General features: G+C 38.4%; 2 protein-coding genes and 1 non-coding gene across 3 annotated transcripts; all 3 read left to right on the top strand.

Moving 5' to 3' along the window:
- Positions 1 to 22,928: 22,928 nt before the first annotated feature.
- On the top strand, positions 22,929 to 26,764 carry LOC149662776 (uncharacterized). Its single transcript, XM_089842308.1, has 2 exons — positions 22,929 to 23,027; positions 23,072 to 26,764. Exons 1-2 carry the CDS (start codon positions 22,929 to 22,931, stop codon positions 26,762 to 26,764), a joined length of 3,792 nt encoding a protein of 1,263 aa, XP_089698434.1.
- Positions 26,765 to 34,723: 7,959 nt separating this feature from the next.
- LOC149662777 (uncharacterized) lies at positions 34,724 to 36,223 on the top strand. Its single transcript, XM_089842309.1, has one exon. The coding sequence runs from the start codon at positions 34,724 to 34,726 to the stop codon at positions 36,221 to 36,223; it is 1,500 nt and encodes a 499-aa protein (XP_089698435.1).
- Positions 36,224 to 49,036: 12,813 nt separating this feature from the next.
- TRNAS-UGA (transfer RNA serine (anticodon UGA)) lies at positions 49,037 to 49,121 on the top strand. The gene has a single exon. It is a non-coding gene; the product is annotated as a tRNA-Ser (tRNA).
- The last annotated feature ends 22,968 nt before the right edge of the window (positions 49,122 to 72,089 follow it).

The raw sequence follows: 72,089 nt of genomic DNA on the forward strand, positions 1-72,089 counted from the left end.
TTGGTAGGTGTGTAACCATTGATAGAGGGCTAATGATCTACATTAATGAATTTACCATAATCCCACGAGATCCACACAATTGGATTATAATTTGCGATTAATTAACGTTGTTATTCTAGGTTCTCATCTCATTGCCTCATATTTAACCCTACTAAAACTTGCGCTAAGTTTCATTCAAAATTCGACGTATATTAACTGTTGTTTAGCGTGTTCTTTAATACCCATTTTAAAAGAATATTATGAAGCAATTTAAGAATAAATAATTTTTTTATCAAAAATAAATAAGTAAATAAAAAAGGAAAAAAAGCACTTGTTTCTATCTTAAGAAAAGAAATCGAAAAAGAGAAAATTTGCATTGTATTGAATGTGTTCGCAATACAAAGACAATTTCCCAAAATTTCCACTCCTTGGGAAAAACCAAAGTTTCCATCCCTTCAATTTGAAAGCGCGCCAAATAAAATTGTCCAATAAAGAAAAAGTGGGCGTCAAAAAGTATCACGTGGCTCAAGAGGAAGTGACGTCCATTTGGATTGAGAGAAAATTTTCGAAGTATCCGAATGACGATAAGGAATGGGGTTAGAGAATACGGTTTGTTCGGTCCACTCCGAATGAGCCCGATCCGAATCATAAGGATTCGGAGTGATCCGAATGATTTTCGATTTTTAGAGAATAGCCTCCCTGGAACGTATTTCCGTCCTCGGATTCATCGACTCACCCTTCACCGCCAGCGCCATCACCTCCACCCGTGCCTTTGCCTCCTCCATTCATTTTGCGTCCCTGGCATGTATTTCAGGCCCAAAATCTCGAAACTTTAAATTGCAACGCTGCCGTGTAGGTGTTATTTTCTTAGCACTGAACCTTTTATAACTAACTTACCCTAAATATCCGACGTGTTTTGTTAGGATTAAAGCGGGATTTGAAATTATGATTAACCAGGAGAGGGTTTATTTTTTATTATTTACGTAGCCTCTTACCATTGAGCTGTAAAGGATTTCTGTAGGTTTTTCCCTTTTCTAATTTAATAATAATAAGGGAAAAAACATCTAACTAGTTTCTAATGGGGGGTGGTTTTTTAATATAATCCTGATTGTACTAATGCAGCTTCGCCAATACCGCGCATGGTGGCAGTTAAATATCATGCCGGACGACGAATGCGTCCGTGACGGTCGTCGCGACGAACATTTTTTCGAAAAACTGTTTTTGGCCCTAATCGCGGGTTTAAAAAGATATTTAAAAAAATCCATTTTTTTCTCTTTTTTTAAGAAAAAAAGAATTAAAAAAAAATTTTTATCTTAAAAAAAAACAAAACATTTTTTATCTTTAAAAAAAAACATTTTTATCTTTCAAAAAAACAAAGAATTATAAAAACCAAAGAATTTAAAACAAACAAAGAATTAAAAAAAATTGCTTTAGAATAAATAAATTTTGATTTTAAGAATATTTGATTTTATTTACACTTCCTTAACTAATTTTATTTGGTAGCCATACGGGACAGTTTGGAAACTATTAGACAAAAGTCTTACTTTATCCATTATAATTCTACAACTTTTATATTCTCCGCGCGATACAACAATATGATTAGGCATTCTTTTAATTCGTCTCGGGTCATAAATCTCCAAATCAGTTAATTTTTCTTCATCTTTTTCTTCAATTTCGTTATCCGTATTTAAGTCTAACAGAATTTTCAGATTTTTACTATTAGTTATTTGTTCCGTACTAATACCTAGCCAAAATTCTTTTACTTTGGTAATACCAGAAGTGGTATGAGGCTAGAAGTGAAGGGCTCTAGCATTGGTAATAGATCCTGGCACTAGTGAACAAATTTGAGGATTTTATGCCGCTTCCCACGCGCTAAAACTAGAGAGAGAAAAATTGGTCGAGTTCCAAAAACATTTCCTACCCCCTTCCCCTCAACCTAAAGCCGCAGAACACAACCCTCTCCTTGAATCTACTTCGGCCGTCTACCACCGCGAGCGTCTCACCTTTTGGAGGGAAAAATTCTGAAACCGCCACTAGAGGGCCAACCGTTAGTGTTTTATCAAGTCTTTTCACAAATGCCGAGTGAAGAATTTGGTTAGCTCAATACTTCTAGTATCATACCACTTCTGGTAATACTAAATGTTTTTTTTTCCATTTCGGGGTCATACATGACCAAACTATTGTTTTTACGACCTCCACTAAGCCATAATTTACAAAAAGCTTCTTTCCCATAACCTTCTAATTCGTTTTTAAGTTGTTCTAAGTAATCCATCCTTGTGGATGAGTTTTGATCAGTTGCTGTCTTGTGTATGCAAGTATATTGGTGTATACGGGATTTACGAGAGGTATTTCTGTGGGCGCTGCCATAACCTGTCGGCGGCCCTTAGGTAGTGGCTGACATTCCCTGTCGTCGAACGCGCTCCGTAGCCTTGAGAGACCAACTCTCCGAAAAGGGGGCGGTAACCTCGTAAGTCCCGTATAGAAGATTAGCATGTGGGGTGGGCGCCACTGGAGGTGAAATGTGCTGGCACGAGGCATGGGCTTTGATTGAAATATATTTGGCGAATCAACTTGGCGTTGATGAAAGGAATACTAAAGGATTTTATTTCCTAAAATTTATTAACAGTTATGCTATGAAAACTACAAATACATTTTTAAAATAAAGTTTCTGATTTTTATAATATTATTTAGAAATTTAACTAAAAGTTCGGAAAATATTTTTTAAATGAAGTTTCTGATTTTTATAATATTATTTAGGAATTTAACTAAAAGTTCGGAAAATATTTTTTAAATGAAGTTTCTGATTTTTATAATATTATTTAGGAATTTAACTAAAAGTTCGGAAAATATTAGTGGCTAACAACTTATTATATGGTTACCCTCTTAATTTTATTGCAGAAATTTAACAAACAATACTTCTAAAAAATTTAATGAAGATTTTTTTATTTCCTTTGTTTGCTAATAACCCTCGATTTAACCTTTAACATATAATTATTACTTTTAGAAAGATTTCTCCATTTACCGTTAAGCTACTGACTCGACCTTTCAAGTCCATATTCTTTGGGAATTTTACACCAGGAACAAGCACCATATTTTTCAACACCAATAAACAAAAGATCTTCCTCGTCCTCGGTCCAAGCTTTCCTGCATTGTTTAACCTTAAGACTTCCATTATTCTTTTGTAAATCTTTATTTAACTATTTTCTCGATGGCTTCAATATACCATCCTCGTTTGTACCTCGTTGGCCCTCTTTCGAAGCATCATCGCTGTCGCCATCAGTCGAGTCAAAGTCATTATGGAACAATTATTTTCGAGAATTGAGAGCCACATTTTCATCCTGGCATAAAGCAAATGTTTTTGTATATTTCGCAGTATCTTAATCATTCGCTGCTCCACGTTTATACGGAATTGGACTATGGGAGGTTACAACCGAATTTTAATCGATATTTTTGCAACAGGTTGTTTCGCGTTCACTTGATGTTTGACGATTATTAGCAATAGCGTATTGCGGGGCTTCATTATCCTCATCTTCGGAAACTTCACATTCTGAGAAGTTTGTCTCATCTATTATAGATGGACTAATGTTTATTTCTCTTTGTCTTGCCCTTTTGGATTTGTCATCGGAAAAATCATCAGCTGAATGGACAAGCACGACTTTAAATATGCATTTTATACTTATTTCAAAAGTGTAAAAACTTTGTTCCTAAGCCACACGGAACATACGTAAAAACTTATTGCACCATAACTTCATAAGATATGTTCCATAAAATAGTCACTGGTTACAAACTGGAGCTTGTCAAGAAGTGACGTAGGTCAGATTCTCGTAAAGCGATGCCTGGTGAGGCGCTGTTAAAGGCTTAGTAATGCAGACTAAATAGGAATATGGACTGACAAACCAAGTTTAGTCAATTTTCGCTCGCGAATTTGGCAATATAGCTATCTCAGAAGCCTTAATGTGACGTCAGCCATGCCATTTGCCCATAGAACCAACGCTGTACCAAACATGGCCGCCCACTGTCAAATCATAAGCCTGAGACGTTTCACCTAGGCACTGAGATAGCTCTATTTGCCGACCTTTGTATACTTATTGACATCCCTTCATGAATGAAAGGAACCAAAACTTTAATCTGTTTAATTAATGTCTAAAAATTCCTGTGTGTTGGTTTCTTTCCATGTAATTAATGGAACGGTCAATTGTTGGTCCAGGTTTAATATCCCACCACGCGAACTGCATTGTCAATTAGGCTGAATATTTTAGCAGACTATTTGCCGGGGACAAAATGTGGCACAACTAAAGATTTTGCTAGTCTCCCATTGCAGTGACAATAACCCATAATTGGAATTTACCAGGGTTCGAGTCAAAAAAAAACCCCAGCCAAAAAAATTGTCAGGATTGAAAAGTTTTCTTTTTCGACGCAATTTCTTTTTGACTCTTGGATTTGACTGTATCTCGGTTTCTATTGATAAAAATAAATGATTTGCATTTGATATATCGTGTTCGACTTAATTTTTTCTAAGTAATTCAATCTAAATAGAATGTAATCTAGAAGCCTTCCAAAACAGAAATAGCAAATTATAAACAACCGAGTGTTCAGTCCGAATTTTCCGAATTACAACATAAATCTATTTTAACCAATTTTAAGAAATTTTAATTTAACAATGGACACCTTTGTAAACAAGACTTGAACCTCTTAAAGGTTGCTCCAATAAAAGCATTTTATTATTATTAATGAGATGCTGGTTTTAATTTAGAGGCGGGGATTAACTCCGGACCTACGTTTGGACTGGAGATAAAGAGCTAGTAAACTAGATATCGCTTATTGTTTATGCTTTTTTCAACCGTAATTGGTGAAATCCACTTTAGTGAAATGTTATAAACAAAGACGGAAGGCAAGTTGTACAAAAAAAATACACAGTGACATGACGCATCCGAGAATCAATACGTAGAAAGTAGAACTTAAATCACGAAGCCCAATATAAAGCGCTGTACCAGTATCCAAATTTTCAAGGGTCATAGGCCAACTTAATATTTCAACCCATTTTTCAAGAAAAACCACATCCACGCAACTGAAGTTTTCTACAACTTGTAGGCCTCATTTTGAATTACATAAGCATTGATTAAACCGTTGCCTACGTTAATCAAGGCCTGTGCGCGGTGGCTTCGAAGGGGGGAGGGCGACTTTTAAGAAACGCGACTTCTTATTTTCTTTCCTAGTTTATCGCGAGATTTCATTGATAGCTGGACCGAGACGCGCGCGAATATGAATATTTAACATTCTAAGCGCGAGAAAATGAACATTTCAAATTCCAAGCGCGAGAAAATAAACATTTCAAATTCCAAGCGCGAGAAAATGAACATTTCAAATAATTTAGGTCCAGCTAATAGCGCCTCAAGTGAGAGTATTTGGCAACTTAAATTGCCAAAATAAAAATAAAAATCGGCGCCGCGCACAGGAATTGATTAACGTAGGCAACGAGTGAAGACACTGTAACGCTGAGTGACAACGTTAAAAAAATCTGACGTTTTACGTCCAGCTGCAAAGTAGTATTTTTTCGGTGAAGTGAAAACCATGCTTTAATATATTGGAACGGAGGGTTCGCAATCCTGGTTGATGCACTATGGGGAACGGAGGGTTCGAATCCTGGTCCCGGCACCATTTGCAACGGGAAAACGTTTTGTTCCGTTGACAAGGGCGTTCAGTCAATCCTTATAATGGAAGGAGGACCGTCGTCACAACGCTAAATGTTAAAATCATATTACCCAGGTTCTATCTTGGTTGTGCCGCTTGCGGAGTTCCGTGAATTGGAGACTAACTTTACCCTTAACTTAAATGAGGAGACATATTGATAATTCAAACACTCTTTGACTTTTATTTAACATAAACTTTGCAGTGGACTGATGATAAACCAGAGGTTTGAAATTTGACGCTTCCGTCCACTGTCGTTTGCAACGGTAGGCCTAAACCGTTGCAATATCTTACGCAGTTAGAGCTATCAGTCCTACTCAACGTTCAAGTGAAACGATTTTTATGGAGTAAGGCTTCGTTAGTTGGTAATGTAAAGTTTATGTGTCTTCATATGGGCACTTTAAATCTTTAAATTTTGAAAAGAAGCTAATAATTCCGTTGATTAAAGTTAAGATTGTAACCGTAAAGTTTGAATGTAGGAAGGGGGCCTAACTTCACGATTCACAAAGAAAGTAAACTAGGTTCCCGTTTAAAGGACTTATTGTCCATGACTAATTATAATTACCATATAGTCCATAGCGTAGGAAATTAAAGATGCTGCAATTTTGTGACAGAGAAAAATACTTGTACTTTATTTTAGAAAAACGCGTCTTAACACTTCTGTGACAGGAGAGCGAGTACAGACAAAACCGAGACTCTACTTTGTACATCAGTCAGCGCCTTTTTATGGCGTACATAAAAACATAATGCAGTGGCGCTCGAGGCGCCACTCAGGGCCGGATTAACAATTTTTCGGGCCCTAGGCAAGGCCTTAGCTCCGGGCCCTCCAACAGACCACAGTTTAAGAGAATCTCAGAGACATATTTTTTATATTTTTAATTGACTTAACACTTAACAGAATATTTAATTTCTTTTTTAACTCGATAGTTAAAATTCTTTCCAGCTAAAGAAATTTATTAATTATCTCTTCATAGTTTATGAAGTGGTTTTGTAAATATAGTCCTACTAGCTGTTACCCGCGGCGTCGCTCGCGTGTAATAAGAACTTCCATAAAAATGATATAAAGAATGGGTAGATTTTACTGATGACTGATATTTTTGTAGCACCCTAGGAGCGAGGGCACGCGGCGTTGCCCGTCAGCCCGTCGGGACATTTTTTATTCTTTTTCACGCGGACATTATTCTATAAAGAAGGGTTTTAAGTTTTTGGCCGCCATTTAAAAAGATGGCAACAAATCGAAACCGAATGACCATTCAACCCGCCTATAGGTTAAAGGAAATCAGTGTACTAAATATTTGCGAAATCGTTTGAAACGCGCGGACTCTGTTGCATAGAGAAGATTTTTTACATTTCTGGTCGCCATTTTTTAAGATGGCGTCGGATTGGAAAAATCTTTCTTAGTACGCGCCTACCACTTATGAGTAACGTTCCTGCAAATTTTCAGCCTTCTAGGGCAAGCGGTTTGGGCTGGGCGTTGATTATCAGTCAGTCAGTCTGTCAGTCAGTCAGTCAGTCAGTCAGGACTTTGATTTGTATAGATATAGATATCAAAGATAAAAACTTAATTTTTCCTGGGCTACTAATGTGATTCTTAAGTAGCTTCTCACTCTTTTTAAAGCTGAAAAGGATATTTCGCCACTTGCATTGCTAATAGGCAAACACAAGTAAATTCTCAAAATAATTTCCAAGTTTGGAAAAGTTGAAATGATACTATTGTTACGAATGAAGGAATGAAAGAATTCTGGGTTTTTGCTTGCTTCATTCTTCACGAGATGTTTAAATTTTAGCAGTTCGTTTTCTAGCTCTTCAAAATTTAAATCATTGCAATACATTTTGCCAATTCTTGTAAAGCTCCAGAGAAAGATTCATCGGGGGCATTAGTGTTTAAAATAGGTTTGAACTTTTCATCAGTGAACTTGTTAACTTCAGATCGTTTTTTAGTATTTGTCATGAGATTGTCACATAAGACGTAAAACACTTCTATTTTGTAAGCGACCAGTTGAGTCAAGCCGCGTTTACACGAGACATTTTGGAACCGTTTTCAACCGTTTTGGAAAGGCCTAACACTTTTTGAAAAATAATATTTGCATTTCCTCTTGAAAGATCTCTGGTTTTAACAGCGTAATATTATTTTTGTACATTCCAAACCGGTTTAAAACGGTTTCAAAGTGTTTCGTGTAAACGCGGCTTCAGTGTTAACATCGTTTTTAGCCACATCGTATGATGTACATCTACGATGAGGATAGTTTGACCTGCCCTGTTGGACTCCTACTAGTAATAGTACAAGTAGACGTGAAACAGTAGCGCCTTTGGCAGTATAAAATTTTTAGTTCGTCATTTAAGGGTAAATGGGACAGAATTTTGGTGAGGTGATATTTACGTTCGTGTATTTTAAGAGGATGGGGATTATAATAGTAACTTTAAGCATTGCATTTAATTGTACCAGGAAGGTTAAGCATTTGGAAATGTGTTTTACGATTGCTCGATATATTTAAAGCGAGATAGAGGATTATGGTGTTACCATAATTAAAACGGAAGGTTTAATATAATATAATCTTAAAGGCCTTTAAGATTCCTGTCACCCGTCGACAATAAGGGTTTCACCATTTCAATCCCGCTCCCTATTTCAAAATTCAAAGAAATCGAGGGAATTTTTAAAAAGCAAAACGAAGTATATTCCGACGTTATATTTAGAATGGTCTAAAGGAGATGTTTATTATTAGAAGTTGCATGTATTTCTCCACAAATCGAGAACAATTTTAAAAGAAAGTACTAGCTTGTGGCCCCGAATATTCCAATTATAATGTAAGTAAATTTATTGAAGTAAGGATTAAGGGTTATAATTTTTGTTAGGGCATCGAGCGGCTATTCACTCTCATTCTCTGTACTTCTTTTAATGAGCATTTACGGGTATTTCGTTTAACCACTGTTAAAGAATGCTCATCGTGTCATACTTTTATAATTATAACAGAACTATAAAATTGAAGTAATCATTTTAAAACAGTTAAGGTAGCGCATCGAGGGGCTATTCACTCATTTTTTTCTGTACGCCTGTCAAGTACAGTACGATGTGGCTACTATTACGAGCCCAGCCCTTGGGTCGCCTTGTTCTTTCTTGCACCTTCATCAAAGAACCGTTTTCGTATTTTTATCACTTTCTTCGTTACTTTTGTAAATTATCTTTTTTGTGAGCTGAGCCATTATTTAAAATGTTTAAAATTATCACAAACACCCTGAATAGAGCATATCAAGGAATCATACAATGCAACTCCAGTGTTTAATGACGGTCAGTAACAACACGAATTCAAAATGAAATTTCATCCTCCGAGGATAGCCACTTCTGAAGATACATTTCCATTGAATTTTTAAGTTTCTTTTCGTCTTTTTCTTTCTTCCTTTATAAATTGCCACTTATATGTTTATTAGTCGCCACAATGTTTTGGGCACTTAGAGAAGGTAGTGTTTTGGGTAACGGGTTTTTCAACATTAGGCTGCGGTTACAACTCACCTGGCTTTACTATGGTGTCAGTGACGTTATGTTTCGGCAGAGAGAGAGGGGGGAATATATATATATATTTTTTTGGGGTTTTTCATTTTATCAATTTTTTAAAACTGGCTGATTACGGGCCCCTCAGATATCCGGGCCCTAGGCAATTGCCTAACTTGCCTAGTGGTTAATCCGGCCCTGGCGCCACTTCGGGAAAAGTTTTTACTAAAAAATTAGAGAGAAAGAGAAACGTGACGCTTAAGGCGCAAATCTAGGAGAACGAAAACAATAGTAAACGATGTGTTTTATTCTAGGAGCGAAACGCGTGGCTTCGTCGTTACATCCCCCCCCCCAAAGAAAAAGTCGTCTGCTGTTCAGGGAGAGGCGGACTCGTGCGGCTCAGACGATCTTCTTTTGGCCGCAGTCGCGTCTTCCGTCTTTCCCCGATGGCGGCCGCGGTCGTTCTAGGCATCGCTCCGTTTGGGTTTCGGCTTGAAGCAATTGTTCTCGTGATGCCTACCAACTTGACAACGGTGGCACAAGGTGAATCTCTAATCTGGTATCATTTTCGCCGGGGCGGTCTTTGGCCTAACCGAGGCTGCCGCAGGGAGAGGCTTCAAAGAGTTATTAATTTGCGTCCCGAAAAGTTTCCCACGGTTCTCGCGAGATTGATTGACTCCAAAAGTTAAAATCATTAGAAGTCACATCTGTGATGGTATGCACGCGTAAATACTGTTCTACGTCTGAGCGAGATCGAAGAGTCTTATGCGGATAATTCGCTGGAGGGTGATAATTTATGTCCAGTTTAGGACCTCCAGGCTTTGGTTTCTTCCTCATGACTATCTCACGTTTCCATTCTTTACGAAAAGGATTGACAAATCGCATAGGATAATTTTTTGGAAAAGGCATATTATAATTCGAGAAAGGTTATTTTATTTCAGAGGTAGATAATTGTAAACAGTAATTTTTTGGAAAAGGCGTAACATTGTTACACCAATTCCAAAATATTACTAACTTAAGTCTAACCAAACGAAAAAAACCTAACCTGACCTAATACTATTTAGTTGAAATAATCAAATTTAACCTAACCAAATTATCCATATCTGACCTAGTTCTTTTTGAGTTCATATAACCCAGCTGGGCCAGCTTACACCGTAATAAACAACTATAGTTTTTCGCATATCTGTTTTTCCGCTCTTTAGAGAACTGCTGTAACGGTAATTGCTGTAATGCGTAAACTGCCATTTCGGGAAACGCTATTTAGAGAACTGTTGTTATGAAGACCGCTATTAGGAAATCCGCTCATAAGGGAACTGCTCATATGAAGGCTTCCCGAAAACGTAACCGCTTTGTTGCTAATGTTCCTTTAGAATTTGGGATACCCCACTGTCTTTCCGTCTGGGTACATGCTTGGTTAACATCTGAGAAATTACAAGTGGAATGGTTAACTGGAGTTAAAGCAGCTCTCCAAAGTGCGGGATTACACAAGAGATTTCCTGACGACGAGGTCATACTCCAAAAATTTTCATCTTACATGCTAAACGACGAAAACAACTGTAGTGAAAGGAAGGGAAATTGAAATTTTTTTAACACAAACCGGTAAATTTTTGGTTAAAACTAAGGTGGAAATCCAACGCTAAGCCCATGGCTTCTGTTGTGGTACCATTACAATACATAGAATGGTGGTGGCTAGTCCCCATGCCCCAGCACCCTATACTAACTAATACCCTTACCCTTGGCGAGGTTTTGATGAATTAAATGTGTCTTCACTTTTTTTAGAGTCCCGACGAAACCAGTTGCGGCACATGGCCAAGCTATTTAAATTCTTAGCAGATATAGAAGGAAAAGAAACGCTAACAATGGATCTTCTAAAGAATAAAGAAGGAGTCAGGGACTTTGTTTGCAAGCATAAAGAATGCAGGGTAAGGATTTCAATTGACTTTTTGACCATACTACTATTTACATATGCACACTTACTTATGTACTTCTTTTTACTTATACACACTTAATTATGTACCCTTATTTACTTATGCTTACTTACTTATGCATTCTCACTTACTTAACCACTCCTAATTATGTGTCTTACTTACTTATGTACTCTTTTTAACCTATACACAATTACCTATGAATTCCTTACCACACTTTGCCATAAGTGGTAAATGTTATGCTTTTAAAATAACATATTTTGTGACATAGATGACAGCTGAAGCGATTAAAAATATTTGGGATGCGTTGAGGAGGTTTCTCGTCTACGCGAAAACCGGGACCACACTTGAAACAGAAGGTAAGTTGTATTGTTAAATTTTAGAAAGTTTGTAATATACCAAAATTACAAATTGTATAAATTCTAAACTTAATTACCAGAACTCCATGAATTATACCAATAACATTTTTTTAAATTTTCATTGACAAAGAACTGTACCTTTATTTTTGCCACTTGCAAGATTGTGTTGCCTCATGGAAAAAAGGGAACAGCAGAGCTATAACCAACGAGCTAGCAGCAAAAAGGTTCCGCGATGTGGTTTTACATACACGCTGGACTTTTTTTGGATCCAAAGCTGCATGAACCCATTTTGAACTGTGTATTGCAACTACAAGAAAAATATGACAATGCTACTTTTGTGAAAATAACAAGGTAAATCCCATTATAAAAATATTTAGTCAAATTTTCTAAATTTTGATAATAAATTATTACTTGAATTTCAGATTCTTGGTAGCATATTGATCTCTGACCAATGGCCAAAGGGTCGGAATTCCCGAAAACGTAACAGTAGAAGAATATCAAAAGGGAAAATTTAATGAACAACGAACCCTGCCTGTTTACACGACATCAAGTTCGGAGCGTTTTGGGTTTTCACGGATGCGCACCTAGTATAAGGTTAAAGTTCCACCGGCACAGAGTGGTTCATGATGGCGGATCAACATAAACTCGAAGCTATTTTGCTTCTTTTCTTATGATTAAAGAGAAAAGAGCGAATAATAACGCTATTCGGAGAAAACATATGCTACGTATGATAAAACAATAAATAATTTATAAAGATTATATAGTTTTAAATTCAAATGTACATAACATTTATTTTTATTCATTCATTCTGTAAAGTAGGCATATTTTACAATTATATAAGTTTATGAAACCATAAACGAATTTTCAAATTTTAGTATGTATGAGCGTTAAAATATAGCTTCGGCGTAATCTTAATAGTTGTTCACAGACCTTGAGGGTAAATAAAATAACTTAGACAAAATGTTCTTTCTAAAATATTTAACGGAGTATATATTTTTGCCAGGATCCCGGGCACAAACGACAACAATCGAACTGGAGATGAATATTTCAGCCCAAAATAATAAATTTGGAGAAAGATAAATAGAGCTACATTTCTCGTGGTTTCCAAAACTATTAAAAAAGAACCTTGAAAAAATAGATGCTCCACATTGCCCGGGATGAGGAAAATTCTACATAGCCCCTTATATAGACGGGCAAAAATTTAAATATATTACTTCATGAAAAAGTCTTTATCAGCAAAAAACTCATCTTGTTCTTCGGAGAGTATTAGCATAACCATTTTCTAAGGCAATGTTTGCAAAATATCATTAAAATAGAGGTGAGTAACAGAATTGTTTCGTAATTATAACCTGGACCGGAAATACGTTTTTAATGTAGGTTAAACGCTAAAGTTCAAATTTAGAAATAAATAAGTTTAAAAAACACTTTATTAACAAGGTTATAATCACGAACAATAGAGAGGAATATGATTAAAATTACCGCTACATGATCTTCTCCTACAGAAACATCGGATGTTTTCTTTTCATCGCAATCATCCTTTAAAAAAGTTAACTTTAAACAAGCGTACTATGGTTACAACTAATATCATAAACAATTTCAATTTTACACATATAATGGCTAACAAAAAAATCGAAAATTTACTCTCCCTAACAACAAACAAGATTCCAAGACCATCCAAGAGATTGTTCTAGTTTCCTTACCATTTCACTTCCCTTTTTTTAGTTTTTCTGGTTCCTGTAATGTACTAAAACGATTGAAATTATCAAATTTCTGTATGAATAAAAGAGTAGCCTGATAAAAACTTGAATTTGTAATATTTGTATTATATATCCAGCTTCACTAGTTTTCAACTAAGGATTCGAAATAAACTATTAAAGTCTGTAATATTTTTAAAGCAATTTTATACGTTCTCATTCGAAATATAAAATACTTCTAACATTTTTTCATATTTCACGAAATATCGAGAGTTATGTGAAAGCCATCGCAGCCTTGTTGCTGTACGGCACTTGGGAATTTTTTCGGGTGTTTCGCTTAGAATTTTATCCCAAATTTGCGAACCGCCCAGTTTATGCTTAGAAACTTTTAAATATTTAAGACTTCTGACAATTGCGAGGTCATCCTCGATGGTGTAACGCTTGACCGAAACACCAGTGCTATGTATTTAATGTTAAAATTATAAATATAGGTTTTCCATTATAATTTAACACTTCCGTACCGATTTACAAGATTACGCAAACCACTTTTCTCCGAGATTTTTATCAAGAATGGGTTTAAACTAGTTTGTTTTTTGGGACATCTAAAGGCAGAGAAAAAGAAATGAGGAAAAATATTAAAATGGGATTGAACGTCTTGTTGCACCAAGGTTTCAGACAGAAATGGGGATTGAGCGATGAATTTCTCGGAGGGGCCGGAGGCGTTTCGCTACTGCCCACTCAACGCCGCCTATGCTAAGCCCGTGCGCCGCGCTCACACAGGAGTGGACTTTAGCTGTACAAGATTTTTTTCTAATAAAGTTCAAAGTTTATATAAAAATTACATAACTTATCATCAAATTCACACATGATACTTTTACCACCAAATTGGACAATTTTACTTTTTCGTGGGACCTATCCTAAAAACATTGCAGATTTTAAAGCCCTAGATGCAAATTTTGCTAATTTTACCATGACTTTTACAGCCCTTCTTTCAATTTTCCTGCTATTTTGTTCCTTGATAATCATGAGTTGATCTGTAAATCGAATATTACCTAATTCAAGATCTAACCACTTTCAATGTATTTCTAAAACATCGATAAATTGAAACAAATGTTAAAAACCAACAACCTATCTCACAACAATAAACGGCCAGAAATTAAGTGTTTTCAAAAATTCAATACGGAATTAACATCCATTGTTCGCCAGAAAGATTGCTAGTATTTTAAAAGGCGCACAAAATATAAAATATTGGCAGGTACATCTTGCTAAGCTTTGCGAAAAATGGGAGGGTTGTTAGATCAGACTTCAAGTGCACAAGTCTATGATATATAAGCACAGGTCTATGAGATCTGTTTTTTCTCAGGTCTTTGGGATCTGTTTGTGCACAGGTCTGTGGGATCTGTTTGTGCACAGGTCTGTGGGATCTCTTTGTGCACAGCTCTGTGGGATCTGTTTCTACACAGGTCTGTGGGATCTGTTTGTGCATAGGTCTGTGGGATCTGTTTCTGCACAGGTCTGTGGGATCTGTTTGTGCATAGGTCTGTGCGATCTGTTTGTGCACAGCTCTGTGGGATTTGTTTCTGCACAGGTCTGTGGGATCTGTTTGTGCAAAGGTATATGACATATGTTTGAGCAGTAGTCTATGACACCTCTTTGTGCTAAAGTCAATGGAGTCAGTTTGTGCATGGATTTAAGGATTCTTTTGTTGCTTAGGTCTACGGAATAGTTTTGTGGTTTAACTGTCGTTTCCACTGTGAAAACGGAGTGAAAGCTATTATAGTTTTAGTTGGGCTGCAGCGAAATGATATCCACGAAGTCCGTCCTGGAACAATATTACTGGCGCTAACTTCATAATGCCACTTTTCCATACAAAAACCTTTTACGTCACTGTGACGTCTCGAGCCCATCAACCAAACATCAAGAAAACAGTGATTTCATTGAGATTTTCCTTACTGAACGTACCCACAGATGCATATGACAAGGATACATTTCTCATAAGCGAGAATGGCCAACTTTGTTGTTTAAGAGACAGCCTGGCAGCCCAGTATTTGTTTGCTTCTTAGTCTACAAGTCAGGTTAGAAGTAAAGGTTTTCACCAGAAGTTAATACAGCCCTTTGAATTTAAATAATTAGAAATGAGAAATGTTATTAAATGAATGAATCTATACGGTTGCAGTTGTGTCGAAATGAGAGCAATTAAAAATGTGTCCTTGATATTTAGCTCTGATAATTTAAGAAACTTAATAAAAAATGGTGTTACGTATTTAACCAGAATTGATTTTAATTAATTTAACAATAAAGTGTTGTAAAATAAAAACCCTGAGAATGGGACCCACTTAACAACCAGAAGTACGACCCATGAGCATATTTTCGGATCTTGAAACTGAGCAGTTGAGAGTCAATCATCGAAAGAAAGTTCCGTGTGCAATATATCGAGTCCATCTGCGGCTTCGGTTTCTTCTGATGACTCAAAGGGTGCTCGACTTAATGCGTCTACGTGAACCATTTTTGTTCCAGGTCTATGTTCAATTTCCGGAGTAAAGTCTTGCATCTTTAGCCACCATCGGCCAATTCTAGGTACTAGGTTTTTCTTTGAAAGTGGGCTCCTCATGGAATTGCAATCGGTTACGATCTTGAATTTCTTGCCGATTAAGTAATTCCTGAATTTTTCTAGTGACCATATCACGGCCAAGGTTTCCAATTCGTAAGAGTTTTAACGTTTTTCGGTCTCAGTTGTTACTCTGCTGGCGTAGCAGATCGGATGGAATTGTTTATCACTCCCTTCTTGGAGAATAATACCGCCTAATCGTCTAGCGTCGGTATGCAGTTCAGTTGCGGCGTTAGGGTTGTATAACCCAAGAACGGGTCTCTGTGATAGTTTTCTGTTCAAGTCTTGGAACGCATTTTCTTCAGCTTCACCCCATTTCCAGGGTACGGATGCTCGAAACAGTGATGTTAGTGGCTTTGCTATGACAGCGAATGACTTGACGAACCTTCGAAAATAGCTTGCCTATCCAACAAATCTCACTTCATGCTGGTTGGTCGGTTTCGGAAACTGAGCTACAGAGTCTATTTTGCGAGAGCCAGGCCTCAAACCGTCTGTGGTAATTTCGTATCTGAGGTAGTCAATTTCTTTTCGCAGAAAGAAGCACTTCCTGAGGTTCAAAGTTAGTCCCGCCTTCCTCAAGACTTTCAGTATTTCGCGGAGGTGTTCCAACCCAGTTTCGATACTCGCTGAAGGTACCAGAATGTCATCCAGGTAAGCTAGCGCTATGGTATAACGAAGTGGACCGAGGACAGCATTGATCATTCGTTGGAAAACGGCTGGCCCATTCAGTAAACCGAAAGGCATACTCTTGAACTCATAATGTCCATCCGGCGTGACAAAAGCTGTCTTGGCTTGAGACTCAGGATCCATTGGGATTTGATAGTAGCCCGAAGCCATGTCGAGACTCGTGAAGAATTTACTTCCCTGCAAACGTTGATCATCAATTAACGGTAGAGGAAAGGCATCTCTCTTGGTGATTTTGTTTAGACCACGATAGTCTATACATATTCTTTCGTCACCAGTTTTTTTTTCTTTACTATAAGAATCTGACTGGCGTACGGCGATCTTGAATCGACAATGATACCAGCCTTCTTGAGGTCGTCGATTTTCACTACAACTTTGGTTCGTTCAGATTGGGATAGACGGTACTGAGCATTGTTTTGTTCCTTATTTAAATTCTTCCCACGAGAATTTTGTTAAAAAAAGGCAGGGCGTTACACGATTGGTCGGACGTCCTTATTTAAAATTATGCTTAAAATCTGAACCTAATTTTAATTTTAAAATCACTCGGGAGTATTTGCTGAATGATACACCAGGCAGACTGCCTTCGTTTTTTTATAATTAGTTGATAAACGATACTGATTTTTCCCTTCAATGGTACAATTCGCTGAATATGTATGATCGTTAAAAGAAACACCAGAGGTATAATGTAAACATTCTTGGTCTTGGTTTGAACTAATTTCCCCAGCAGATTCACTAGAACCAACTGTTACATTTGCCGCAACCTCAGGAATATTAATAAGGCGTTCTTGTATAGTAGATAGGCGTTCCGGAAAAGTGTAGTTTTCAATGAATATTGGGAACTTATCACTTTTTTGTTTCAGACCGTTTTTCTGAAAATGAAGCCCACACACTAACTGTCTTTTAGATGGCATCCATGTTATAGGATCTTTAATTCAAGTATTACCCCATAATGTACGTTGTGCTGTTGGTGATTTTGATATTTTATTGCCACAAATCGTATTCTTCTAACTCACTCATCTCTTATCAGTTTTTCCTTTGGGAAATTGTGAAAACTAACACCATTCGATGATAACGTATTACTTAATCTGTTGGGAATACAGCAGGTATTGCCTTTCGTCCAATTAGCGTTTTTAGGCATCGTCAAAGTAAAAAAACTTAAATCACTAAGGTAAAGGAAGACGAGTTGTCGCAACTAAAATATTTGCTAAGCCTAGGCAAAGTCTGTGTGTTAAGCGTGCAGACGACATAATTCTGAACTCATTGACCTCAAACGGTCACGACATCTATATGGTAAGGAAAGAAATATCCAAAGAATAAAAAGGCGACTATAGTAGAGGGTCCACGTGAGGTGACTGAAGAGTTTTTTATGGAAACAGCTACTAAAACTTTCTCGAACATGTTTAAATTAGTGACATCTGGCGGAGGATTGTCAACCGCCAAGTTGTTCAGAAAACATCTAATGGGAACTTTACCCTTTCCCAAATCCGTAGCGTATTAACGACATGTCTGCTTCTCTAGAGTCCCAATTATTCATTATCCAGCCAGCTCTTGAAATCAGATAGGCCTCGTTATCAAAAACAGCATTGTTTTCTGGTTTTTCTACAGCTATTTAATCAGTTTTTGTCAGTAATCTAAAACAGCAATCGCAGGGCGTGTCGTGAAACTCGTTGGTGTTTAGCATTGCCCGAGCGAATTGATTCGCGTAAAGACTCAAGATTTCACTTTCATCGAGACTCGACCGAAGAGCGTTAACGGTTCCTGTGGGAGCATTGTTTTGTTCCTTATTTAAATTCTTCCCACGAGAATTTTGTTAACAAAAAGGCAGGGCGTTACACGATCGGTCGGACGTCCTTATTTAAAATTGTTTTTAAAATCTGAACCTAATTTTAATTTTAAAATCACTCGGGAGAATTTGCTGAATGTTACACCATACAGGTTGGTCTTATAATTAGTAGAAAAATCACTTGATTTTCTACTCCACCCTCTCTATAAAGGTTAAGCATAATCCTTATACTGTAGTAAATGGTACAGCGTCTACACCGATTAACTTTCCTTATCCATTGCTTATTAAGGTGGGTTTCCAAACGCGCTTGAAAGGCGAAAAGATTGAGCTTAAAGGCTCGTTTACATGTGCGCGAGAAATGGAAAAAGTCGAAGCCTAAAGCTGAGAGATGAGGCGTATTGGGGTTTGCGTTCCCTAGGCGTACCGTTTACAAACAAGCGAGAACTTTTTAAGTCGCGCTTGTTGCTCATAGATGAAGCGGTTGTTCCGAATAAGCTCCGATCTGCCGTGGTAGATTTTTCAGCTCATGTTTGCTTGTCGCAAAGAGTCACGTGATTTAGACTTCTTTGTATTTACACCAGAATTCCGCAATTTTCACAGTATTCCTGTCATGAGCTATATACTGGTCTACTTCATGAATTTCAAACGTTTCTCGTTTCTTCGGAATCTCAGCGCTTATATTTGCAAAAACACACTTTTCAGAGGCTAGTTTCATGACTGTCCCTTGATGTTGTTGGTTTAATGCTTCGTTTTGTTTTTTCTGTGGAATGACTATATGTAATGTGTTTCTGAGCATTTCTATAGCATGGCGCTCTTTTCTTAAACTTAATTTTTCAGCAATTGCACCTAAAAATTTTAAAATTTGGTATTAGTTTAACTACTAGGTGCCAAATTCATGAAAATGCAAATTTTGTAACTCACGAATAAAAAAATTGCGTTTTCATGAATTTAACAATGCACAAGGATCAATTTACTAGTCAAAAAATCTTTTCTTTGTTTTACGATGTAATATTGCCGCAATAAGGTAATTGCCATGATCCATTATCGGTTTAACCCTTTTTAACATCTCTTGGGCGAAGCTAGCTTGAAGTTCTATTAGATATACAGGTGTGATTTCCTGAATTTTTAAAATTTTGTCAGTAATTACTGGGATTATATAACACGATGTTACGCCATCACTTTGTAAAATATCTGTCGTTAGTTATGCAGCCAAACCTCTCTCTTTAATGTTCTAAAGTTATAAAATTTGAAATACTGAGGCACGTACAAAATATATTAAAACAATATTAATATGATGTACCGATTTATATCGCTTGGTGGTGAGAGACTTGCATATCTTTTAGCATAAGCTTGCTGCGTTGCCACAAATACCTTTTTCCTACAGTAAAATTTTGTTTATATATTTTTTTTTTAATTGGCAAAATTTCTTTACATCTTGTAGTAGCTGAATCATGGCAAATAAAACAGAATTCATGCGAGTTTTCAAGGGGAGAATTAAGTCTCTTTTAATTTTTGCACGAATTTGATCTATCAGGGGAAATTTATCTCCTGCAAGTAATTTTTTAGAACTTTCTGCAGTAATATGTAGATCTTCTGAAAATAACTATGATTTTTGTTATATACTGAATTTGTAGTATTATCGTTCTTGATAGCATCGTTGATTGCCAGCTAAATTATATGAACCGTACACCCTAATTCTTCTCCCACTAATTCTGTAAGGTCTGGTTCAAAGACTAAAAATAATTAAATTAAATTTAGTTTAATTTAAAATGAACCATTTTCTCTCAAAAAAGTGTAACCTCTCTCAGGGTTACGAAAGTAATAGAACATAACATTCCCTAGTCTAACCGCACACTTCAAGAATAAATACCATCATCGTTTTTTTCATCCTTTTCCTCAATTAATGCATCTTCATCTTCATCTGAGTTTAGTTAATCACAGTCTATTCCAATATTTATCCAAGAATCGTAAATTGCGTTTTCACCTTGTTTAACAGCAAATGCTTCGGTGATATTGCTAGTTCCACCTAAGAAAAATATTATTATTTTAACTAAATGTGAAGCCACATAGTTTACTATGTATTTACCTGTATTGGTCTAATGGAAACATCTTGCAAAATCTTTTCCAGCTGCTTTTTAATGTTTTTACCTTTGTGTCTATCATTAAACGCCTTAAATCCAATAGTTCTTGCTTCAAGATTAAAATGGTCATCATCATAATGGGACCTAACTCCAATGACTCCTTCCCTATTTCGAGTAGACCACATGTCTAATGAAAGATGAATGCCACCATTCTTTGTTTTTGAAAGTTTTCCTTAAATTGGGAATTACGCGAGTTTCAAAACTTTTTGTTAAGTTTCGGGTTAAGGTTCTTCTTGATATAAAGTCTATTCCTGGTGCCATACTATTGATAAGAAGTCTAAAACCCATTTGCTTTGGTAAAGTTTAATGGTGGGCTATCTAAACACACCATGTCCAAAAGGCCTCGTAAAAAATTTTTTATACTATACTGTTTGACCCAAATTTTGCGACTTTTGTTGGAATAAGAAACCTTTCTGAGATTCATCTAAGGTGGATTTCCGTTTACAGATGTCAACTCATTTGGCAGTTGGATGTTGACTCTTAAATACAAAAAATCATTGATTTAGTTTTCTTCAAACTCTGCGATCTGTTCCCCACCCTAGTCATGGTCCTTACCGAAAAACGTATAATTAAAAGGTAAAAGAGGCAATGCTTCAAGTGAATCAAGATCGATTTTGAAACTTGAAAAGGTTTTTAAACTCTTCAAGGCGCCTTAGGGGATATATCTTGAAAGACAATACCTCTTACAAACTCAATTTCTTTCAATAAAAGTAACATATATTACTATAATTTATTTTGTTCCCTTGGCATTGGCTCATCCAAACAGAAATTGTGCAATATGCAGCAAGCATAAATTATGGTGCTGACCTTTCTAGGGTTATAGCACAGGGCGCCTCCTGACATGTCTAAGCATCGGAAACGCATCTTCAAAATGCCATTAACGCGTTCAATAACATTCCGACCCAAATGTTCATAACGATTAATTGACTAAGTTACTATAGCAACACTAGCTTTATGTCAGGTATCAACGTGACCAATAGTTTAAAATATTTTTGAAAATATCACAAGTGACAACTATCACTTAAACGGTTTATGTCAGTCGATAGGTATCACTTACGTAATTGGTCAGAAAATTGGCCTGAATGGTCTATTTATCAATTACCGAAATAATCAAAATGCTGTTACCTTACATATGACGTTGATTACAGCGTTGTTCATTTGGTGTTTCTGGGTGGAGTATGGGTGTCATCAAGAATGGCTGTAATGGGTAGCCACTATCGCCCAAAAGATACCCTTGTGGCACTTTTCCAGCCTAAAAACTCCAAAATATATCGCTGAAACGCCAAATGAATGAGTCATGCGTCCCACCAGCATGTTTTGCCACAACATCGGTTATGCTTGTTTCATTATCACAAATCTAATACAGAAAAAGGACTATCAGTTTGCACATTGTCATTCAAGGAGTACACCTTTTACCAATTGAACATTAAGGGAGTAATTTCCTTTCCTATCTATGTGGAACTGGTGCTTTGATTAGCACATGAGTGCAATCCATTGCACCCTAAACATCTGGGAAAGAGCACCGGGCTCTAAATGGTGCCTGTAAAAACCATAGGAGATACTTCATTTTAAATATTGCCTCTATGTTCAAGAAAAATGGAACTCTGAATTGAAGTTAACGTAAAATTGTTGGTTCCATAAAACTTTCTTGCAAACTTAACTTGGCATGATGAATGTAACGCCAAAACCCCATTTAAAATGCAGGAAAGTACGTAAGCAAATGTCACCAAAACAAAACCAAATCACATTTAGGAAAAACCATTTTGATTGCCTCTGGCCAATTCGCGGTTGTTGAATATGAATATTTATGTACTTTTCAAACATGTGTCTAATAAAGTAATCATATACCAGATATTCAGAGCTTTACGCTGCGGGAGAAGCTATGATCGAAGAATACTTTAAACGGCTATACTTCTGATTTTAATACAAAAGTAAAGCTGAAACCGCGCATGCCCGCCAAAATCGTGCTAACGCTTTGTTGAAAATTTGTCATTTGTATAAAAAATCAAAGCCAATGTTGTTAAAAAAGACGATAAACGAAAAAACCTATGGTTTAGGGGCGTATCTGTAGTTGTCAGTCTGAGATGTTTTTTGATCGAAATAGATAAGTTTTTTTACCTAATCTTCAAGAAAGTTATACCAAAGGTCAAGGGTAAACAGTTGAAATCGTAGCTTTGTAACAGAAAAATATTAGAATTCTCAAATTGTACGCGGACCCAAATGGTCGCAAGATTTTTAGCTCGCTACAAATTAGCAAACGTAAATTTAGATAGCTCCAAATGAGCACAATAGAAAGCTACAAATTAGCAAATGTAATTTAATTCTTTTAAACCAGATTAAAATTAAATCAGTATGCTCGATATTAATTTCCGTAGTCTTTATTTAATTCCGAACACGATCAGGGAATTTTTCAGTCGTTCCCAAAGCTAGCTCTCCCACTGTGCGCGACGGGCTTTTCGATAAAATGAATTAGTCGCCACATAATTTGGTGTGGTGAAACCCGGGATTAACTGTAAGTTGCCAACAAAATTGGTGCTCAAAGAACGGAGTTAAATTGAAGATTAGTGAAACTCGGGCGAAATGGCAGACTTGAACAAACTTAAGTCTATGAGAACTGTGATTAGAAAAAGCGTGACTACAATTACTTCAACTATCGAGAATTTAGTGAAGGACGCGAATGTTACGGTGATCTTAATTGAAGAACAATTATCTCTGCTAAGTAGAAAAGAACAAACTATAAGGATTATGACGCGCAGATCCTAGCTCTTTGGCCAGCTGTGGCGGATGATGCAGACCCGACGCTGATGAGAGAAATAACAACTATCATGGAATACGACGTCAAGATGGATCTCGCTAAAACCAGAGCTAACAAGAAATTAGAATCACTTACACCTCTAACAACTGGAACAAACGGAGCTTCGTCTTCAGTTACAGGATCCACGCAACCAAAGAAAGAAGAGTGCAGGCTACCAACTCTACAGATAAGAAAATTCAACGGAGAATTTGCAGAATGGCCAGGATTTTGGAGTCAATTTAAGTCGGCGGTTCAAGAAAAGGAAGGACTATCAAAGGTAGAAATGTTTTATTACTTAGATTCTTACTTGGAGGGAGACGCTAGAAGTACAATTGGAGGTTTAAGAGCCTCTAATGAAAACTATGATGTCGCGGTTAAACTGTTGAGAGAAAAATATGGACAAGAACATTTAATGGTTCACGAACTAATGCACAATATTCATACTATTAATGGTATTGAGAACTCTAACGATACTTTAGCTTTGAGAAAACTGTATGACTCATACGCGTCTAATATTAGAAGTCTTAAAGGGTTAGGGATTGACACAGCCGCTAACGGCATTTCTTTATGCACAAAAATAATAGGCACTTTACCATACGAGTTAAGATTAAAACGTACTATGAACTGTAAACCAAATGACGAGTTCAATATAGACCTACTATTAGAGTTTTTACGACGCGAAGTGGAAGCTAGAGAGGTGTGCGCAGCTTTGAAAGGTGACGGTAAACGCGCGGTACAAGCGCGAGAAAACACAAGAGAAGGTCCAGTTGCCGGGAGCAGATACAGTTCACGCGATAAGACAAGCCATTCTACGGCCGCGGTACTCTCAACGAAAATAAGAGAAAAACCAAAGGGCGTGTATTGCATCTTCTGCAAGTCGGAGACACATTCCACGAACGATTGCTCGAACTATACATTTGAAGAAAAAATGCGCATCTTCAGGAATCAAAACAGATGCTTTGTTTGCTCGAGAATGGGTCATGATGGGAAGAGATGCACTTCGAGATTTAATACCTGTCGAATATGTCAAAGAAGACACAACTCGGCTATCTGCGCAGAAAACAAGAGTCATAAATTGGAACCAGAGTCGAACAAGAGCTCGTCAGAGAAAATGGACGAAACCAGGGTCAAGCTGACATCGGGAGTTGTTGGATTGCACAAGACAGTTTTGCTACAAACAGCTAAAGCAAGGGCGGAGAATCCGGAGAAGACAGGACGAGGCCAAATAGTTCGTTGTCTCTTAGATAACGGCAGCCAAGGAACATTTGTCACTGAAGAAATATCAAGGCGTTTGGATTTACCCGTTTGCGGAGAACTAGACGTGGAAGTGGAAAACTTCGGAAATGAAGATCCAACTACTGTCAAAAGGAAAATCGTAAGGCTAACCATTCAAAATACGAGAGGAGCAAATAGACCGAAGATAGAAATCCTCGCGGTAGAGGTACCATATATCTGCAGGGCCCTAACCTTGGTTGATTGCAATGAAGTTATGTCCTTCGTAAACTCAAGAGGATATGAACTGGCTGACGAACCCACGGAAGACACACCAACTACATCTGCTATTGGAATGCTAATTGGAGTAGATTACTTTTTTGACGTCGCAACGGGAACCATAGAAAGAATAACGAAGAATCTGATAGCTGCTGAAACAAAACTTGGATGGACAATTCAAGGTCCGTTAAGCCCAGCTAATATATCAATAAACACTGTGAAGATATCCGTAGCGAAGGTCAGCATACACGAAGCGGAAGTCTCGAAAACTCTTCAAGCGTTTTGGGAAATCGAATCCATTGGAATCAGAGAACCGACAATGGCAAATCCAGAAAACGACAACGTCATGCAAAACTTCAGAGAACAACTTAACTTCAAAGATGGACGCTATCACGTCAAATTACCGTGGAATGTATCGAAGGAAAAGCTTAATGACAACCTAACAGTAGCGAAGACACGAATGAAGAAGTTGATACACAGATTCCAAGCCGATCCAATACTCTTTCAAAACTACAAGGACGTCATAGACGAGCAGCTTAAACTGAACATAATTGAAGTCGTTGAACATCCGGAGATCAAACCGGAGGGTACCTATTACGCTCCACATCAACCAGTTTTGAAGGAAGGCAGAGCCACGACCAAACTGAGAGTCGTCCTAGACGCTTCATCACACGTTAAGGGATCGCCGTCTTTAAACAACTGCCTCTCAAAAGGACCTAACCTAAATCCGGATATCCTGAACATGCTTTTGAGATTCAGAAACTATCGCGTTGCAATCACAGCCGACATTGAAAAGGCATTCTTGCAAATCTCTTTAGAGAAGGAAGAACGCAATTCGTTTCGATTTCTATGGGTGAAGGAGCAGAACGGCCGAATAATAGAGAACGAATTTCAAGTCTTCCATATGACCAGAGTACCGTTTGGAGCAAGTCCTAGTCCTTTCCTGCTTGCAGCAACTATTAAAGTTCACGTGGAAAACTACAAAGATATTGAACCCGAAGCTGCGGCAACTCTAAATAATTCTTTGTACGTTGATGACTATGCGAGTGGAGCGAAAAACACAGAAAGAGCCTTTGAATTGTCAAATAAAGTATCAAAAATAATGGAAGATGCTAATATGAAGTTGTGTAAATGGATGACCAACTGTCCGGAACTAAGAAAGAGATGGGGAAAACAGGCGGCGACAAAGGGAGAAGTCATGAAGATATATGGATGTGCTGATCATGAAAGCAACAAAATTCTGGGATTACTTTGGAATCCGGACACAGACAAATTCACCTTTGACCTTAGCAAACTCTCAGAAATATTAGAAGAAGGGAAGCTGACGAAACGACACGTTTTGAGCGCGGTTGCGCAAATTTACGATCCTATCGGAATTCTTTCACCATATGTAATCCGCGCAAAGATGTTATTCCAAAAACTATGGAAAATACCGGAACTAAAATGGGACGATGATTTACCATCAGAACTAAAACGTGAATTTGAAGCTTGGCGTCAAGAAATGCCCATGATCAGGAAAGTCAGTATAGACCGTTGTTACTTTAAAGATGAAGAGCCAAAGAACCAAGAGTTACACATCTTCTGCGATGCCAGCGGAAAAGCTTACGCTACCGTTATTTACCTCAAATACGATTCACCAAGGGAGGAGGTGGAAACGTCATTAGTAGCTTCAAAGTCTAGAGTTGCGCCACTTAAACCTAATCTCACAATTCCTCGACTTGAGCTGATGGCTTGCTTACTGGGCGCTCGTCTGTTGTCACACATAAGAGAGTTTTTACCAACACGGAGCTGTCGAATATACATGTGGACCGATTCAATGGACGCTCTTCATTGGATAAAGGATACTGAAAAATGTTGGCCTACGTTTATACAGAACCGCGTAGAAGAGATACGACAGTTGACGGATATTGAAACTTGGAATCATTGCGCAGGCATTGATAATCCTGCAGACATACCGTCGAGGGGCTCCAAAGCCGAAGACCTAATTAACAAGAAAATGTGGTTTAATGGCGCAAATTGGCTCAAGGAAAGGAAAGCAAACTGGCCGAAAATTAAACCCACCCTGGAATTAAGCGAAGAAGCAGAATCCGAAAGGAAGTCAAGACTAATTAATCAAAAATGTCTTGATTAGAATCAAGACCTAAAAAGTATCGATAAGACTGAGGTTATCACTTGTCTGAAGGATCAGATATTAATTTTTCTTTTTAATTGAAACTTAAATGTATGCTTAAGAAAAAACAACGTTCCATTACCGTTTTCCGTTGAAATAAATTATTTTACTGGTAATCAATTTCAAAAATTTACTTATCTCGGCTTTTCGACCACAATTCCATTCCCCGAAAACATTTTATCATTACATTAATTACTTTCGGGAGAATACGTGTATGGTTTTTGCGTTTTAAAAGGTTCCTAAAGACGTTACATCCCCATTCGTGACCAGCACGCTTCGCCGTGGAACATTTTAATTATTCTAAAACCAATGGCGCCAAATTCAATAGGGACAGTAACATTTTTACTCGCGGTTTTTCAAAATGATGTAATATCAAGTGTACTTTAGTGAACCGTCGTATTGTTCTTTCTCATAGTTCAGGGCATGATCAGTGTTACTGCCAGATTTCTCTCTCTAGTTTCTAACAATGGTTAGAGACTATTTGATAAGGCGCGGCACAACGTTATATTCTAAGTAGCACAAAAGGAAAATGAATCCATTTTTTTATATTTTGGTTTGAAATAAATAACTCATGATAGTAGTTATAACGAACAGAAAGTCAAGGGAATGGCACCGGTAATGAGCAGCAAAAAGAGAGGAAATTTTGCTTCAAGGTAGCAGAGGGACATGGTAGTGAAAATAGTAATCTAGAATTTTGTTCGTTCAAACCTTAATATATCATGAAATATTCAATTGAGAAGGCGGCACTACCTAGAAAGATTGATTTTGGCAGATAACAGCGAAAAACATTATGTTCTACACACACTGGGACTATGGGAGAGTTTCTGGGCGCAGGTCGCACATGATGAAATTTCAACTCCAGTTTACATCAATTCTCCCTCTTCGTACTAGTAGCAGGTTAAGCTATAGTTTGCTCAGGTCCTGTTAGTCTCGAATGGGTTATATAGTCCTTGTAACTTTTAAAAGGTTGTTGTCATGGCTTAACAGACCGCTATTACAGTTTTTTATTGTTTTATAGGTTATTTTGACACGTTATCTCCCAAAAGTAATTAATGTAATGATAAAATGTTTTCGGGGAATGGAATTGTGGTCGAAAAGCCGAGATAAGTAAATTTTTGAAATTGATTACCAGTAAAATAATTTATTTCAACGGAAAACGGTAATGGAACGTTGTTTTTTCTTAAGCATACATTTAAGTTTCAATTAAAAAGAAAAATTAATATCTGATCCTTCAGACAAGTGATAACCTCAGTCTTATCGATACTTTTTAGGTCTTGATTCTAATCAAGACATTTTTGATTAATATCTGTTCCTTCAGTCTTCATTTTAATTAAGAATGTTAAGAAACTGTTTTACATTTTCAAAATCTGCACGAAGCAGAAACATATAAATAGGGGACCATAACTTTAGCTCAATCAGACATTTATTTATAATGATACTTCAAAAAAAAACGTAAATCATTTAAAGTTTGTATTCTTATTGTAATTAACATAATACAATTTTTTACAATCATTTATTGAAACGCGAGGCGCCCCCCTAAAAATTCCAGAAATAGGACCAAATTGACAATTTTACAAAATTTTTAAAAATGCTGATTTATGTCCGTTTATCATTTAGCTCAAAATTGTCATACGCCCAATATGATATTCCGATATCCTTAAAACTTCATAAAGACGATCCGAGATTTTCAATTTCACACTTTTTTTGTAGCATAAACTAACGTCTGTTTGATATTAAGCTTAAAACCTTAAACAAAATATAGTCAGGGCTACCCTAAAAGTTCACAAAGATGATCCAAGATTGTTAATACGCGTAAAAAGTGCCATCTTCAAAATATGTAGCCGGGGAAAAGAGAGCGTGATCGAGTGGGCTATGCTAGTGGTTGGAAGTCCCGTAGGTTGGGACAGTGATAAGGGAGTTGAGATGGATTGGAAAGGATGATGGGCGACCTGCGGCACCGTATCTCTCCCTATGTACCTCTCGCACGCCCCTACCCTTCGGTAGGCGATTGCTAAGTGCTGTCGCGGAGCGCCATTTTATTTGTATGAGAACTAGCTTCTATTTTGAAGATAGAGGGAGCACCCTTTACAATTTCGTCCAGTACGACCCTACCTAACCGCTGAGGATGCTGAGAGGACTGTGTTGCCGTAGGTGGGGGTACAGAGGCAACGCTATAGGTATGGGGGTTTCTACTCCATTCCTCTCTCCTTCAAGGTTGGGACTCCAGGCATAGGCAACTCCATCACGCACTCGACAACGCAAAGCAACTCGCGCCAGCGTGGGAAATAAGGCGGTGACACAGGGCAAATGACCAGTTTAAAAATTCACTGGTCCAGTTTAAAAATTAAATCGGAGGGGGGTCAGTGGTCCACGAGACTACTAAGAAAGTTCAAGGGTAATCAGACTCCACACATTAAAATTCAAATATTTTAATTATCCACTTCTTTAGTTTAGCAGACGACGTGCTCTGGTCAATGGTAACGGACCAGTTTATTTATTCCAAGTCAGGAAAGTCACTGGCTTAAAGTCCAGTTTAAAAAATGCTTATTTGGTCACGTTTACGTCCCCCCTTGTACTTTGAAAGTGGGACTGGGACTATGGTGCGCGAATACTTAGGCATCTAATACCTTCTCCCTAGTAAACTAGATATCGCTTCTTGGTAAAACTTTATATAAATAAAACCATGAGTTTATAACATATGTTCCATAACAAGCTTCATACATCTTTTGGAAAACAAATTTCACTGAGATTTCCAGGCTTTTCCCCATATACTTCCCTGAGTTTTCCAGGCTTTTCCCGTATATGGAGTATCCCATGGAGCAAATAAGGAGGGAAGGGGCAAATAGGACTATTACACAATCAAAGATATCCCCGTATCTCTAATAAAACCAGTGTGACGAGCTTCCAAAATTTAATATAATGTTAATCCTATGGAGGATGCAACAAGTACCTACAAGCACCCATAAGTACCCACAAGCACGCACAAGTACCCACAAGCAGGCACAAGCACCCACAAGTACCCACAAGCACCCACAAGTACCCACAAGTACCTACAAGTACCCTCAATCATCTACAAGTACCCACAAGTACCTACAAGCACCCACAAGTACCCACAAGTACCTACAAGTACCTACAAGTACCCAAAAGTACCTACAAGTACCCACAAGTACCTACAAGTACCCACAAGTACCTACAAGCACCCACAAGTACCTACAAGTACCCACAAGTACCTACAAGTACCCACAAGTACCTATAAGCACCCACAAGCACCCACAAGTACCTACAAGTACCCACAAGTACCTACAAGTACCCACAAGTACCTATAAGCACCCACAAGCACCCACAAGTACCCACAATTACCCACAAGTACCCACAACTACCCACAAGTACCTAAAAGTACCCACAAGTACCTACAAGCACCCACAAGTACCTACAAGCACCCACAAGTACCCATAGGTACCCACAAGTACCTACATGTACCCACAAGTACCTATAAGCACCCACAACGACCTACAAGTACCCACAAGTACCTATAAGCACCCACAAGCACCCACAAGTACCTACAAGTACCCACAAGTACCTACAAGTACCCACAAGTACCTATAAGCACCCACAAGCACCCACAAGTACCTACAAGTACCCACAAGTACCTACAAGTACCCACAAGTACCTATAAGCACCCACAAGCACCCACAAGTACCCACAATTACCCACAAGTACCCACAACTACCCACAAGTACCTAAAAGCACCCACAAGTACCTACAAGCACCCACAAGTACCTACAAGCACCCACAAGTACCCATAGGTACCCACAAGTACCTACATGTACCCACAAGTACCTATAAGCACCCACAACGACCTACAAGCACCCACAAGTACCTACAATCACCCACAAGTACCCACAAGAACCCACAAGTACCTAAAAGTACCCACAAGTACCCACAAGAACCCACAAGAACCCACAAGCACCCACAAGTACCTACAAGCACCCACAAGTACCCACAAGTACCTTCAAGCACCTACAACTACCTACAAGCACCCACAAGTACCTACAATCACCCACAAGTACCTACAAGCACCCACAAGTACCTACAAGCACCCACAAGTACCTACAAGTGCCTTCAAGCACCCACAACTACCCACAAGAACCCACAAGTACCCACAAGAACCCACAATCACCTACAAGTACCCACAAGTACCCACAAGCACCTACAAGCACCCACAAGTACCTACAAGCACCCACAAGTACCTACAAGCACCCACCAGTACCCACAAGTACCGACAAGCACCCGCAAGTACCCACAAGAACCCACAAGTACCTACAAGCACCCACAAGTACCTACAAGCACCCACAAGTACCTACAAGCACCCACCAGTACCCACAAGTGCCTACAATCACCTACAAGTACCCACAAGTACCCACAAGCACCTAAAAGAGCCCACAAGTACCCGCAAGCACCTACAAGTATCCACAAGCACGCACAAGCACCCGGGCAAAGTACCTACAAGAGCTCAAACGCCATGTTTCTCTTGCTTAATATCCCTCTAACGGCGTGAATCACGACAAAAACGCCGTAAGTCCAATATAAAAAATTAATAAAAACTGTCATTGTAGACAAAGACGGGAAGGTGTAAAAGATAAGTGTAGAAAATGAATTGCCTGAAGTAACAGATATTAAAATTTTCACTTTTGAAGACATGATCATAAAACATCGATTATTTGAAAAAATTCTTATCTTAGTTTTTTTCACCAAAATTAGTCAAAATATTTTGTCATGAAACATGAGCATCGTTTTAAAAGTAGTACGCGTGAACATTTTATTTTATATCAAAAATTTACAATTAGTTTTGAGTATTCGGTCCCATAAGGAGAATTAAATAGTCAGAAAATGGTTGAACAAAAAACTGTGTGAAATCTTGAAAAATCGTAGTCGTTAATTTGAATGTTTTAAAAATATCAAAATTAACGTAATGTATAGCTCCCAAAATATCTTTTGAACATTAATAACTACATCACAGTAGAATGGCCTTTGTAATTTGTAACCAAGTATCGTGCCAGTATCCCTCAAAAAACTTGAAGATACCATTTTTTCTGGACTACTATTTAGAGCAAAATACTTGTGTAAATAATGTAGAAAAATATTTTGAGTTTAATGAAAATTTAGTGAAAAAACTAAGATAAGAATTTTTTCAAATAATCGATGTTTTATGATCATGTCTTCAAAAGTGAAAATTTTAATATCTGTTACTTCAGGCAATTCATTTTCTACACTTATCTTTTACACCTTCCCGTCTTTGTCTACAATGACAGTTTTTATTAATATCTGTCACTTCAGTCTTAATATTAATTCAAATTGTTCAGAAACCTTAGGAGAGTAAAAGTATTAGGGCATTGTGCATATATTAGTTAACTCGTTTGAACTAACAAACCATCTATTATAAAACTGTCATTCCTGACTGCTTGACTTGACAATGAACGTCCGGTCAAACTCAAATTGCTTTCCCGTCATTTTCACATGCAAATACAGAGGAAGCTGTACATAGTTATACCACAAAAAGATTCCGTATACCTGAGCACCAACACATGTCATATACTTATCAAGTTCAATTACCAGTCGTCGGTACTCTGGCTTAATTACCAGTCGTCGGTAATCTAGCTTAATTACCAGTCGTCGGTAATCTAGCTTAATTACCAGTCGTCGGTAATCTAGCTTAATTACCAGTCGTCGGTAATCTAGCTTAATTACCAGCCGTCGGTAATCTAGCTAAATTACCAGTCGTCGGTAATCTAGCTAAATTAGCAGTCGTCGCTAATCTAGCTTAATTAGCAGTCGTCGCTAATCTAGCTTAATTACCAGTCGTCGCTAATCTAGCTTAATTACCAGCCGTCGGTAATCTAGCTTAATTACCAGCCGTCGGTAATCTAGCTTAATTACCAGCCGTCGGTAATCTAGCTAAATTACCAGCCGTCGCTAATCTAGCTTAATTACCAGCCGTCGGTAATCTAGCTTAATTACCAGCCGTCGGTAATCTAGCTAAATTACCAGTCGTCGCTAATCTAGCTTAATTACCAGTCGTCGCTAATCTAGCTTAATTACCAGTCGTCGCTAATCTAGCTTAATTACCAGTCGTCGGTAATCTAGCTTAATTACCAGTCGTCGCTAATCTAGCTTAATTACCAGTCGTCGGTAATCTAGCTTAATTACCAGTCGTCGGTAATCTAGCTTAATTACCAGTCGTCGGTAATCTAGCTTAATTACCAGTCGTCGGTTATCTAGCTTAATTACCAGTCGTCGGTGATCTAGCTTAATTACCAGTCGTCGGTTATCTAGCTGAATTACCAGTCGTCGGTTATCTAGCTTAATTACCAGTCGTCGGTAATCTAGCTAAATTACCAGTCGTCGGTAATCTAGCTTAATTACCAGTCGTCGCTAATCTAGCTTAATTACCAGTCGTCGGTAATCTAGCTAAATTACCAGTCGTCGCTAATCTAGCTTAATTACCAGTCGTCGCCAATCTAGCTTAATTACCAGTCGTCGCTAATCTAGTTTAATTACCAGTCGTCGCTGATCAAGCTTAATTAGCAGTCGTCGCTGATCTAGCTTAATTACCAGTCGTAGGTAATCTAGCTTAATTACCTGTCGTCGGTAATCTAGCTTAATTTCCAGTCGTAGGTAATCTTGTTAAATCACCTTTGTTGTTACTGTCTCTAAGGAAGTTGGTAACTTAATATATATGTGTGGGGTCCTTTTCCAACTTAACTTGTTAGCTATTACAAGATTAGGTTCTCTTGTTTTTTACCACTACGAAAAATTGGACCAAATAGCCTTAACCGTGCTAACATCATAAACTGACTCTTATCCATGGTAAAATATCGCATATTGGAATGGTTTTGAAAATGTGAAATTAAACATACTTTAACTTAAATCTAATTAATGAAAATTGGAAAGCACAAAATCTAAATACCAGGCTTTCGTTTAAAACTGGTTTCAAGTCAAACAGCCGAATAGTTATTGCATTACGGCTGCCACAAAATGGTTATTTGTAAAATATTTTCCCATGTTATTTCTATGGGAAAATTTTATGTTTATCATCAAAATATCGTAAAAGTTTTATGGAAATGAAAACCACCCTTAGCAACTTTATTTTTTATAAAATAAACTATTAAATGAATCTTTTTGAAATTTTAACCACATATTAAGGGTCCGAATTGTAGTTCTGTGGAATTTTTTCAAAACAGTTAATACAATACAAAAAAAGTTATATCCAATCAAAAAACCATCCTTATACATTAAAGTCAGTATGAAGTCTTATCTAAGAGAGCTACCGCTCTCCTAGAATTAGGGCTAAAATGCGTGTCTCTAACAGTGGTAAAACGCCGTAATTCCTATACCCAAAACAACGTAAGTCAGAGTATGTGTTAATAATGATAAAAATCAATACTTAAACTTAATTGATCTTAATGAAACTAAGAAAAGGCACATCTATGGACTGTTATCTTTCATTTAAGATGGTTCCCAAACGTAACGAATGATTAGTTTTCTTTATACACGATCCCAATTAAGGTAATTTTTCAAAAAAATCCCATGTTATCTCTATGGAACAATATAGTATTTTTCACCAAATGTCTGATTAATTTTATGGATTCTAAAACCACCCTTAACCACTTTTTTCATTATAGAATTAACTATTAGTTGGATCTCTTTGAAATTTTAACCACATAATTAGGGCCCAAATTTTAGTTCACTGGCAAAATTTCAAAGCAGCAAACACAATACGAAAAAAGTTACGGCCAATCAAAGAACCCTCCTTTAGCATTAGAGGCAGTATCAAGTCTTATCTAAGAGAGCGACCGCTCTCCTAGAATAGGTCTCACGGTTAATCTGAACGTAAATCAAGAACGAGGACTACATAAGTTGATGGATCTTAAGAGATATCGATCCGCCGATAAAGTATTCCGAATAACAGCCTATGTTCTGAGATATATTGGTCTAAAGTTAAAGGGGACACGAATCTACGGACCTATAACTACTGAAGAGAAGTGTGAAGCGGAAGGAAGATGGATTCGGTGTGCCCAAGCGCTGGAATTTGGAGCCGAGATAATTGCCATAAAACAGGGTTCCAACCTTCACAAGGACTCGAAATTAGTTTCACTCAAACCTATTCTCACGGACGAAGGGTTCTTACGAGTTGGAGGACGATTGGATGAATCTAGACTAAGAGAAGAAGAGAAACACCCCATAATCCTCGGCAAAAGTCAAGCACTAACTAAATTGATAGTAATTAGAAGCCATGGACAGGTGTATCACTCCGGAATTCAGAGTACACTTACGCAAACGAGAGGTCGTTATTGGATAATATGCGCCAGACAAGTAGTCAAGCAAGTTGTGAAGAGTTGTCTGATCTGCAGAAAGTACAATGTTAAAGCGGGTGAAGTACCCATGGCCCCACTTCCACGGGACAGAGTAGAACCTGCACCCTCCTTTGAAGTCGTTGGAATTGACTTTTGTGGACCACTCTATGTAAAACTGGGAGAAGTAGAGGCCAAGATATACATTTGTCTTTATACATGCGCGGTCACTAGGGCCGTACATTTGGAAATCGTTCCCTTATTATCCACATACGAATTTCTGTTGACACTAAGAAGAATAGTAGCTAGACGAGGAAGACCCATGGTTATATACACGGATAATGCAAAGGCATTCAAGAGAGTCAATGAAGATATCAAACTAATTTGGAAGGGACTCACTGGAAAGGAAACGCTCGAGTTCTACGAAAAGAACGGGATCCGATGGAAGTTCATTCCTGAACGGGCCGCCTGGATGGGTGGCTTCTATGAACGACTTGTCAGATCTATAAAGGAGGTACTAAGAAAAATTCTAGGGAAGTCAACTTTATCGTATCAGGAGCTAGAAACAATAGTGACCGAAACAGAAGCCGTCGTAAATTCCCGCCCACTAACCTACGTATTGAGCGAAGCTAACGAGCCAATGCCACTCACGCCAGCCGACTTTCTAACTGGCAAACGTCTTACGAGTTTACCACCACAAAGACTAAAGGAAATAGAAATTCCAAATTCCCAAAGGAAGTACGTCACAAGGGTGCGATATTGCACGAATCTCAAAGAAAAACTGTTCAAACGCTGGAAAGAGGAATACCAATTACAACTACGAAACGCTCATCATGTTCTACCATCTAAACGGAACACGGTTTTCAAAGTAGGAGATGTCGTCTTAGTACACGACGAAAAGGTACCTAAACACATGTGGCGATTAGCAGTCGTCACGGAAGCAATTATAGGACGCGATGGTCATGTCCGGTCATGTATGGTTCGTCTCGGAAATCGCAACATCATTAAACGCCCTATTGCGCTCCTCTACCCACTAGAAATTCCTGTAGATGAAAACTATAAATTTTAAGCTATTTAAAAATTTAACATTTCATGTCAAATTTTGGGGGAGTGTTGAAAATTTGTCATTTGTATAAAAAATCAAAGCCAATGTTGTTAAAAAAGACGATAAACGAAAAAACCTATGGTTTAGGGGCGTATCTGTAGTTGTCAGTCTGAGATGTTTTTTGATCGAAATAGATAAGTTTTTTACCTAATCTGCAAGAAAGTTATACCAAAGGTCAAGGGTAAACAGTTGAAATCGTAGCTTTGTAACAGAAAAATATTAGAATTCTCAAATTGTACGCGGACCCAAATGGTCGCAAGATTTTTAGCTCGCTACAAATTAGCAAACGTAAATTTAGATAGCTCCAAATGAGCACAATAGAAAGCTACAAATTAGCAAATGTAATTTAATTCTTTTAAACCAGATTAAAATTAAATCAGTATGCTCGATATTAATTTCCGTAGTCTTTATTTAATTCCGAACACGATCAGGGAATTTTTCAGTCGTTCCCAAAGCTAGCTCTCCCACTGTGCGCGACGGGCTTTTCGATAAAATGAATTAGTCGCCACACGCTTCGGAGAGTTTCTCTTATCACATAATACCAACCTTTTCCGCAGCCACTTCAGCTTCACCAGCAGAAAATTTCACTAGGTCTTTCATGAATAGCAATGATTGCTTCTGACACGTTATTTATGGCTCGGCTCACTGATGGCTGGCTCATGCCGTCTTCGTAGTTACTGGCGAGTGCCTGTTGGAAACTACCAGAACCATAAAATAGAAGGGCCACATGAACTTGGTGCTTCACCGTCAAAACATACTCCTGCTTGGGTGTATTTCCGACTTCGGGTCTTAATTTGTCACACAATGCACGAACTTTGTCTTTAGTCAGCAGTCTGTATTGTCTTAAATATTCTGCATCTGGCAAATGATATGATTCCTTCGATAAATATCACCGTTACCACGTTCATCAAAATAGGCAGCAGCAGCTAAATAAACACGGCCATGAACCGCCATTGTAGAATTAGGAATGAGCAATCGAGCTGGCTGTAGTCTGCTTCATAGTGCGTTCAGCACCATCAAAGTAACCTTTAAGTCGGTAATGTAACCGATTCAAGAACCTAAACGTTTTGACGGTCATCAAATTCATAATTTTGAATTTCGTCTTTATTTTCATTATTTTTAGGTGAGTCTCCGCAAACTGCGCTATTGTTTTTTACGAATCAACACCCTTAGGTCAAAATGGCGTCATCAGCGTGATATCAAACCAACAGCCTTAAGTTTGATCCAGACCGACCAATCCGCGAGCTTAAGTCAGCGGGAAGGGTATACTTTTGCAGCAGCATACGGCCACAGAAGATTTTGCTCTCCGGTTAGAATTCCTAACGTAGGTTTTCTGACCACTAGAGGTGTTATTAACTTTAGTTCTAGTTCTAGAATCTGAAGGTTGTAAGGGATACTCCCATTTTGGATGTGGAGGGGAAGTAGGAGGATAATATGGGCTTTGATGTTTCCCGTGGGAATAAGAAACATGCAAGGGACCCCAATTATTAGGGTAAGACCCGCTAGCCTTTTTAAGATTCTTTGATTTTGGGGGAGATTTCCTCTGTTTTTTCTCGGTACGCCTTGTCTGTTGGATGTCTATGTCTACCTTCCTACAGGCGTTCCTCAATTGTTCCATTGTAGACATTTGCAAAAAGAGAAGAAGAGATCTAAGTTCATCTTTTAAGTTACTTTTAATTAGGGGAACTATCTTCCTTTCAGAAAGAGGATGATTCATCCCAAAATTTAACTTTAATATTTTACAAAAAATCTTCCACTGATTCCCTGTCCTTCTGTTTTCTTTGTGAAATCTCTATCCTTATCTTTGTGTCAGCTTCTGAATCTCGAAATTGGGCTTTAAAGTGCCTCTTAAAAGTCTTCCAGGCCAGATGAGGGTGACTTGGATTGGCAGTACAGGTATCATCGTCCTGGCGGATTAAATCCCCAGGAGGAAAGGCTGCTAAAATGTCTTCATTAGAGAGTTTATGAAATTTAGCGTATTCCTCAAAAGCAACTAAAAATTCCGAGGCCATTTTATTAGGGGAACCCGCGAAAGCTAACCTTTCTGGAGGTTCAATAGGGAGTTTACCCGGTTGAACGGTTTGAGTAAAATTATTATTATTGGTTATTAATTGAGGAATAGCCTTAGCAATAATTTCCACACTAGCTGTTACAGAAGCAATTATTGCGATATTTTGATGAAAGACTTTGACAGTAGAATTATCAGTTAGGGTTTCTATTAAGGGGAGCAGGTAATTTCCCACTAATTCAGCTGTAGTATCTGGACCAAATCTATAAGATTTTTTTTTGAACCTGATGGAGAGACAGTAGGCCTAACTTGACGGGACGGAGATATTTGATTTCCAAAGATTTTGCTAATGTCTTAAAAAAACTAACTTTTGGCCAAACACCACTTGAATCTTGTTTAGGAGGAGCAAGGGTATCTTGGGCATCAGACCCCGTTTAAGGAGGGAAAGGAGAGGGTGTAGAACTTCCCTTTGGAGCGGAAATGCTCCTATGAGGAAATAATTGATAGGGAGTAGATCCCGTAGCTAAAGAAGTTTGGTAAGAGGCTGGATCCCTCTCTTCTTCGTTCTTAGCTTCTTCAAAGCGAAGAACTCTGTTGAAGTGTTTCATTACATCCTCAGGTTCAGGCGGTGCTAGCCTGTCGCCGTCTTCTCTCGTAGAGGCAAAAGCCTCTTCTTCCTTTGAATCTTCATTGTTTTATGCCATATACTTTCGGCATCCTCCTCATCCTCAGTAGATTGAGGGGATCTCCATGTTTGTCGATCCAAACCGTGGGCCAATTTAGTTTTTATATTAATTTAAGTTGAGTTTATCCAAAATATTGGTATATTTAACAAAATAATTAAGTCAATTGTTTTAATTTAATAAATTAAAGTTAAGGATAGTTTTATTTCCCGTTAACTATTTAAAAAGTCACGATTAATTAAGATTTTATTTATTTATAATTAACTTTAATTTACCAACTTGGAAGCCAAGGCTAAGCGTCGCACGTGGGGGGCGCATATACCGACAATGATAAACAATATTATTAAGCGACTAACCGAGGTTTAAGGCCTAACTCGCGTCGAGTCCCTATTCGGCCGCCATTTATGTAACCCTCCTTAGAAAATTTCTAGATAAGGGAACAGATTCCCGAGGGCCATAAAATAAGTCAAATGAAAAGACAACTTGATTAAATACTCGATTGAGAGCCGCTTCACTGCTGTCCCATGGTATTGCAACTTTAAAGATGTAATTCTTCTCAGTCGTTATAACAACGCCATCGGGCTCGAGGCGCGTTCCATCCCTCTCCAACTCAATTTGAGCCAAGGTAAGATGCCTAGCACACATCCTAGTAACCTTTTCAACGATAATATTGTGTGGCTTCATGCGGGCTCCCTGGACTAGGGACAGGTTTGACACACGTGGAACGCAGTCTCTAGTTCTCTGCACGCATGCCTAAACTGCCGGGCCGCGAGACTGCCAGACCCCCTGTTAGGCTTCTTGTGGTCGTAAGACCCGCTCTTAGGTGTGGCGCATTGATGGTATCTCTGGGAGACAAGTAGTTGTTTTCAGGAGACGGCCATGAGTTGATGTTGCCGCTCCTTTGAAACTAACGAATTTCCTGGTTAGCAAGTCTTTGTATTTGAGTATTTGGTCGATCAGACTTATTCTTAGAAACCACTCGATCAATCTCCTTGGGGTTACTGGAAGGATATTCTAAGCCCACTCTTGTGAAGGCTTTAAAAAACACACCCCTGATGACAGCTCTCTCCAGGATATCCGTTACCACTAGTTCGTCCCGTGGCAGGAATCTCCAAATGTTCCTACAGTAGGTACCGTGGACTTGCTGCTAAACCTCTACCAACCCAACAACTCCCTCGTTCGAGGGTAGGCGCAACAATACCGTAGGGAACCCAACGGGTAGATGATACAGAATCTATACAGCTTTTCTTAGTATCGTATCGAATTTCAACGAGTACATGAATGGCGATAGGAGACAGGATAAGACGTACAATGTTGTTGTGCAGCAGTTGATACTTCTGTGTGACTCGCAGTGGGGCCTTACATGCCTTACTCCATAGAGCCGCAAACGAATCCATGTCCAAAGTCGGTGCCTTGTTGCAAAAGAAATTGAGGCCCAAATACTTCACCGCCTCGTCAGGGCAAACAGACTCGAGGTATCTCTCTTTCCATTTGATCTTTTTAAGATCGGACTTAAATTACTTAAGTTTCCCTTGGTGATGGAACCCGAAGTACCTGCTTTTGAATTCGTTGAGCTTCAGATGATGCTTATCCAAGAACCCATTGGTTGTGCGGATAAGACGATGAAGGCCGTTATAGGAATCCGCAACTAAGAACAAATCATCGCTAAAACAGATCTGCTGATAGCAGGACCCCAGCTGACACCGGTCATGTCAGAAATTACTCTCACCAATTCGTCAAAAACCAAATTGAATAGAAACAGGGAAAGCGGATCGCCCTGCTTAATACCCCTATTCAGTACTTGTGTCCGTCTCACCCATTAGGGAGAAAGTAGTGCTGCAATCACTGTACAGATCTTGAATTAACTCCAAATGTGAAGCCGGACAGGCACGCTGTATCAAGACGTGAATAATAGACTTGTGGGATACAGAGTCGAATGCTTTAGATATATCAAGGGCGCACATGTATGGATGTCTTTTGGAAGCCTTTTCTACCTTCATTAAAACACTGCAACAACAGTGTATTGGACGCCGTAGACGAATCCTCCATGAAGAGGGTTCAGTGTTTCTCCATAAGAGTGGCGATACCCTATTTGGTAAGATGAGTTATGGCAACTTGATTAGCGTGTTTGCCAAAAGACGGTAAGATTTTTTAAGTCCGAATATAGCCACTTACGGCCACATAGGTTTGGTTTGTTGCCCCGTTCCGTTATGACTGGTAGCGTAGCTTTTCGGGATCTACAAGAGACATGAACCGTTGTTAGGACCATCACCTGGATCGCGTTACCCGTGTAGGATTCCAGCGTGCGAGAGAAAGGTAAGATTTCACCGCCTACTCCAGGCTAGTCGGATCCGCTGCTTGTTCCGTTCCGATATCATTGCGTACCCCGAGCCACTAACAAGTTCGAATCCGACGGGTTCCCCGTTAACTGTGAGCGTGATTCTCTCAGGAGGGGGAACGTCCTCGTCGGGATCTGGCGTTTGATCCATCGTTTGTTGGTCAACAGACGCGACCATACCCGTGCTTGCAGAGGAAGGAATGTCGACCGGCTGATGTGATATACTTCGTCTTCATATTGATTTGAGACGATACTCCCAATATGATTAGACCTCGGTGGATGCCTCCTCGGTTGAGAAGCGTTCGCAAAGGCCGTAGCAGGAGGATGTGGACATGCTAAAAAAATGTCTATTTATGTGCATAACGTACAGTCTTTAAATTGTCATTTACAAGATGTAACCTCGGATCTCAAGATAATGGAATCGGATATGATATTTCTTGTGGAAACCTTGGCCAAAGAAACTGACAATTTTAAAATTCCTGGATTTTCGGAGCTAAATGGTATTAGTCAAAAATGTCTTAATTAGAATCAAGACCTGAAAAGTATCGATAAGACTGAGGTTATCTCTTGACTGAAGGAACAGATATTAATCAAAAATGTCTTGATTAGAAGTATCGATCAGATATTAGTTTTTCTTTTTAATTGAAACTTAAAGGCATGCTTAAGAAAAAAACAACGTCCATTACCGTTTTCCGTTGAAATAACTTATTTTACTGGTAATCAATTTAAAAAATTTACTTACCTCGGCTTTTCGACCACAATTCCATTCCCTGAAAACATTTTATCATTACATTAATTACTTTTGAGAGAGTACGTGTATGGTTTTGCGTTTTAAAAGGTTCCTTAAGACATTACATCCCCATTCGTCCTGGCACGCTTTGCAGTGGAACATTTTATTTATTCTAAATGCAATGGCGGTAAATTCAATAGGGACAGTAAGATTTTTACTCGCGGTTTTGCAAAATGATGTAATATCAAGTGTACTTTAGTCAACCGCCGTATTGTTCTTTCTCATAGTTCAGGGCATGATCACTGTTACTCCGCAATTTCTCTCTTTAGTTTCTAACAATGGTTAGAGACTATTTGATATGGCACGTAACAACGTTATATACATTTGTAAATTCTAAGTAGCACAAAAGGAAAAAGAACCCAATTTTTTTATATTTTGGTTTGAAATAAATAAACTCATGACAGTAGTTATAAAGAACTGAAACTCAAGGGAATGACACCGGTAATGAGCAGCAAAATGAGAGGAAAGTTTGCTTCAAGTTAGCAGAGGGAGATGGTAGTGATAATAGTAATCTGGAATTTTGTTCCTTCAAATCTTATTATAATCATGAAAAATTCAAGTGAGGTGAAAGATTGATTTGGCGTGAACGAGTGGTCCGTGAAAATAGCAGATAACAGCGAAAAAATTCCCTTGGATCATAGCCCACTCGATCCATGCTCACGGAAGAAAGGTGCTGGCGCTATAGTCTCGAAAGGGTTATATGGTGCTTTTAACTATTTAAAGGCTGTTTTCATGGCTAAACAGACCACTATTACAGTTTTTCTTGTTGTTTTATAGCTTATTTTGACACGGTATCTCCCAAAAGTAATTAATTTTACTGTAATAATGTAATGATAAAATGTTTTCGGGGAATGGAATTGTGGTCGAAAAGCCGAGATAAGTAAATTTTTGAAATTGATTACCAGTAAAATAAGTTATTTCAACGGAAAACGGTAATGGACGTTGTTTTTTCTTAAGCATGCCTTTAAGTTTCAATTAAAAAGAAAAATTAATATCTGATCCTTCAGTCAAATGATAACCTCAGTCTTATCGATACTTTTCAGGTCTTGATTCTAATCAAGACATTTTTGATTAATATCTGTTCCTTCAGTCTTCATTTTAATTAAGATTGTTAAGAAACTGTTTTACATTTTCAAAATCTGCACTAAGCAGAAACATATATAAAGGTGACCGTAACTTTAGCACAATGAAACATTTATTTGTAATGATACTTCAAAACAAAAACTTAAATCATTAAAAGTTTGTAGTCTTATGATAATTAACGTAATGCATTTTTTTTACAATCGTTTATTGAAACGCGAGGCGCTCCCCTAAAAATTCCAGAAATAGGACCAAATTGAAAATTTTACACAATTTTTAAAAACGCTGATTTATGTCCGTTTAAGCTTTAGCTCAAAATTTTCATAAGCCCAATATGAAATTCGGATATCCTTAAAACTTCACAAAGACGATCCGAGATTGTCAATTTCAAACTTTTTGTAGCATTAACTATCGTCTGTTTGATATTAAACTTAAAACCTTAAACACAATATAGTCAGGGCTACCCTAAAAGTCCACAAAGATGTTTCAAGATTGCTAATCATTGAGTTCAGAACATATATCCTTCTAGAGTTCTATTTGGATATCAGGTTTTCGCGCTCGCGCGACCATCGTTTTTGAAATTATGGGACGGACGGACAAATTTATCATTAGGTGGTGGCGCCATCTATTGAACTTAAAAACACATATTTGTTACAATGGCGTCTGCTATAATTTCTTAACATAGATAGGAAATGTTTGGAAACCGCTATGATAATGAAAGCAAGTTTGGATTGCTAGATTCGAGTAAAAACAGAGAAGGAACTGCATTAACCGATAGTATATGTATTTTTGAATTTTCGTGATAGTCAACTTGACAAAAATGATCACCGCAAATGTCTTTATTTTTCAAAAAGGGTTGAACTATCTAAATATTTATTAATTTTCTATACGTATATACTTATGTCACAAAACATTTTTATTTCTACCAGTGTTAACACACTTTTCTACTGAGCATTTTCGACCCATTTTAAAATTTGATACATTTTCACATTATGTGTTACTTTAATAACTAATAACATGTAATTCCCAAGTAAAAACACGTATTTAATAAGAAATAAATATTCCATTTATTAAATATCAAATTTTATATATTCGGGTCCATTTTCAATTTCCCAGACTTGTCCCTGACTTTTTAGGCCCATTTTCAATTTTCCAGACTTGTCCCGGACTTTTTTTAGGCCCATCTTCAATTTCCCAGACTTGTCCCTGACTGTTCAGGCCCATTTTCAATTTCCCAGACTTGTCCCTGACTTTTCAGGCCCATTTTCAATTTCCCAGACTTGTCCCTGACTTTTGAGGCCCATTTTCAATTTCCCAGACTTGTCCCTGACTTTTGAGGCCCATTTTCAATTTCCCAGACTTGTCCCTGACTTTTGAGGCCCATTTTCAAATTTCCAGACTTGTCCCAGACTTTTTTTTAGGCCCATCTTCAATTTCCCAGACTTGTCCCAGACTTTTCAGGCCCATTTTCAGTTTCCTAGACTTGTCCCTGACTTTTCAGGCCCATTTTCAATTTCCCAGACTTGTCCCTGACTTTTCAGGCCCATTTTCAATTTCTCAGACTTTTCCCTTACTTTTCAGGCCCATTTTGAATTTCCCAGACTTGTCCCAGACTTTCAGGCCCATTTTGAATTTTCCAGACTTGTCCCAGACGTTTTAGGCCCATCTTCAATTTCCCAGACTTTTTAGGCCCATTTTGAATTTCCCAGACTTTTCAGGCCCATTTTGAAGTTCCCTGACTTTTCAGGCCCATTTTGAAGTTCCCTGATTTTTCAGGCCCATTTTCAATTTCCCAGACTTGTCCATGACTTTTTAGGCCCATTTTGAGTTTCCCAGACTTGTCCCTGACTTTTCAGGCCCATTTTGAGTTTCCCAGACTTGTCCCTGACTTTTCAGGCCCATTTTGAATTTCCCAGACTTGTACCAGACTTTTCAGGCCCATTTTGAATTTCCCTGACTTTTCAGGCCCATTTTCAATTTCCCAGACTTGTCCCTGACTTTTGAGGCCCATTTTCAATTTTCCAAACTTGTCCCAGACTTATCAGGCCCATTTTGAACTTCCCAGACCTGTCCCAGACTTTTCAGGCCCATTTTGAATTTCCCAGACTTGTCCCTGACTTTTTAGGCCCATTTTCAATTTTCCAGACTTGTCCCAGACTTTTTTTAGGCCCATTTTCAATTTTCCAGACTTGTCCCGGACCTTTTTAGGCCCATCTTCAATTTCCCAGACTTGTCCCAGACTTTTGAGGCCCATTTTCAATTTCCCAGACTTGTCCCTGACTTTTCAAGCCCATTTTCAATTTTCCAGACTTGTCCCAGACTTTTTTTAGGCCCATCTTCAATTTCCCAGACTTTTCAGGCCCATTTTCAATTTCCCAGACTTGTCCCAGACTTTTCAGGCCCATTTTCAATTTCCCAGACTTGTCCCTGACTTTTGAGGCCCATTTTCAATTTTCCAAACTAGTCCCAGACTCTTCAGGCCCATTTTGAATTTCCCAGACTTGTCCCTGACTTTTTAGGCCCATTTTCAATTTTCCAGACTTGTCCCAGACTTTTTTAGGCCCATCTTCTATTTCCCAGACTTGTCCCAGACTTTTTAGGCCTATCTTCAATTTCCCAGACTTTCCCCTAAATTTTTAGGCCCATTTTGAATTTCCCAGATTTTCCTTTGAATTTAAATAATTAGAAATGAGAAATGTCAGACAACACATTTTCTGGTTAACCTGATACTGTTATCCAGACTTTCCCTCTAATATATTTTTCCCTGACCTTTAAAAAGGTCCATTTTCACTTTCCCAGACTTTGACCTGGCTTTTCAGGCCCATTTTCAATTTCACAGACTTGTCCCAGACTTTTCAGGCCCATTTTGAATTTCCCAGACTTTCCCAGACTTTTCAGGCCCATTTTCAATTTCCCAGACTTGTCCCAGACTTTTCAGGCCCATTTTCAATTTCCCAGACTTGTCCCAGACTTTTCAGGCCCATTTTCAATTTCCCAGACTTGACCCTGACTTTTGAGGCCCATTTTCAATTTTCCAAACTTGTCCCAGACTTTTCAGGTCCAATTTGAATTTTCCAGACTTGTCCCAGACTTTTTAGGCCTATTTTGAATTTCCCAGACTTTTCAGGCCCATTTTGAAGTTCCCTGACTTTTGAGGCCCATTTTCAATTTTCCAAACTTGTCCCAGACTTTTCAGGCCCATTTTGAATTTCCCAGACTTGTCCCAGACCTTTCAGGCCCATTTTGAATTTCCCAGACTTGTCCCAGACTTTTTAGTCCCATTTTGAATTTCCCAGACTTTTCAGGCCCATTTTGAAGTTCCCTGACTTTTGAGGCCCATTTTCAATTTTCCAAACTTGTCCCAGACTTTTCAGGCCCATTTTGAATTTTCCAGACTTGTCCCAGACTTTTCAGGCCCATTTTGAATTTCCCAGACTTGTCCCTGACTTTTTTGGCCCATTTTGAATTTCCCAGACTTGTCCCAGACTTTTCAGGCCCATTTTCAATTTCCGAGACTTGACCCCCATTTTCAATTTTCCAAACTTGTCCCAGACTTTTCAGGCCCATTTTGAATTTCCCAGACTTGTACCAGACTTTTTAGTCCCATTTTGAATTTCCCAGACTTTTCAGGCCCATTTTGAAGTTCCCTGACTTTTGAGGCCCATTTTCAATTTTCCAAACTTGTCCCAGACTTTTCAGGCCCATTTTGAATTTCCCAGACTTGTCAGAGACTTTCAGGCCCATTTTGAATTTCCCAGACTTGTCCCTGACTTTTTTGGCCCATTTTCAATATCCCAGACTTGTCCCTGACTTTTTAGGCCTAATTTCAATCGAAAAAAGTTATTAAATGAATAAATCTATATGGTTATAATTATGTTGAAATGAAAGCCATTAATATATCCATCTCTTTGTCATTTGGCTCCATTAATTTCTGAAACTTACCAAAAACTAGTGTATTACATATTTAACCAAAATTTATGTTAATTAACCAAACAAAAAACGTTATGAAATAAAGAGCCTGAGAATGGATCCCCTTAAAACCAGAACCAAGACCTGCGAGTGTTAGTTTTAAACAATTTTTGAAAATGAACACTTTCGTTTCTTTGATATTTACCTACAATAATTTCAGAAACTTTGAAGGCTTAGTTGCAGAACAACTGTAACACAGAACAGTGTGTTACACATTAAACATAAACCAAAATAAATATAATTTTAACTATACATAGTGTTATAAACGCCTTTAAAAAAAGCGCCTTCAAAATAAAAAAGCTACGTTAGTATGTCGAAAATTAAGAAAACATCTTAGAGAACCAATGAACAGCAATCTTTTGCATGTTTAAGACAAAATTTAAATTTAAATAATGCAAATATAAAATGTTATTAAATGAAAGACTATATACAGTTCTGTTTGTCATTATTTCCCTTGAAAAGTTGTCGCTAGCGTTCAGCCAACGGAGGTTTCATCATCAAGGTGTAAAATTTATCCCTACAGCTGATTGATGTGTCCTAGCTGTCACAGATAATAATGTAGTAATTAATTGATCTACCAGTAAGATTAATAATTAATTTGAACATACCAACAGTATTCGTAATGTCTGGCTTTTATCTCAACCGAAGTTAATGTTGCCTATTCCTTTATAACGGCAACGCTACCAAAGAGATATATATTCTATCTCATTGAACGCTACCTTGACCGAGGCTTAGCGAAATTGGCTGAGCGAAATTGGTTAATAATAAAATATTCTGTTGGCTTTTAAATTTAAAATTAATTTTAGTAAACTTCATTGACGTTTTTTGTTGTGAAAACCTAATTAGCCTCCAGTTTAATTCCAAATCCAAAATTTTAATTTTAACCGAGAGCTCAAACGCCATGTTTTTCTTGCTTAATATCCCTCTAACAGCGTGAATCACGACACAAACGCCGTAAGTCCAATATAAAAAATGAGGGCTAAAATGCGTGTCTCTAACAGTGGTAAAACGCCAATTCAGGGAAGTATATGGAGAAAACCTGGAAATCTCAGGGAAATTTGTTTTCCAAAAGTTGTATGAACCCTGCCTATTATGTCGGTTTTCTTTTTAGCAGGGACGGAAATAAGATAACTTTGCGACACCTATAGGGGTCACTGCCTCACTGGACCAATGTCCTATAAATTTATTAGGTGTGCAAAAATGTCATTGTCTTGCTAAACCAGCTTGTTCAATAGATACAGTATGAATAAATGTATCGTCAAGGCTGTTAATATCCCAAAAACATTTAACATACAATTCCATAAACCAGAGGCCCATTGAAGTTATAGGGAAAAATGAAAAAAAGTAGTTAAATTCACCACCCTCCATCTGCATACCCCCTGACTCCACACATCCTGGGTTTTCCCTAACTTTAAAAAGAGAGTATCAAACAAATACTCGAACCTGCTTTTGGAAGGCCTAATTAACTCTGAAAATGGGATGTAGTAGCTATAAAATATCTACTATAAAGTCACTCTTATTGGTTAACAGACGCAAGTTTATTGCTCATTGACTAGTTTAGATCATAATTCTAGTGTAATGTAGTAGGGTAGTAGCTTCCAGCTGGTTCAATAGTGGAAGTAAATGTAATAATAAGACAATTTGATTTATTTATTTTTTCGAAGTTTAGCTTAGTAATTTTCGTTTGGGACTTGCGCGAAGTATAACAATGACTAGAAGCGACTTCGGCGAGGAATTGTCTACTATCAGAGCGATAAATTAACAGAAAGTGTGTAAATACTAGAAAACCAATTCCCAATTACTCGAAACAAATTTTCAACTACTCGACACTCGATAAGGGAAAATTTCAATACTCGAGACTCGACTCGAAACCAAAAATTAAAGGCTCGCACAGTACTATTGTGTCCGGGTCAGTATGGCCGAGTGGTCTAAGGCGTCAGATATGATATCTGTATCCTCTTTCGAGGGCGTGGGTTCGAACCCCACTGCTGACAAAATTCGTTTTCAGATTCAAAATCATCTATCTCTGGATAAAATTAAGGATACCATCTGCTACTTACATAATTAGTTTTTAGTTTAAAAATCATATCTAGGGATACAATTAATCCGCTATAACCGGGTCAGTTTGGCCGAGTGGTCTAAGGCCTAGACATAAGAACACTTTTAAGAACTTAGACAAACGGGGGTCTCTAGATATTCTGAGCAGGACACTAGACATTGTCCAATAAAATTTTAAAATGTCCCATATTTTTTGTTCAAATTTAAGGGGGTCACTGGACAGTTTGACCAAAGAGGAGAGAGAAAGAGAGGGAGATAGAAACGCGCTTCATAAAATCCGCCATGAAATGGGAAAATAGGGGGTAGTAAAAATAATTTTCGGTACGTTTAGTAATAGTTTTAGGACGCACATCCTTTGCGCATGGGGGGATTGACCTCCTCGCCTTATCCCTGTCATCCCCTACGTCAACTATGCGTGAGAAAGATGCGCTCAGGCACCGCGGTGTACCGTAGATTTACCCCCGTTTCCTCTCCGTCTATCTATCCTCTTTGGCTACACAATGATTATTATTATTAGCTTTTGAATTCCTGGTCTGGTATTGTAATTATCTCGTACACAATAACCAAATTAAAAATAAATGTAGCATTACCAAAAATTTCAATGTCTAATCTAGCGTTAATTGTAGTTAGTAAATGTAAGAGATGAATTTACCTCCTATCCTCATGCAGACCAATGCAATAATAACAAATTGTGAAAATTCAAAATTACCACACAAATCATTTACAATCAAACCAATAATAAACAAGTTGGGAAAACCAAAATATTACCTCTCCGAGTCAAGACGACTACTTACAAACTTATTTACCCAGATATGGAAATGTTTCTTAAGTTAAAATTTATGAAATATTAAAGCAGTATACAAAGCATAGCAAATTTACTGTAAATCAGACGACATTTTACATCCAATAATGATATACTTGTACACATTAAAATCATCCGATGGGGGAAAAACGGGAAATGAAGAGATAAAACTTTGTAGGGATATTACCTTTACGTGTTTGTAAAGGCCCAATTTTCTACTCCTCAACTGTATGCCCTCTATGTTCAAAGCCATATTCACAACAGGGTTGGCATGTAAACACTATCCTCTCGTTTCACCTCAACGATTTTCTTAGTTTAACAACATGACTGTTAACGTTACATAACACCAAAGCTTATTTGTGGCTACACACACTGAAAGTAAATGCGTACCATAAAAAGCATGAAAACACGAAGCTATTATCCGATTACGATCAGACCTTTCACTGGTCTGGGCTGCGTTCAGCAGAGCTCACCAAAAAAGACAGCGGATTTTGGAAATGTTTACCGGTGAGCTCTGTCGTCATAGCTTTTCTCCGATCATCGGCGTTTTATAAATGACGCTAGCGCAATAAAGCGTGCAAGGTACCAAGGCTTAACAAAAATTGTAGGATAACATATTTATAGAGATAGATAACTTTTATAATTAAAATTAGAAAATAACATATCTCTTAAAATTCTCGCGTGATCAACTGGTTTCACGCCAATTAAATAGCTATAGTCCCATAAAGCTATTTGTATTAAATCCTCCATGGTTTTTTCGCCAAGCTGAGAACTACGCGTTTTACGTCACGTTATCCAAAAAGCCGACTATTTTCATTGAAGACCGCGCTAGCTCAGCGCTAAGCACGTTGACGTCAAAATTCAAAAGCAAAATCCCGTTATGTAGGACACTGCTAGCAGCGCTGGGCTCTGCTGAACGCGGCCCAGATTTCCACCATGATTATAAAATCTAAGCCTAATTATTTAAAAGTGTATTTAACTTTCGGCTCACTCTGAACCGTTAATGTCTCTGCATACAGAAACGAAAACCAAACCCAAACGTTTACTTTTTGGTTCACTAGGCCTATTGACAGATAAAAGTTCATTTGACCAACATAGCAGCGTTGTGCTTGTATCCACTGTGACTTTAGAAAGGATTATGCTATAAACAGATGTAGTATAGCTTAAGTAATATATAAACATCCATTTTAAATAATAATATTAAACAAAATCTTTGGAATATCAAAATGAAACGGAGCTTTAAAGCTACAAAAGTACTAAATGCATCATAATTACGAAAAATATTTCCACATATTCATTTTATATTATGGAAAACGGGAATATTAAGGTTCTGAAGGATTTCTTTACACATCAAAACAAAACGAACTTCTAACGCAGCGCACTAGTGTTACAACGGACGGACACATATAGACAAACACATAGACTGCTGTTTTACCCTTTCCGTATTAATTTTGAGTTGAGAGACATGATTATCTTAAATATTAAAATAAATATAATTAATATTAAATATTTTCTTCGATAGTTGTTCGCCTTATTGAGCGTTACATCGTTTTGAAAAAGAACAATTAAACATTCTTGAGAGACTTGACTAATATTGGCGTTTGAAATGAAGCATACGCCGGTTGCTTCGCCTTCATCAAATAGGTAGTATATAAGGGTGTCGAATCGCAGCTATGGATAAGAACAGCGCAATTGCGTGAACCTTTGGTGGAAGCCCCACCATTGGGAGGCCGGACGTTTCTCGTAACCCTGGCCGATCGCCGCGTATGTCTGAACCTTAAGGAGTAGAAGCCAGGTGTACAGACTGGTGTCCATGTGGGATGGACAAAAACAAAGACCAGAAGATGGTGGTGTTAGAAGCCAGGTGTACAGACTGGTGTCCATGTGGGATGGACAAAAACAAAGACCAGAAGATGGTGGTGTTAGATGCCAGGCGTACAAACTGGTGTCCATGTGGGATGGACAAAAACAAAGACCAGAAAATGATGGTGATAGAAGCCAGTAAGTACAGACTGGTGTCTATGTGGAATGGACAAAGACCACTAAATGGTGGTGTTTGAAGCCAATAAGTACATATTGGTATTCATGTAGAATAGACAATTGACTAGTCAGATGAAGTAATAGTGGCCAGTTGTTTTGTGGATAGATTCGAGTTTTGAAATTTCCGGGAACTGCGAATACGGTCCGGAAATAGCGAACACATTTGCTTCAATTCGGAAACTGCGAACACGGTCCCCTGGGGTGTAAGTCAATAACAACAGACAGACACACACACACACACACACACACCCACCCCCACACACACACACACAGACACGTCGAAATTAGAACCTCTCCGTGACATACGTCACTCGGAGAGGTAAAAATGGGAAGAAAGCGTGGCTTTCATTACAAATATAACAAAGTGATTTGAGTTTTTTCGCTTTTCGAGATCGAAAACTCCCTTTTTTTAAAAAAAAAAATATATCGTTTTTGATCGCCAAAATTTATGCTGGAAACTTTCACAGTTTTCATGATCATAATTTCGGTGTACGCAAAGGACTACACTACAAAATAGTTAATATAATACCGCTTAAATTTGATCAAATACATGAAACAGTCCGTGTACTATTGAAATTTGAGATAAAATGAACTGGGAAAATGTATACACTTCCAACGTTAACGGGCAAGTCTAAAAAATGGCTTATAGTCACTTTCGATCTCATCAGAAATTCATTACATCTTTCTTGGATACCAGGGATAGATTTAATTTTACAAGTAGGAATGGAGAACAGAATAATCTAGGCGCGCGTCAAAATCCCCGTAAATTCTATAATATTGTAGCTAGACATATAATCCCAACTTGAAATATATATTTTCCGTTCTCTTTCGAATAAAAAACAAGAAAATTCTATCATAACCCTTTTTTAGCCACATCGTAGTATACGATGAGGCTCTTAGTTTGACCCGAGCCGTAGTAGTAGTAATAGTTGTAGTGGCCGGAGTTTTCGCTTTCGTTATTTTTTAGCTTAAAAGGCACTCTATATTACCACAACCCACCAATAGGGGTAACTGGGCTCGGTTAGAGATACTTTAGAATTTTCTGTGGGGTCGGATACTTAAAATTTTTTTTAGGGTCTTTGAATTTTTCTTTCTTTTTATTTATGTGATAATTAAATAGATAACTTTGTGGCTACTATTAAGGCCCAGTCCGATTTCAGTGATTACAAACAACGATAATACAATAATACATCAACGAGACTCCGGGAAGAATGGAACTAAAAACGGAGGCAATTGCAACAACCACATTTAACAAGATTCTTCCCAACCAACCACCCCTCCATTCATTTCATCCAATCAGAGCCTGAGAAACGATCGACTAAAAACCGTTCATTTCCCAATGTCTGAACTTAACCTTTCTAATTTCAAGGAGATTGCACTGCTTCGTAGCTTAATTTCTCTTACGTCAAAAGAATAGGGACTTGGCAATTCGGGCTTGACTCCGCCCCCAGCGCCATTATGGTATGTTTTTTAACAGAATGAAAGCTATATAAGCCCCTCCTCCTGGTATGTATTTTAGCACTAATGGAAGGTAGCCAGACGTTGCATGACGTAGCACTACCAAGTCCCTATTGCGAGGCAACACGTACATACGCGTAATCGGGATGCTTAATATCCCTAACGGCAAGGCCTGGTATTGCAAGTTGTAGAATGGCTAAGGGGAAGCTTATACCCCTCATATCAAGGGGCTTACAAGCTGTACAAGGTAAGCCAATTTTTGCTACTTCGACATGTCAGAAGAGTACAGTATCACCAGGGATTGATTTAATTTTAGAAGTAGGAATGGAGAACAGAGTAATGTGGGCTCCCGTTAAAGTCCCCGGACCCCCTTCCTCGGGACAGAGGGGGGAGTATGAAAGAAGAGGCGGGTCATAGCGACAGAGGTATAAAGGAACCACGTATTTTTGGGGTTCCCTTCAGTAACGTCATCAAAACGTCGTTTAAGTGAGTCAACCAATAAGATAATTTAGACTTTTCGTTACGTGTTGAAGGGAGGGGCTCTAAACAGGGTGTTCTATGAGTTGGAATAACTTAAGTAAATACTAACCGTAAATACTCCATTCCTACTTCTAAAATTAAATGTATCCCTGATATCACCTAAAAAGGAAATTGTAACGTTCCCTTGTGTAGTAAAACTTACTGGGTTTTTGGGTAAGTTTAAAGGGACCGTGAAGTTACCATCGACGGGCGGTTAAATATTACATGAAATACGTCACTGGCACCACGTGACAACAAGATAAAAAGACTCCACACAGACTGGGACTGAACACCTAGTCCTTGTTTTTCGCGAGGTTCCAGCGCCAATTTCCGGAAGCGGTGGTTTTCGAAATAAAACGAGCTAATCTCATTTAAACCACGCCTCTCCTCGGTCAGGTGTCTCTGACGTAATTCAAATAATCTTTACCCAACCTCAGATGCCTCCTTTACAGTCCCTTTTTAAAGTCAAAGAAACAGATCTATTTCTCTAATGTAAATATATGATATGAAAGGTCAAAAGGTCAAAACCACAGAAAGATTCAGGACAGGAATTTCAAAATGCTCCCTTAGAAATAAAACGGGACTTTTAACTCTATCTTTTTGAATTCATCTTCAATAATTAGTCGGCTAAAATCACCACCAAGATGGCGTCAGTGTTTCCCCCCCCCCACAATAAAAAAACATGATTCTGGCCTTCAATCTTACCTTTTATCTGTAATCTAATTATTTATTTATAATTTGCATAATTGAATAACAGCCCACAAATTCAGGAAAGGTACGTAACGAAGCAATAAATAAATTAATAAAAACTGTCATTGTAGACAAAGACTGGAAAGTGTAAAAGATAAGGTTTGAAAATGAACTGCCTGAAGTAACAGATATTAAAATTTTCACTTTTGAAGACATCATTATAAAACATCAATTATTTTAAAAAATTCTTATCTTACATTTTTTCACCAAAATTACTTCGGGAAAGTATTTTAAAAAGGAACATGCGCGTTATTTTGAAAATACTACGGCTTTACATTTTATTTTTTATCAAAAATTTAAAATTAGGTAGAAAATTCGACCCTATAACGAGAGAAAATCGTTGAGAGCTTATAAAATATAAACCGTATTAAAATTTTACAAAACGTATTCTTAAATTGTAAAGCTTTCAAAGTATTAAATATTAACGTGCTGTGTTGCTCTCAAAGATCACGATCAATCTACAGATCTTTTCGACACTAATAACTAAATCACAAAGAAAAGGCCTATATTATTTTCCGCTTCGCAATATTTTCAATTTTAAAGTATAAAAATTTAAACTCTTCAAGAGAAATCTTTTCAGATATACAAGCATTTGAATCTCCTAGAATCAAATGTTAGTTGAAAGTAAAACCAGTACCAAGATAGTATCCCTTAAACCCTTCTAGGTGACAACTACTATTGAGGACAAAATACTTGGGTAAATATTGCTGAAAAATATTTTGCGAAAATGAAATTTTGGTGAAAAAAAGTAAGATAAGAATTTTTTAAAATAATTGATGTTTTATAATGATGTCTTCAAAAGTGAAAATTTTAATATCTGTTACTTCAGGCAGTTCATTTTCAAACCTTATCTTTTACACTTTCCAGTCTTTGTCTACAATGACAGTTTTTATTAATATCTGTCACTTCAGTCTTCATATTAATTAAAATTGTTTAGAAAATATGGGGGAAAAATTCTTAGGGCGTTGCGCGTTCATCGGTAATCTAGCTTAATTACCAGTCGTCGGTAATGCGACTAAATTACCAGTCGTCGGTAATGCGACTAAATTACCAGTCGTCGGTAATGCGACTAAATCACCAGTCGTCGGTAATGCGACTAAATTACCAGTCGTCGGTAATGCGACTAAATTACCAGTCGTCGGTAATGCGACTAAATTACCAGTCGTCGGTAATGCGACTAAATCACCGGTCGTCGGTAATCTAGCTTAATCACCGGTCGTCGGTAATCTAGCTTAATCACCGGTCGTCGGTAATCTAGCTTAATCACCGGTCGTCGGTAATCTAGCTTAATCACCGGTCGTCGGTAATCTAGCTTAATCACCGGTCGTCGGTAATCTAGCTTAATCACCGGTCGTCGGTAATCTAGCTTAATCACCGGTCGTCGGTAATCTAGCTTAATCACCGGTCGTCGGTAATCTAGCTTAATTACCGGTCGTCGGTAATCTAGCTTAATTACCGGTCGTCGGTAATCTAGCTTAATTACCGGTCGTCGGTAATCTAGCTTAATTACCGGTCGTCGGTAATCTAGCTTAATTACCGGTCGTCGGTAATCTAGCTTAATTACCGGTCGTCGGTAATCTAGCTTAATTACGGGTCGTCGGTAATCTAGCTTAATTACGGGTCGTCGGTAATCTAGCTTAATTACGGGTCGTCGGTAATCTAGCTTAATTACGGGTCGTCGGTAATCTAGCTTAATAACCGGTCGTCGGTAATCTAGCTTAATTACCGGTCGTCGGTAATCTAGCTTAATAACCGGTCGTCGGTAATCTAGCTTAATTACCGGTCGTCGGTAATCTAGCTTAATAACCGGTCGTCGGTAATCTAGCTTAATTACCGGTCGTCGGTAATCTAGCTTAATTACCGGTCGTCGGTAATCTAGCTTAATTACCGGTCGTCGGTAATCTAGCTTATTTACCAGTCGTCGGTAACCCTTAATTGGTAATCTAGATTAATTACCCTTAATTGGTAATCTAGATTAATTACCCCTTAATTGGTAATCTAGATTAATTACCCTTAATTGACAATCTAGATTAATTACCCTTAATTGACAATCTAGATTAATTACCCTTAATTGATAATCTAGATTAATTACCCTTAATTGATAATCTAGATTAATTACCCTTAATTGGTAATCTAAATTAATTACCCTTAATTGATAATCTAGATTAATTACCCTTAATTGATAATATTAATTACCCTTAATTGGTAATCTAAATTAATTACCCTTAATTGATAATCTAGATTAATTACCCTTAATTGATAATATTAATTACCCTTAATTGATAATCTAGATTAATTACCCTTAATTGGTAATCTAGATTAATTACCCTTAATTGGTAATCTAGATTAATTACCCTTAACTGGTTATTTAATTAGTAACCCTTAATTCGTTATCTAGTTTAATTACCTCTAATTGATAATTTATTTTAAGAACGTTTAATTGGTAAACTACTTTAATTACTTAAATTCGTAATCTAGTTTATTTATCTTTAATTGGGAGTCTAGTTTAATTATCTCTTATTGATAATCCAGAATAATTAGCAGGGAAAAGTTAAAATGTTTATTAAGCTAGTCTGAATTTGACTATGTCCGCGACAATTTAGACCCGTGTGTTTTGAAGGCGTCGCTGTAGCAATATTAAAGCCGTCTTATCTCACTATCGATAGGCCATTCCAACCAAAATGCATTAAGAAGGAACAATCGGATTATTATAAGGCAACTATACGTTAAAAAAGGCCAACATTGGTCTCGCTGATATTTCCTAATAAAACAGTGGATAAATGCTAAAATATCGCAGATTGGGGTAGTTTTTAAAATTTAAGTTAAATATACTTAAAATTAATTTTTCTTAATAACAAGAAAAATGATCCTAGATTATAGTTTAAAGTTTAATTTAAGACCGTTCCCAAAACTAACCAACGTATAGTTTTCCTAAATCACGAATAACCGATTTGTTTTTTTCGAAAAATTTCCCATGTTATTTCTATGGGAAAAATTTCTGTTTTGCATCAAAAGGTGTGATTAATTTTATGGAAATGAAAACCACCCTTAGCAACTTTATTTTTTATAAAATAAACTAATTTATGGATCTCTTTGAAATTTTAACCACATATTAAGGGCCCGAATTGTAGTTCTGTGGAATTTTTTCGAATGAATTAATACAATACAAAAAAAACTACATCCAAACAAAAAACCCTCCTTATACATTAAAAGCAGTATGAAGTCTTATCTAAGAGAGCTACCGCTCTCTCAGAATAAAGACAAGGCATAACTACAAAAATACACCAATGGAATTAAGATAGACAAGAAATAACATTGAAAATCTTGAAGTAACAACAATTAATACAAATATGTTTAAAATATGTATAAATTAAACCATATATTTATTCATAAACACCAGTGAATATAGAAAAGTTTTAGTACTGCAGCGGCAATGCTGGTTAAAGGGAGGGTGAAAAGGAAAATCAAGTGATTTTTATCCGTTCTTCTACTAATTATAGGATCAGTATGCACAGAGAAACATTCAGGGAATAATAAATTCAAATTAGGTTCAGATTTTAAGGATAATTTTAAATAAGCCCCTCCGACCAATCGCGTAACGCCCTGCCTTCCTGTTAACAAAATTTCCGTTGCACGCTTCATGTTTCGCGCCATGATTGTCGTCACATCGCGCACAAATTTGATCAAATCTCGCGATAAATTTCTTTCGAGGAGAATTTTGTTAATAAAAAGGCGGGGCGTTACGTGATTGGTCGGAGGTCCTTATTTAAAATTAACCATAAAATCTAAGCCTAATTTGAATTTTAAAATCATACGGAGACTGTACTTCCTTAATCATGTTTCACTATGCAGAATGGTCTTATAATTAGTAGAAGAATCAATAAAAAAAATCACTTTACTTTCCACTTCACCCTCCCTTTAAGAGTGCGACCTTATTAATACGAAAAGTATTTCAGGGCCGATTTCAAGGTAAAGCAAGCAGAATGCAGGTTTGTTCTCAAGTTAAGTTCAGGTAATTTGGCTAAATTTTAAGGCTTACGTTGCTTCGGTTCTGATCTGTAAAAATTGATTCACGACCATACCCTATGACTTAACGCAACCCGGGGGGGGTGGAGTATGAAACTAAAACTAAAGAGGCCAATTTCTGGAAATTCCCAATGAGATAGAATATGCTTTAAACCTAGAGTTACAATTCAAATCGACATACCGCGAAACACATTGTTTTTACGAAGCACGTTTATCAAAACATGCCAGCGCCACCTGGGAGCCTCTAGCGGAACTAATTACAACTCTTACTTATTGCTTATTTTCAATCAGAATTTCATTATGATTTTTATTTCATCTATTTATTAGATTAAAAAGGACTACAGTTTTATTATTTAATAATAATAGGTGGCGCCACCCGTATTCGATAAAGATTCATGCTCGACAAAAAGTGTATCGTGAAACGTCGATCTCGAGATCCCACGTTGTGACTCTAGGTTTAATACATATATTCTATCTCATAGGGTATTTCTGTGGGCGCTGCTATTCTCTTCAGTTGTCGCGCTCTGTAGCCTTGACAGAACAACCTCGTAAGCCCCTTATAATACACCGAACACCTCTCTATTGGCTAAGTAGTTCATCACGTGGACAAGTAACTTTCAATCCAAAACTAGGGGGTGAAATCATGGATAAAGAATTCGCGTGAGGAAATTTGTTTTCACTCTACAGGATAGGCAACTCCCTATCTCGAACGAAAGCTTATTCTGTATATACTCTGTTACAACATCAGTTGTCAGCAGGCGCAACACTATGTTTCCATGTAACGTAGCTTTGCACGTGCTGCCAACGGACAAAAATCTTCAGGACTTAAAATATCCGTGACTTTTTTAGCTCGAGTGCATGCACGGATCTCTAGGCCTTAGTTTCAAATACGTGTAGTAGGCTGTAGGCAATTTCATATGACGTATTTGAAACTAAGGCCTAAAGATCCGTGCATGCACTCGAGCTAAAAAACTCGCGGATATTTTAAATCCTGAAAATCCTTAAGTTTTTCGTCTCTTGACAGCACGCACAAAGCAAGGTTACATAGAGACCTAGCTTTGCGTGTGCTGACAACTGATGTTGTAGGAGAGTATATACAGAATAAGCTGTCGTCCAAGATAGTGAGTTGCCTATCCTGTAGAGTGAAAACAAACTTAATCACGCGTATTCTTTATTCATGGTAAAATTATCTGAGGCAATTTCGGGACTTTGAGGCCGAGACTTGTTGGAGTCGAAATTAGAGGTGCTCGAACTCCATCGTAAAATAGCAAGCTGTACCATTGGAATTGTATTATCACCTACTGACAAGTGACGCGTCTCTAGATCGGACAGTTAATGAAGTTACCAGCGAGCGCCATCTATATTCATGATGTAAATGAATAAATTTATCGCGTAACAAAGCTTTCATTTCGGCCCTATTTCGGGTAAGTGAAAGCGTTAAAGGGAGGGTGAAATGGAAAATCAAGTGATTTTTTATCGATTCTTCTGCATAGTGAAACATGATTCAGGAAATACGAGCTCCGAATGATTTTAAAATTCAAATTAGGCTTAGATTTTAGGCATAATTTGAAATAAGCCCCTCCAGCCAATCGCGTAACGCTCTGCCTTCTTGTTAACAAAATTCTAGTGTCGAACGAAATTTATCGTGGGATTCGATCAAATTTGCTCGCGATGTAACAATCGTGGCTCGCGATGTAGAGCGTGCAACGGAAATTTTGTTAACAGGAAGGCAGGGCGTTACGCGATTGGTCAGAGGTCCTTATTTTAAATTATCCATAAAATCTAAAACTAATTTTAAATTTAAAATCACGTTTCACTATGCAGAATGATCTTATAATTAATAGAAGAATCGATAAAAAAAATCATTTGATTTTCCACTTCACCCTCCCTTTATGGATCCGTCCCTAGTGTACGTCTCTTTTAAACAGAAGCTTTTTGTGGTGTGCGCGAGTGTTGATAAAAGACAACATGAACCATTATTATGAAGAACTTACTCCGCGGCAGTATGCGTGGCGGCGGACAAGCCAGATAGCCCTCCTTTAAGGTTGCCTACCACACCACTGTAATAAAATGAGACACAATAAATTGAACCCCAAAATCATTTATTTCTAAAGCTACTTGATACTTTCATCAAACTTGAAAATTGTGGGGCGCGATACTCGAATACTAATACGTCATAATTGCAAAGAAATAAGAAAACCAAGTGCTGGGAGATTTTATAGTGTCCATTAGCAGGCCGAGAAATGAGCCAAGCCCTTTAATTTAATAAACTGGACATCGGCTACTTAAAAAGGTGAAGCCTTGGAAGGTTTTTAATAAATTAAGTGCGCCACAGGGCCAGTAGACCCCAAGCATTTAATTATTGAGTTGGCCCAGCTAATTTTTAAAGTTATTTCTCAGCCTGGTGCATTAAAAGCTATAAGGTTTCTGGGCCATCTTATAATGAACCTAATGATTAAGTTAATGTAATTTGATTACTTGATCGATTAAACCATGAATAAAACCCGAAAATTCTAAATTAGACGGGGGCATCTTATGATGAATAAAGTAATACTAATTATTGTCACTAGAAGGCGCGCTAAAGTGTAATATGACTGGGTCATCTTGTTAATGTTCACCAGAGTGATAAATTTATAGCTCCCGAATTAAGATGGTGATTATTTGTAAATTAGTTGCAATGGATTATGAAATGCTGGTCATAAACACTTGTTAATGACGAGGGCACTTTATCATAAAATGATTTCTAACTTCAACAGACACACGTATCTGAAGTGTGTAACCGATTTGCTTTAAAAGCTGAGGTATACAGAGTCAGAAATAATGAGACAAAATTAGTTGACACAATTCTATCTCGTTTATTACCAGGTTCTGGTTAGGTTAGTAATTACATAGCAAAAATAAATAATTTGTGGGTTAGTTAATTTAGTAATAATATGATAATGGGCTATATACAATGCAGTACTTAATCGGGGAAGCGCCAGTAGGGAATGTCCGTTAAAGAAAAATAACACTTACAGTATTTAAAGAGCCATGTGAACGGTGTCTGTTGGTCTTGTTTAAACGGTAGGCGGCTGGACTGAGAAGCGCGCGGGATTCACTAAATTGCAAAACCGTTAGAGGGTCGGAAACGCGACCGTCGATTGCTGCCGGTGATAGATGTCAACCACTCGGATGTTAAATAGGAGATCCCACCGACTAACTTTCTAACCGAAGTACCACGGATGAACTAACCAACTAACTAACCACTGCTCCCACGGCTGTTCAGGCTATATATACTTTTTCCTTATCTATAGTTAGGCCTATCTAGACTAGGGGGCGCTCAAGTAGTGCAATAGTGCTCCCCTCTAGCTAGAGACTCCATCGGATTAGGATGGATGTAGGCTTAGGGTTCAGTGAGATATAATTTGGTGCCTGAATGGGTAAGTGTAAATGTTTGGGGATGTTGTTTGTGAAGGCCCAAATGTAGCTTTCCGCTACATCCCCCCACAGATTAAAAAAGGACATTCTATCCTACTGGCGCTTGTCTGCTTAATAAGGGTGATAAAAATGTCTTCCTGAAGGAAGATATACTTTTTTTCTATCGACCCTCCTCCTGTACGGGCAGTCCCGTACGTGGTGCGGGCACCCACAGCGATAACATACCAACCCACCCGCGGTAGTGCGGGGGGTCAAATGGGCGGTTAAGTTCATGGGCATTGCCGGGGTAGGCAATAAGGCCTGGCCTTGGCCCGAAGGAGGAGGAGGCGTCGGCAACAAAGCAACAGTAGATGTTGATTGAGATGGAAGAATCGGTGGCGCCAACCGTCGCAGGAGTGCCCCCCGGGAAATACCCCTAGGAGGCACTCCGACAAGGGTTGGCCCACCACCAGGACGGGCACGCTGGTAGGCCTCACCCACGGAGATTCCTCTGCCCGCCAACGAACGATGGCTGGTCACCAGTGGCAGACGCTGTGGGCTCTCCTGCCTAGCCGTCGATGGATCTCGTCTGGTAGGTGGTACTATGGGAGCAGGGACCCCATTCAAGTCATCGTTGGCGATGGGAAGAGGTAACGGTGGTGATATTGATTGGTTTCTGGGATGACGGTTTGACGAAAAACGGCGTTGTCCCACCCGGACGTCCTCGATACCAGCCGACGGGAAGGCGGTGACCGCTACGTCCCGAGTTGAAACCTCCGGTCGCGCCACAACTGTAATGATTTCTGTAGCGACGGAAACGGGTCCGCCGTCTAATTCGTCATCATCATGGAGATGCAATACGTCCTAGAAACGGATAAAACTTAGCGTAAATAGAGAGCAATCTATCGAGCCATCCTGGTTATTTCCCAGGGCGGAGCGTAGATCACTCGTTTAGAATAATCGAAATCCTCAACGGCTAGGTGAGGATTCGGGTGGAGACGCAAATACTTCGCCACGTCGTTTCGTGATCGTAGCTTGATCTGTTGAGGCTGAAGGGCGTAGTAATACGTATCACGCTCCGGGCCACCAGGCTGAACTATCCGCCGCTGCACTACTTCTCTGATGAAACCATGCCGAAATGGTCGTATGGTTCGAGCGGTAAGAAGAGGATATTGGAGAAGAAGCTGAGGGGGAGACGCGGCGACAGGTGCCGAGACGTCTTCCTCAGGTGCAGGATCTTCGTTACCAATATCCAAGGCAGTAGCTTCCGATACGTCAGAAACGCTACCCACTCGAGCCAACTTGGGAGACAGAACTTCCCATTCCGGTGAAGTAGTCGGTGAAGAAGTGGCAGGACGTTTTCGTTTCAGCCTGAGGGGCGTAATCCGGGCAGATCCTCCCAGATCCAGTGGTGGAACATACTGTGGTGCCGAACTCGGACCAGGCTGTGGTGAAACAGGACCATGATCGTCGTAAGGACCAGTATGAGCCGTGACACGTGGACGAAGTGGTGCGGAAGGCGTCTTCGCTGGAGCAGTTGGACGAGGAGGGCTAGGACTGGCACAGGCCAAGTCTCTTAGCGTGTAGCATCGTGGACTGGTATAAGGCGACTCTTGTGGAAGTGTGGGCTCATCAGGAACGCCTTCTGACTCAGGTTCTGAGTCAGTCGGGTGCAATGCTCCTGAAGGCGGATCTTCTTGGTCGGGTTCTTGTGTAGATGACGGCAAGAACTGATCGGTTGTTCTATATAGCTTGAGATGAGCTATATGTTCCAACAATCGTTTACCAGTAGCCACTTCCTCCAGCACGTAGCGTAATTCATCCAACCGCTCGATGACGCGATATGGTCCATCCCATTTGGGAGCTAACTTAGCTGAGAAATAAGAAGCACCATGGGACAGGGGGTGTGTGGTTTTCCATACAAACATGCCTACATCTAAGTCCCAATCTTCCCTACGCTGATTATAATAGTGTCGTTGCTTAGCTTGCATACGATCTATATGAGTCCTAATGGCTTGAACATCGGCCTGTAACTGGGTAACTCTAGTCTCTAAATTCTCTCCAACCTGGGTTAAATCAGGAGGATGGAAAGGCTCCAAAGCTATTTCCCAGGGTAAGCGAGCTTCTCTACCGTGATTTAGATAGAACGGAGTGCGCCCTGTCGTTTCATGAGGTGTAGTGTTAAGAGAAAACTCTAAGAGATCAAGATTTCGATCCCAATTACGGTGTTCGTTGCCTACATAAATACCTAGCATAATGCCTATGGATTTATTAACTCTTTCTGTAGCGTTTGTTTGAGGGTGATAGGGGGTAGTGTAGGTGCAAGTTATGTTGAAGAGCGAGCACGTATCTTTCCAAACCCGGGACACAAACTGCGTCCCATTGTCAGAAAGTATCGCCTTAGGGGCTCCCCAACGCAGTATGAGACCCTTGAGAGTCTTACTGACTGACTCAGCTGTAATATTCCTTAAAGGTATTAGACGCACAAAGCGTGTATAATTATCCACATACACTAAAATATAGCGATTATGCGTAGGACTTAGTGGTAAGGGACCCATGATATCTACGCCTACTAAATCCCAAGGTTGTTCAACAACGGTGGAATGCATTAAACCGGGTGTTTTTCGGTTACGTCCCTTATATTGCTGACACATGGGACAAGTGGCAACAAATAAGGAGACGTCCTTACGTAGTGTAGGCCAATAATATCTGAATCTAACACGTTCATAAGTGCTATCTCTACCTCTATGTCCCGCAGTCATATGTGTATGGAATAAATGTAACGCTTGTGGTCTCAAGCTAGTAGGCAGGTATATCTTACGTGGCATGTTACCATACTGTCTCCTATAGACTAAACCATCAATGACTTCGAATAGGGGATTTATCCTATCGTTAGTCTCTAAGTCTGTCCTTAAAGTTTGAATAGGGGGATCCACTGCCTGTTCACGCGCAATATCCGCTAAATTAAAGGTATCCATAACAGGAGGCAATGGAGGAGGAATAGCGTTCTGATTAGGTCTAGGCCTAAGTATAGCTCCTAACACATAGCCTTCGGGAGGAACATCTCTGGATAACGCGTCCGCGACCACGTTTTCTACTCCCTTACGATATTCTACCTTAAATTTATAAGTCTGCAGATACATGATCCAACGTAATATGCGATATGAAGGGTCAGTGCGTGTGTACAGCCATTGTAGAGCTTTATGATCAGTGATCACTGTGAAGTCCTTCCCATCTAAGAAATGCTTGAATCGATTAATACCCCAAAATATAGCTAAGCATTCTTTCTCATATGTGGAATAATTCTTTTCCGCTGCATTAAGCAGGGTAGAAGCGTAAGCTATAGGGTATTCTACCTTTCCCTCTTTCTGACTAAGCATAGCGCCCAAACCAATATTGCTAGCATCTGTGGTTAGGTACGTATGTTTACTGGGATCATAGTGGTAAACAGGATGCTCATTAGCATGTACTATAGCGGCTTTTAGTTTTAAGAAGGTTTCTTCACATTGCTCACTCCAGACCCATTGGATGTTCTTGCGCTTAAGACGGTATAAAGGAGCTACTATCTCCGCATAATGGGGTACAAACCTACTATGCCAGCCCGTAAAGCCTAAGAAACGCGATAGCGACTAAACATCTGTTGGTCTGGGAAACTGCTTAATAGCTATGGTTTTAGCCGGGTTTACGTGTATACCTGTGCTATCTATTACATGACCTAAAATTAATGTAGTCGGCTTAGCAAAGTGGCACTTCGTTAAATTGAGGGTAAGACCAGCCTTAGTTAACTGCCTAAAAACATATTCTAACGCATTGAGGTGTTCCTTCCAAGTACGGGAAGTAATAATAAGGTCATCTAAATAAACAAAAATAATGAATTAAGATTTTTCTCTGAACACCTCATCCATAAGCTTTTGGAATGTGGTGGGTGCATTGCACAAGCCGAAAGGCATAACCACAAATTCGTACTTTCCAAAAGGGGAAGCAAAAGCTGTCTTGCAAATACTATCAGGATCCATGAGAACCTGAAAGTACCCACTCATTAAGTCTAACGAAGTGATGTACTTTGGTTTATTTAGGCCTAACAAAATGTCTTCTACCTTAGGAAGAGGATAGGGATCAGGTTTAGTAACCTTATTAAGAGGTCTGTAATCAATACAGAATCTCCATCCACCCTCCTTTTTAGGTACGAGGCAAATTCCGGAGGACCAGGGGCTTCTGGAAGGACGGATTTGTCCTGCATTTAACATTTTGTCTATATGTTCCTTAGTGATTGCTCTTTTTGCTTCTGTGCATCTGTAGGCAAGAGTACTTATAGGCTTACTGTCTCCTGTATCTATAGTATGTGTAGTCATGTGAGTTCTACCAGGCTTAGCTGTAGTTACCGCAGGAAACTTCAACAATAACTGTTTTAGTTCCTGGATTTGTATTGGTGTCATAGTACTTTCTGCTACTGCAGGACTAATGTCTTGCTGCTCACTAGCCAATTCAATGGTACCAATTGAGATCGGTGGTGCCGGTAACAATGAATAGTGTTTACCTAACAAGGTTACTGTTACACTAGGGAAGTCTATGATAGCTAAGTTTCTCATAAGGAAATCTGCGCCTAAAATGATCTCACAGAACAGATCAGGGACAATGTGGAAATAGTGTGTGAATGAAGTCCCACAAATGGTGAATTCTAATTCTACACTACCACTAGTAAAGAAGTACTGTCCGTTTGGCAAAAAGATGCAATCTTCGGTATTTTGTGTATATGTATCAGGGTCTGTGTCATGAAGGTCCATAAGGATGTCTGAGTATGCCTTAGTGGATATAAAACTAGTATCAGAACCCTGGTCTACTCTAGCTAGTATAAGTCTAGTATGGGGGAATTTTAACGGCAAGGCAAATGATAAATTAGTCTGAGGGTTAACGCTAGAAGAAGCTAGGATATAAGAATTAGAAGGGATTTTGAAACCGCAAGAAGGGGACCTTCTACCATCCTCCTTGCTATCTAGTTTCCCTTTTTCTTCTTACTAGGTTGGGGTGCATTGGTTTTAGAAGGGGAAAATGGTTTTTCCCTCTTAGACTGCTGACAATTAGGTCGAATATGTCCCGCTTTCCCACATTTGTGACATACCAATCTAGAGTTACTAGATGTAGATTGGGTATTCTGACTAATGGTGGACATACTATGTGAACTATCACTTTTGGACAAACTAGCTTTTACTTTAGCCTGACGAGCCCTGTTTCGTGATTCTACAGTCTGCGCATGTAAGCTTAACTCAGAAATGGTGTTGTAATTTCTTCGTAAGTACACACTAATGTCAGGTTCTAAGTTTTCCTCCAATAAGGGAAGCAATTCCAACTCCCCGTTAGGATTACGTAAGGCAAAATTCATATTTTGCACGCGTTCAATAAACTGAACGACACTTTCGTCCTGACCTTGTTTTGTAGTGACTAACTCAGTCCTCATAAACCGTTGTTTATCTTCGGACATGAAGTAAGCCTGAAATCTTAACTTAAAATTAAGTAATGACATTTCCTCCTCCATCTTCTCCTGCCGATACCATGCACGTGCTCCATCTACCATTAAAGTAGGCATTAATCGTAAAAGATCAATGTCGTTTAATGAATGTAGCAATTGAAAACCATCCAATTGATACAGGAAATTGGCAGCCTCTGCACAATTACCGTTGAATCTAAAATCTGGTTTTATTACCCTAACACCTTGTGACATAGTTGAAGCTGCAGTAGCATTCAAATTGTTAGTGGAGTTAGAAGCTACATACGTATATACTAAATCCGTTAATTCGGTAAGTCTAGCACTTAACCTGGCATACGATGGATCGGGTGCCGGAACAGGACAAAATGGATTAATAGGGGTTGAATTTAAAGGTCCATAGGAAGCTACGGAACCCCGACCCACTACTGGTAAAGTTCCTTGAGGAACAAAGTGTGAAGGACCAGAAGATGTCGGTTGGCCTAACACTGAGGAAATGTTCGAAATGGGTGATACGTTAACAAAAGGATTTGTGGAAGGATAACTGCTTGCGGTAGCCACAGGCTGTTGTCCTAACACTGACGTGGTACTTGTTATAGGCCTAGTGTTCACAGTCACATAAGAGCTTGGTACACTGACATTGGCATGCGTATTAGTGGTAAGCCTTGTTTGTGAAGGCGCAACGGAAAAGGGGTTTACACCTGTCTGTGTGGTACTAAACCTAATTCGTGGTACACTGGGATTCATATTAGCAAATGGATAACCAGTTTGACTTACGGAAATTGGCGGATTACTCATGGCTGAAGGTTGAGAAGTCATAACGGGGATTATAGGTTCAGAGAGGCGCAATTGACTAAAACACGCGGCGAGATCACGTTCACTTTGTGCAGGGCTTTGTATTACCAAAGCGCGTCTCGCGGCGAGACGTTGAAGATCACGTGATCGCGTCCTAGCGTCTTTCGGATTGGCTAACCTATTAGGGCGACTAGCACCCGCAGCCAACACGGGGAAAAAATCCGATTCACTGTCGGAATCCGGGGCTGCCGTAGTCCTACTACGCCACATTGTCTAACAAGTCAAAAACTGGTTTATCGGAGGGGAAAGAACCGCACTAACCGATAAGCCTAAAATTTGGTTCTAAGCCTAGGCTATCCAATTAACTTTAAATTTAAATTTAAATTAACTCTAACCTAACACACGAAATATCGAGGTCCTGGCAAGCTCGCCAATTATTTCTCCCCTGTAACCGATTTGTTTTAAAAGCTGAGGTATACAGAGTCAGAAATAATGAGACAAAATTAGTTGAAAAATTCTATCTCGTTTATTACCAGGTTCTGGTTAGGTTAGCATTTTACATTGAAACAGAATAAATAATTTTATGGGTGAGTTAATTTAGTAATAATTATGATAATGGGCTATATACAATGCAGTACTTAATCGGGGAAGTGCCAGTAGGGAATGTCCGTTAAAGAAACATAACACTTACAGTAATTAGCAGATCCATGTGAAAAATGTCTGTTGGTCTTGTTGAAACGGTAGGCGACTAGACTGAGAAGCGCGCGGGATTCACTAATTTGCAAACTGAACCGTTAGAGGGTCGGAAAGGCGACCGTCTATTGCTGCCGGTGACAGATGTCAGTCACTCGGGGGTTAAATAGGAGATCCCACTGACTAACTTGCTAACCGAAGTACCACGGATGAACTAACCAACTAACCACTGCTCCCGAGGCTGTTCAGGCTATATATACTTTTCCCTTATCTCTAGTTAGGCCTATGTAGACTAGGGGGCGCTCAAGTAATACAATAGTGCTCCCCTCTAGCTAGAGACTCCATCTGATTAGGATGGATGTAGGCTTAGGGTTCAGTGAGATATAATTTGGTGCCTGAATGGGTAAGTCTAAATGTTTGGATGTTGTTTGTGAAGGCCCAAATGTAGCGTTCCGCTACATTTCGGCCTTCACCAATATAAAGCGTACATGACGCTTCTCTCAAAAGCGCATGGTTTTACCCGATGCGAAAGAATTCGATGGGGAAATAAGCATTTAAGGGGGGCTCATCCTCAATTTCCGTTGCCTTGGGGCAACCAATTTTCTTTAAATCAATAACGTCTTTAATTTTAAAAGTTTCATCTAAAAACGCGCATTTTTCTTTTCCTTTAGAAAAATATTTGACTAAGTCTCGCGTTGCGTAATTAAAACATGCCGATAGTATAAGAAGGTACGTCACCATCTCGGAAAGAAATGCCATGGATGTATTTTGTATTATAAAAATTAGTTCTTCTGTTATCGGGGTCGACGTGGAATGACTGAGGGTTTTGATTCTACGGTAGCGATGGATAATTCTTTCGGTATAAATGTCGGCCGTTAATGTTTTCTTTCGGTTTTTCCCAAAAGATAGTCGAATTCTACCACAACTGTTTTACTCACTTTGGAAAGTTGTCACCGAATGGCTTAAAAAGCTATGGTTAACAGGTCAAGAAATAATTGAGACCAAAATTTAGGTGACATATAATGATATCTTTATTATCCAGGTTTGGTAACATCCTAGAAAAAATGTTGTTTACCTTTGAATTTAATATATATATATATATATATATAAGGGAACGATGTTGTTACATCCATCGATTCCACGAAAAGGTTTAGAAAAATCTCCCCCCGCGCTCGGTTCTCAGTGGAGGTTCTCGGGTCCCATAGCTGCACCTAACAGCACGCACACCCACTTATTTATTACATTTTCATTCTCTTTATTTATAAATCAAAGTTTCTTATATTACTCAACTCGATCACCCCACCGCATTTGCAGAATTTTTCAATCGGTTTCCTTACATTCGGGAAGTATGGGAGATGTAACTCCACGACACCCCTTCCCTCCCTGTATACCATTTCATTAAAGTACATGTTGTGCATGACTTGTATGGTGTTAACCATTTTTTTGAAGGTGAAATTTGACTCGGACGCTTGGCCACGAGTAAATTAAAATGGCTTTCGTCTACGTACTACCGTTGCTAGTCTTTTTGCGCTTACCATTTTATTACACAAAGTTCCGTATTTAAATACAAAATATCGACGGCTTGTATAATGTGTAAGAAATTATTAAGGATTAAATTAAAAAGTTTACGAAATATACTAAGTTTCGATAAGTGTATTCCAAGTTCTCCAACATTGGTTGTCTTTATTGTATTGTTTTTGTCATATTTATAACAAAATTAACAGGTGCTAATTGAAAGAATGAAGTTTTCCGAGCGAACGACGAGCGTTGAATTTCGGTTTGTTAATTTTCTTAACACGCTAACACATATGGGGCATCGTCGTCTTCTACGTCCCAAAGGCCATTCGCCATACACATGTTATGTAAAACAACACATGCCATAATGATATGTGCCGCAAATTTCCGATTGTAATGGAGAGCCCTTGCCTTAAGCAAACACCGAAAGCGTTGCTTTAGACATCCATTACACCTTTCAATGGTACATCTAGCCTTAAAAAAGCTGACATAAACCGAATTTCTGGGTACTCTCTTCGGGCCCTATTATGGGGTCCAAAATACATGGAGTTAATGGATAGCCACTATCTTTTACAAAAATAAAAACAGAATAAATAAATCAAAAACAATTATTAAAAATTGGGCTTCGTGACTTTAAACTATCCCAACTCGAAATTGAATGCTAGGTTATTCTATGGTAGATCCTGAAAAAAGATAGGCGTATGCTAAGTTATTCTATGTTAGATCCTGAATGATTGGTCTATGCTCGGTTATTCTATGGTAGATCCTTATGCTAGGTTATTCTAGTTGCATAGGCGGAAGAATCAGAGTTTGTGTTAGGTTTAGATCATTTAATGAGCACGAAAATCTGGTTTTTCATAGAAATATTACTACCGGTTTTTCATACGAATACTACTAAAATACACATGAATGTTCATTAAATACTGGCCTTTATATAACACAAGCTAAAAAAAACCACTACTTTACCATGCACAAGTGGATTATTAGAAATTCATACTGAATTTCATACAAATAATACTAAATCACACGTGATTTATATACAATACATGCAAAAGTTATAGCAGAATATTACTAAAATACACATGAATATTCGTTAAAATACTGGCACTTATATAATACTACCTAAAAAACAACAATTTCACCATGCACAAGTTGCTTATTAGAAACGAATTCTCTAAAGTACACGTGAATATTGACTAGAATGCAAACTCAATTCAAATTGTTAAAAAACTTGAGTTAAATTCTACTAAGATAGGCAATTCGTGTTAGAAGTAAAAATCCATCGAAACGTTTTTGATCGACTACGTTACATTTCTTCGTAACGAAATCGATTATTTAAAATTCCAAAAATCCCATAGGAATACATGGGAAAATGAATAAAGCATCGAAACGAAATCAATCGCTTAGGATACATTTTATCGAAACGAA

The sequence above is a fragment of the Phalangium opilio genome, unplaced genomic scaffold (genome assembly GCF_054372755.1).
Source record: "Phalangium opilio isolate 3A_F unplaced genomic scaffold, DU_Popi_V2 ptg000063l_1, whole genome shotgun sequence".
Lineage (NCBI taxonomy): Eukaryota > Metazoa > Arthropoda > Arachnida > Opiliones > Phalangiidae > Phalangium > Phalangium opilio.

What these genes read in the sequence shown, in the direction of transcription:
- LOC149662776 (XM_089842308.1), top strand. Translation starts at nt 22,929, where the DNA reads ATGGCAGACTTGAACAAACTTAAGTCTATGAGAACTGTGATTAGAAAA. An exon ending in ATTTAGTGAAGGACGCGAAT is followed by an intron (nt 23,028 to 23,071) that starts GTTACGGTGATC and finishes TCTGCTAAGTAG; the next exon opens with AAAAGAACAAACTATAAGGA.
- LOC149662777 (XM_089842309.1), top strand. Translation starts at nt 34,724, where the DNA reads ATGGATCTTAAGAGATATCGATCCGCCGATAAAGTATTCCGAATAACA.